The sequence below is a fragment of the Mytilus trossulus genome, chromosome 5 (assembly GCF_036588685.1).
Source record: "Mytilus trossulus isolate FHL-02 chromosome 5, PNRI_Mtr1.1.1.hap1, whole genome shotgun sequence".
Taxonomy (NCBI): Eukaryota; Metazoa; Mollusca; class Bivalvia; order Mytilida; family Mytilidae; genus Mytilus; species Mytilus trossulus.
This window is the reverse complement of record NC_086377.1, coordinates 21,057,573-21,129,661: the sequence shown is the minus strand read 5'-3', so window position 1 is coordinate 21,129,661 and position 72,089 is coordinate 21,057,573. Positions and strand designations below refer to the sequence as shown.

General features: G+C 32.8%; 4 protein-coding genes across 5 annotated transcripts in view; all 4 read right to left on the bottom strand.

Annotated features, from left to right (window-relative positions):
• LOC134718649 (tyrosinase-like protein) overlaps positions 1 to 3,262 on the bottom strand; it is a 5,803-nt gene extending 2,541 nt beyond the window's left edge. Inside the window, exons 1-3 of the mRNA XM_063581299.1 lie at positions 3,134 to 3,262; positions 1,510 to 1,878; positions 107 to 219 (exon numbers count right to left, since the gene is read on the bottom strand). Of these exons, the coding sequence (XP_063437369.1) occupies positions 107 to 219; positions 1,510 to 1,875 (479 nt within the window). The 5' untranslated portion in view covers positions 1,876 to 1,878; positions 3,134 to 3,262. The remainder of the gene's footprint in view (positions 1 to 106; positions 220 to 1,509; positions 1,879 to 3,133) is intronic.
• A 7,545-nt stretch (positions 3,263 to 10,807) lies between these two features.
• LOC134718648 (tyrosinase-like protein) lies at positions 10,808 to 26,336 on the bottom strand. 2 transcript variants are annotated; one of them, XM_063581298.1, is made up of 4 exons: positions 19,182 to 19,260; positions 17,095 to 17,463; positions 12,704 to 12,816; positions 10,808 to 12,433 (listed from the first exon to the last, which is right to left on the bottom strand). In XM_063581298.1, exons 2-4 carry the CDS (start codon positions 17,458 to 17,460, stop codon positions 10,900 to 10,902), a joined length of 2,013 nt encoding a protein of 670 aa, XP_063437368.1. In that variant the 5' UTR covers positions 17,461 to 17,463; positions 19,182 to 19,260; the 3' UTR covers positions 10,808 to 10,899. The 2 variants fall into 2 exon arrangements, with proteins under 2 accessions (XP_063437368.1, XP_063437367.1); XM_063581297.1 differs by lacking the exons at positions 10,808 to 12,433; positions 12,704 to 12,816; positions 17,095 to 17,463; positions 19,182 to 19,260 and adding exons at positions 21,607 to 23,244; positions 23,629 to 23,741; positions 24,935 to 25,303; positions 26,208 to 26,336.
• A 5,648-nt stretch (positions 26,337 to 31,984) lies between these two features.
• On the bottom strand, positions 31,985 to 39,467 carry LOC134718647 (zinc finger protein 41-like). Its single transcript, XM_063581296.1, has 2 exons — positions 39,389 to 39,467; positions 31,985 to 33,335 (listed from the first exon to the last, which is right to left on the bottom strand). The coding sequence occupies exons 1-2, from the start codon at positions 39,428 to 39,430 to the stop codon at positions 32,031 to 32,033; spliced, it is 1,347 nt and encodes a 448-aa protein (XP_063437366.1). The 5' UTR covers positions 39,431 to 39,467; the 3' UTR covers positions 31,985 to 32,030.
• Positions 39,468 to 51,920: 12,453 nt separating this feature from the next.
• LOC134717737 (uncharacterized) lies at positions 51,921 to 57,233 on the bottom strand. The gene is made up of 3 exons (XM_063580231.1): positions 57,010 to 57,233; positions 55,075 to 56,462; positions 51,921 to 55,009 (listed from the first exon to the last, which is right to left on the bottom strand). The coding sequence occupies exons 1-3, from the start codon at positions 57,231 to 57,233 to the stop codon at positions 51,921 to 51,923; spliced, it is 4,701 nt and encodes a 1,566-aa protein (XP_063436301.1).
• Positions 57,234 to 72,089: the final 14,856 nt, after the last annotated feature.

Sequence of the window (72,089 nt, the reverse complement as noted above, 5' to 3'; positions counted from 1 at the left end):
CTGAGCCCCAAACAAACACCGCTGTTTAATGCTTGTGCTACGAAAGTATAACCTGTGGGCTATTGATTCTAATTATTAGTTTCTGAACAATAGCATATCAACTTACAATACACAGAAATATCGATGCCAGCTTACAAAATTTGGACCAAAATGTGCAGATGCTCCGGCGCCTCCCTGGTGCATAATTGCAAACGAATCATACTTGTTTGGTATGACCGACTGAAAAAATAAAGAATTGACGATTGAGCAAATTACATTCAGAGTGAACAGGGAAATATCCTAGTCCTATAATATATGACTTTTTTCATCGTTCAAACCCAAAAACGTTGAACGTAAATCCAAAGTCATATATTATAGGACTAGGAATTATCCCACCACAATTATCCCGATAATGAAATCGTAAAACTTAAACAAAAGTTTCATAAGAATGAACCAGATGCATTGTTTAGGCGTATGGTGACAGCTTAAGATAGGATTTAAGATTTAGTAAAAATATTTCATACCATGCTTTTTGTAATTATCATTATGATTTTGTTTCAATTTTCTAATAGTATTCATAACTTTGAATGGTATCTTTTAAAAAGGGGCAAATTTAAAATCATTAATAAAATTAGTTGTGCCAGTTTGTGGTATTAACCAAAAAGTTTCCTAACGATAAAAATAATCAAAATGCTTTATTGTTTAGATATCATTACATCTGGGTTATTATGATCTCTACGTTGGTTATTAAGTAATATCCTTCTTTTTTTTCAAAATTACAAGCTATTATGACTCTTTGTTTTTTTTTAATATAAATAAACGAAGGTCTGATTGGGATAGATAGAATAGATAGTTATGGATCAGTACTACAGAAAAAAGTGTAACAAATAAAGAATGAATAGAGAATAATAGGTTTCTAAAATAGAATGAATGAAGAATATTAGTCAAAAATCATAAAGAATAGAAAAAGTGCCTCTCCATACTATCGGACTTACCGTGTCACTTTTCAGACCTTTTACTGCGTCGATGAAATTTTCCAATTCATATTCACTTAATGCACGTATTTCTTTCCTGACGCGCAGTCGGTAGTACCCTCTCTTTGCTTGTCGTTTTAGCCGAATGTGTAATTTTTTGCCGAGCGAATCAAACCAGTCATAGGCATCCCTTCCTAAACCTATTGAGCTAGTATTTCTGTTTGTCTTTTTCATTTTCATGGCGTTGTTAGTTTATTTTCGATCAATGAGTATGCCTTTCTCTCTGGTATGTTTCGCCCCTCTTTTACAAAAGATTCTGACTATGACACGGTTCGTTATCAATTAACGGGGTCTGAATTGTGTTGATAGAATAGAAAGTAAGGGATCAAAACTACAGAAACATGGGTAAAAATAAAGTATAGAGATAAATAGGCCCCCAAAAATAAAGAATAGATAATAATAATAAGGTAATAAACCATAAAGAATAGACAAAAACTGCTAAAAATATTAGAAGACAGAACTGAGCCTTCCCTCCTCCATACCATCATAGACTTACCGTGTCTTTTTTAAGGGCATTTACTGCGTCGAAAAAATTCTCCCTTTCGTCCTCACTTAATGCACGTATTTCTTTCCTTTCGCGCAGCCGGTAGTACCCTCTCTTTGCTTGTCGTTTTAGCCGAATATGTATTTTTTTGCCGAGCGAATCAAACCAGTCATAGGCATCCCTTCCTAATCCAATTGCGCTAGTATTTCTGTTCATATGTGTCAAATAACTTTCTAAACAGCTAGTTTGAACATCGTATGGAGTGGTGATTTTATCAACTTGTCCTGCATAACATTCTCCCAACATTGGTGGAAATACATCTTCTACTATAAGTGCTGAAGCCGGAATAAGGACCATCAAAAGGAAATAAGACCTCATTGTCTGCAAAATATGAAATGTTCGTCAATTAACCATAGGTTTAACTTTAGGTTTTGTTTTCAAGTTTTGGAAATAATAATAAATTATGGTATAATTATAGTACATTTATAAATACTGTTTTTGACACAAAAACGAATGTAAACAGGTAAACATTGTCGAGAGGTTTCTCATCTTCTTCATATATATACAACTCACACCACATCTTCCTATATCTATCTAATGACAGTAATGTTGTTGAATAACTGTATATGGAAAAACGCGTTTAATAATTATACGATTTAATCATTGGAAATATAGGTAAATGCGTACTTTGTAACATATTGTGAGTATGTAGGTTTTACTGTAATAACAAGTTTTCTTGCATATTCTTCTCAATATATCTTGAAGAAAATTTTCTCACGCTACCATGCAGTCATAGCTGGTTTTTTCGTTTAATTCACCAAAACAGTGGTCTCGTGGTTGCGTGCTCACTTCGAATGAGGGAAGGTGCGAGTTCGATTCAATATCGAACTTAGACTTGCATAAATATTTTCTACAATAACACTAAGTACGCGGCATTTTAATATGAGTAACTAAATGCAAATACTGGAGGCTCGGAGTCATAATATTTATTTGTTTGGTTAGATAATATATCTTTCTGTTGATTAGTACATTGTGAACTAACAAGTTTTTTTCCGGCTTAGCTTTTCGGCCAGGCTAGTGAAATTCAGTGTTCAAATTCATTTCAGATCTACATGTTTTCATTCTGCTATGCATGCAATATTTGCCACTGACCATTACGCCAATCTTATGACAATGTTCATTTTATTTTAGTGTTGGTAGTTTTAAGAATGATTTGAACATGAATTATTGATTTAAATTCTATGCAAATGGCGGGAAGTTACAATTAAATTAAAAAAAGACAACGTACGACGAAGCTCTTATGCAATGGGGTCTTTTTAGAGATTACAGAAAAAAGAATAAGAAGCAAAACGTTAGAATAAAAAAATATACAGAGCTGAAAAGAAATTTATGATAAACAAGAAAAGCCATAAATCGGATTTAATTACATTAAATAGAAAAGACTATTAAAAAGTGAAAAGAATATTAACAGAATGAAGAAATCACCATCAAAACCCTCTTTCATGAATTATATTTTCTAACCGAGTGCTCTATATGTAAATTGGGCTTCAAACTTTTAAAACATAGTTAAAAAACGTAAATAAACTACCATCAACATTATCTGTTTAAGTTACAAGAAAATTAATGTCTACTTTACCTTACTTCCAGTTGTTTGAACTAATGTATGAACTACTGGCTGCAACCATTTATATACTAGGACCTATACATGACAAGAGGTGGTCCATGTCTTGTTAATCGACTAAAAAAGCACCGGGAGTATTCTTAGAAAATGCATTTGTTTTGTTACCTAATTAAATTCGTACTAGGACCGAACATAAACACAAACAGTTTTGTAAGATAACCCGGATGTCGACTTGACGGACGCGTTTTTTTGATTTATAACAAGTTACATAAACATTTAAACTTTGCGGCACGGATCCTGTTTCTTGTTCAGAAACTGGAGCATTTAAAATTTAACCAGATGCTCCGCAGGGCGTAGCTTTATACGACCGCAGAGGTTGAACCCTGAACGGTTGGGGCAAGTATGGACACAACATTCAAGCTGGATTCCGCTCTAAATTCGGATTGTGATTAAATAGTTGACACAGCATAGGTTTCTGACACAGAATGAATGTATTCAAATGAACTTAAAATTTTTGTTTTCTCTTAGAGCAATTCACTATGCTGTTGAATATTAATCCTCTCAAAAAAATGTTTGAAGAAATTTTCTTTTTATTTATGAAATTTCAAATGAGAAAAATTTAACCCAATTTTTTATTCACATCCCCCTTTCCCTTATTCCAAAACTAATTTCAATTAAAATATTCTAATGGAGTTTGCAACAATTACTACTCATTTAAATACATGATGTAAAAAACTGCTTGTTATCACTGAATGGTAAAGATTATTTAAATTTATCAGTTGGTAGTAAAAAGTAAATATACATTGTATATTGTATATAACAAAGATTTAAGTTGATTCTGGACAAAGAAAGATAACTCCAATTAAAAAAAATTCTTGCAGATATTTCTTGCTTACTATACTGGACAAAGAAAGATAACTCTTAATTAAAAAAAAATTTGCTATTTCACAATATTGTGAAATTAGATATTTCTTGCCATTGCACAATACTGTGCAATTGAAAAGACTTGCTATTGCACAATACTTAATATAATAATTTTAGATCCTAATTTGGACCAACTTGAAAACTGGGCCCATAATAAAAAATCTAAGTACATGTTTAGATTCAGCATATCAAAGAGGCCCAAGAATTTAATTTTTGTTAAAATCAAACTTAGTTTAATTTTGGACCCTTTGCACTTTAATTTAGACCAATTTTAAAACTGGACCAAAAATTAAGAATCTACATACACAGTTAGATTTGGCATATCAAAGAACCCCAATTATTCAATTTTTGATGAAATCAAACAATGTTTAATTTTGGACCCCGATTTGGGCCAACTTGAAAACTGGGCCAATAATCAAAAATCTAAGTACATTTTTAGATTCAGCATATCAAAGAACCCCAAGGTTTCAATTTTTGTTAAAATCAAACTAAGTTTAATTTTGGACCCTTTGGACCTTAATGTAGACCAATTTGAAAACAGGACCAAAAATTAAGAATCTACATACACAGTTAGATTCGGCATATTAAAGAACCCAAATTATTCAATTTTGATGAAATCAAACAAAATTTAATTTTGGACCCTTTGGGCCCCTTCTTCCTTAACTGTTGGGACCAAAACTCCCAAAATCAATACCAACCTTCCTTTAATAGTCATAAACCTTGTGTTTAAATTTCATAGATTTCTATTTACTTATACTAAAGCTATGGTGCGAAAACCAAGAAAAATGCTTATTTGGGTCCCTTTTTGGCCCCTAGTTCCTAAACTGTTGGGACCGAAACTCCCAAAATCAATACCAACCTTCCTTTTGTGGTCATAAACATTGGGTTTAAATTTCATTGATTTCTATTTACTTTAACTAAAGTTATTGTGCGAAAACCAAGAATAATGCTTATTTGGGCCCTTTTTTGGCCCCTTATTCCTAAACTGTTGAAATCTAAACTCCAAAAATCAATCCCAACCTTTCTTTTGTGGTCATAAACCTTGTGTCAAAATTTCATAGATTTCTATTAACTTAAACTAAAGTTATAGTGCGAAAACCAAGAAAATGCTTATTTGGGCCCTTTTTGGCCCCTTATTCCTAAAATGTTGGGACCAAAACTCCCAAAATCAATACCAGCCTTCCTTTTATGGTCATAAACCTTGTGTTAACATTTCATAGATTTCTATTCACTTTTACTAAAGTTAGAGTGCGAAAACTAAAAGTATTCGGACGACGACGACGACGACGCCAACGTGATAGCAATATACGACAAAAAAATTTTCAAAATTTGCGGTCGTATAAAAAATTCTTGCAGATATTTCTTGCTTACTATACTGGACAAAGAAAGATAACTCTTAATTAAAAAAAAATTTGCTATTTCACAATATTGTGAAATTAGATATTTCTTGCCATTGCACAATACTGTGCAATTGAAAAGACTTGCTATTGCACAATACTTAATATAATAATTTTAGATCCTGATTTGGACCAACTTGAAAACTGGGCCCATAATAAAAAATCTAAGTACATGTTTAGATTCAGCATATCAAAGAGGCCCAAGAATTTAATTTTTGTTAAAATCAAACTTAGTTTAATTTTGGACCCTTTGCACTTTAATTTAGACCAATTTTAAAACTGGACCAAAAATTAAGAATCTACATACACAGTTAGATTTGGCATATCAAAGAACCCCAATTATTCAATTTTTGATGAAATCAAACAATGTTTAATTTTGGACCCCGATTTGGGCCAACTTGAAAACTGGGCCAATTATCAAAAATCTAAGTACATTTTTAGATTCAGCATATCAAAGAACCCCAAGGTTTCAATTTTTGTTAAAATCAAACTAAGTTTAATTTTGGACCCTTTGGACCTTAATGTAGACCAATTTGAAAACGGGACCAAAAATTAAGAATCTACATACACAGTTAGATTCGGCATATTAAAGAACCCCAATTATTCAATTTTGATGAAATCAAACAAAGTTTAATTTTGGACCCTTTGGGGCCCCTTTTTCCTTAACTGTTGGGACCAAAACTTCCAAAATCAATACCAACCTTCCTTTTATTGTCATAAACCTTGTGTTTAAATTTCATAGATTTCTATTTACTTATACTAACGCTATGGTGCAAAAACCAAGAAAAATGCTTATTTGGGTCCCTTTTTGGCCCCTAATTCCTAAACTGTTGGGACCGAAACTCCCAAAATCAATCCCAACCTTTATTTTGTGATTATAAACCTTGTGTCAAATTTTCATAGATTTCTATTAACTTAAACTAAAGTTATAGTGCGAAAACCAAGAAAATGCTTATTTGGGCCCTTTTTGGCCCCTAATTCCTAAAATGTTGGGACCAAAACTCCCAAAATCAATACCAGCCTTCCTTTTATGGTCATAAACCTTGTGTTAAAATTTCATAGATTTCTATTCACTTTTACTAAAGTTAGAGTGCGAAAACTAAAAGTATTCGGACGACGACGACGACGACGACGACGACGACGACGCCAACGTGATAGCAATATACGACGAAATTTTTTTCAAAATTTGCGGTCGTATAAAAACAGTTCCTGGAAAGTTCAAGGGTTCAACCACAAGACTGAAATAGAATGACACAAGTAGGTACGAACATGTTATGTAAAATGTAAGGGGATTTTTATCAGGTTACAAGAGCGCAATTTTTAATTGTTTACATTTGACAGGCAAGTGTTTTTGCTGGTACTTGATATTCTTGTGTGGCTTCTGAATGGTATCAGATGATAAGGGATTGTATACATAATCAGGGGCGGATCCAACCATTTTAAAAATGCTTTTATACTAAGCAAAAAAAAAGACGAACAAGTTGACGTTACGCACAGTATTGGTGCTATGTTTGTAACGTCAAAAAACGTTCATCGAGGGGACGTTGAGAAAACGTTATTGAAGCCTGTATCAACGTTTGCATCTAAATCTTTTTTAAGTTTTTTTTTCTTTTGTGTCTACTGTGATTCAATAAAAATTGCAGTTTACAAATTATAGATTTTGTATGTACGTGTTATTGTTTAAGTATATTAATTGTTGAAGGTTTGAAGTTTAATAAATTTTTGAATGATTGAAAGGATAATTTCCATCGATCGACAAAAAAAGAAACATCATTTATAAATACATTTTATTCGTGGTCTAAGCACCACAGAATTCGGCCATGTAGAGACTCATTTAAATTGATTAGACCATTATCATCAATATCAACCTCTGAACAAATGTATATAACTGAATGTGCGGGAACGATTGCCTGAATTCGTTTTAATAACTTCAATATGAATGGGTTATTATCAATAGTGTTAAAGTAGTAACCATGTATAACTTTATTTCCCTGATGATACGAGGCACCCCATTTGTCGGTAGCTGTTTTTCTTAAAATTATTGGGTCTTTGCTTACTCTTATAATATAATATGGACAATCAGTGTCATCAGCCTTCTCAAGATTCAGCCTTAACTGCAAAAATTGTTCCATTTGAAACAAAGTCACAAATGTTAGTCTCGTCATCAACCCCTTCGTCGTTATCGGAAACGGCATCAGAGTCATTATGTTCCGATTCATTCACCATTTTTATTCTATTATATGTTCTCAATTGTGCATCGTTCATACAGGTGCTATAATTTCCAACAATACAACTTTGACAAGAATAACAAGATAATTTTCTTACAAAAATCTCTCCGTCATCGAATGATCGAAATTGGTGAATTTTTCGGTTTTCTTTAACGGGAAGAAAGTTCCGATCCCGATCTCGATTAACGGAGTCTACATATCGAAAAATTCGTCGATAACATTTCGAAGAGTCTGCCGTGGTGGACACGTTACTCTGCGCGTAATCAAATAGTTCGCTTGAACTTTGTATCACATGTGTACCACGAATAACTGCTAGATCAGCTGGTTTCATTATAAAGTCTTTGTTTAATTGAGCTCTTTGTTTCACTTAGTGCTTTAGTCTTTGATAATTTTTTTGTAATGTTTTTTTATGTAGCATCCCGCTTTTTGTTCTCTTCTTCTTTTTCTTTCAGTGGTGGTTAAATTTGTTTTGGCCTACAAGAACGTAGCCTTTTATGCAAAAAAAAATTAAAATGACAAAATAAACGTTACGTTGAAAATCACGGAAAAACGTTACAAGATTGCACGGTAACAAATCAGACTTGACATTTCGATTTTCATACTTTTTTTTTGTCTTTCATTTTTTATTCAAAATTCCTTTTATATGAGAAAGACTTTTAAAAACACATTTCGAAAACAATACATAAATTACAGAATAAGATACACAATTGATTTATATTTACGTTCGAATGTACAACATTTTTACAAAAACGTACATACTTTGTGCATTAAGCACACGGTAAAAAGTGGACTAGACAAGCAAAAAGTTAAAATTCGATTAGAAAATTCCACTTCCAAACCATATTTTGTACTATTTGTAAACGGTATTAAAAGTACATTAAGAATATATGTTTTTTTTTTCGTTTATATATTATTGCATTTTATAAAATTTCTTACCGTAGAATCCATTGTTATTTTCCCCCCTATATCATATGTCTTGTTACATCATCTTTTGAACATTTCGATGCATCTTTTAACTCGCATATTTGAAAAAAATGCCCAAAACGTCGGATGACGTCATAGCGTATTTTGTTTAAATTTCGCATAGCGTTTTCCGCTAATTTGCGTGCAAAAAAAAGATTTTCTGATTCAAATCACTAAAAAAGCTCGATTTCCATGTTACAAGTTACGCTCATATTTTTTGACGTTTTTTTTCCCTTTAGGGTTATTTGATTTAATTTTATGTTATAATTTTATTATTTCAAAGATATTACTATAAAACTATAGTCTTTTAGACATTACATACCATACCAGTTTTCATTTATTCTAAAAGACATGCTCAAATAAGAAAGAAAGAACGCAAAACTAGTAGGGTTCACCAATACTGCGCGTACCGTCTAGTACAAACTGTTTTCAACTGCATTTAAAAGTCAACTATTGCTGCATTATCATTCATATCCATAAATAATTCTTTGACTGCTATAAAATGCAGACATTTCTAGCAATAGGAACTGCTATCCATTTCTTCTTCAAACATAATATCTGGAACACCATTGGCACTCTATGGAAAATGAATTACGAATTATTGTGCTTCTATTACCATGACAGGTCTGTATACAGTATATATGGTACTTCAGTAAATTGTCATGTCATGCTTCAATGATTCCCTTTATAATCATTTTTGTCCCACGAACACCCCCCCACCCCCACCCCCCTTTGGATCCGCCTATGTCACTTATTGGGTATTTGATTAGATTTACGTATACACTTGTTTTGATACCATATTCAAAGACATCTTTAAATATTTTTCATTGTTTCTTGATTCATCATTATGATTTTCACAAGATTAAGACATGATGATTATATTATTTTCTATAATGAAAAAAAGGTGGTATGATTGCCATTGAGACGACTATCCACCAAAGTTCAAATGAAGGGGATGTAAACAACTACCAACACCAGCATGAGCTTCAACAATGAGACAAAAGTGCACAAGCTGAAATGTCTCTCCAGAATTACCAACCATTGCTTTAATGTCAAAAGTATCAAGGATAAGGGTTTAACTTTTAGTATGACATAAATTGAATTTTTTTTTAAGATACATGATAATGAGGTCAAGGTCAGATAAATCTTGTGAGTCAGACATGTATATTTTTGGATCATTCCATACATTAGGCCATAAGGCAACCATTTGATTTTCTGGGGGTGGGGGGGGGATTGGTATGGATGTTTTTGGAAATATCTTCAAATATATGAATATAAATATTTTAGATCCACCTTGTGCAAAGATATCGTGTGTTTAACAAAAATCATGTTACGTACTGTCAACACATATATTTGTTGCACCTTACAGAAGTTCCAATGGAAACTTTGTTATAAACAATGTCATAACATCTGGTCCTGTTGGAACAAATATTCTATACCATTTATTCCGTTAGGAACATTTACTGTAATATTTATTCCAGTGGAGCTTATATTCCCGAAAATAACCCACTATACGGTAGTTCAACTCCTCAATATTTTTATGTGGCTGTTCAATATGTTCAAAATTAATAGCCTCGTTAGAAATTGTCGTTGGTTCTATCTTAATATAATTGGTTAATCCTAAATTGTTTGTAGTAGCACATTTTTGATACATTTTTTTAAACTCGGGACAATTACGATCTTTTCACATTATGTGGAGCAGGATTATACAGTAAAACCTGACTAAACCGAACTCTTTCGGGACTTGAGATTTTGTTCGAATTTGGCAGGTATTCAGTTTCAACAGGTTCACAATGCATAAAATGTGTTATGATTGGTATTAGAGCAAGTTTGGATTATACAGGTTTCCGGTATATTCAGGGTTCGGTTTAATCAGGTTTCACTGTATTACCCTTTTGGAGTATCTGCGATAGTTTTCTGTGTTTTGTTTTGTTCGATGTTCTGTGCATTTTAATTTTTTTTGCCATGGGGTTTTCAGTTTATTTGAGATTCATGAATTTGAATATCTCTGTGGTAACTTTCGCTTCTATTTTGATGAAGACTCCTACTTGATGTCTATGTGAGGTCTTTGTGTATTTGGTGTTTCCGTTTGATTGCTCTCTCATTGAAGAATACCCTGCATCTTGTGTTATATTTGCTTAAAAACTGTAGGAATAAAATATAAAAACATATTTCCTCTGATAATTCTTTTATTATATTTGATTCTATCAAATTGATTATTTTCTTCACAATATTTTTGAACATACATGTAAAAAGTAAGAAAATAACCTTAATTTACACAAACAAATCTCAGAAACGGTTTTATTTCGGAATCAAACGCGCCATTATATGAATCAACGTACATACGAGGAGACTCGGACGTGATCTTGATCAGTCCCGAACATTCCTTATACATTGATTGTGATACCAGACAGCTAGGTTGACACATTACACCGTTTGAGTCGTACACCCTAACGTATGCTTTTGTTTCACCATCTAATGGCTTCTCAAAGGCAATAACACCAACAGATTCAGACGTGAGTGTGCGTTCATCTACAGAAATGTAGTCCATATGTCTTCCACTATAGGAAAATCCATCAGTTTGAAATGTAATATTAAATGTTCTTTGCTGTTTAATTTCATCATGTCCCGGGGTTCGATTTATTATGTGTTTGTTTGTTATTGCTATTGGAGACAGTGCCAAACTGTCGAGTTTATTTGAAGTCTCACTCAAAGAACTAGATTTTCTCTTTTGTATCATACGAAGATTTATATCTAAGCCAATCTTCAAATTATCGCCATTTAAAGTGTACTTAACTGATCTGCGACGCCTTGGTTTAGCGAAGGGCATCTTGAATCTTTTAGTAATTTTTGGAGCTGCTGACGTTTTAGTTAATTCTGTGTTTTCTTTAGTTGAGAATGCTGAAAGAATTGTAGTTCCCGTTAATACGTCGGCTTCAGCCCCTAATTCATTTTTCATCTCTGTTTTCGTTGGTTGTTTCGTAGGTTTCATATTCTTGATGCTTGTTGAAACGGTGACCCTTTTTCCCTTTTCAATTGGCGGGTACCAATTCTTAACCTTACTAAAGCCATTAACACCAATGAAATCATACCTAGATCTTGAAACACATGCATTTTTGGTTTTGTCACAGAACAAAAATCCGTCAAACGCTCCTCCACATCTGTTTTTACAAGTAGGGGCATCTGCATATCTATAGATTTGTTTTGTAAATGAATTACTGTACCCCTGAATATTCGTCTTTGTTGGCATCAAATTATCCATTATTCTATTTGGCAGGTGGCTTGGTCCAGTGTTTGGTGCAACTGGGTAGTCTGTTTCCGAATTTATTCCTAATTCTGTTTGGCGCTTTCTAAATTGTTCCCAAAGGTAATCTACGAAGCAATGGTGAAGCCAGAAAACTGGGTCCGATGGACTTAAAAGTACGTCACTCATATGGCCATCACGTCCGCCGACAAACCCGTGAACCATATTGTGGTGTGACTCCAAATTGGCAAAATCGCCTCTTGGAGCTGTCGGGGTCAGGATTTCCCGGTGATATTTTTTTTTAAACACTTCTTTTATTGTTTGTGGGTCAATAGGCCAACCAGATCTTCCTACATCACGTCTTAACAAAGTGGATCTTAGAGTTGACCAAAATGCAAATGGACCTGAATAAACAACGCCTTTCGGATTTCCTAAAAATATTTCAGTAAATAAGATAGAATCCTCTCGATTCGTCATCAAATAATCTGCCCTAGAATCCCAGTAAGGAAGAGTCACTGATCTGCTTTTTCTATTTACTTCCCGCAGAGCATTTTCAAATCTGAATTATAAAAATGTTTATATTGAAGCAGTTCGTAATTATTTGTCGATATAAAGAAGTATGTTGTAAATAAAGTCACAATTATTCATTAGTTATGTATATGCAAAACCAAATAATATCATAAGTTTATGTAATAAGATATTGCCGGCTACTAATATGTTTTCTGCATACTTAATTGTCTTGTTGAGCAGTTTTGATTTTTTTTTTACATTTGGTGCATTTAGCTTATATCAAATTTGTTTTTTCATACAAAAAGAATGTAGAACTTACAACAAGCAGAAATATCTATGCCAGCTTACAAAGTTTGGACCACCATGTGCAGAACTTTCGGCGCTTCCCATATGCATAACTACAAACGATTCATACTTGTTTGGTGAGACCGACTGAAAAATAAGGAATTGTTAATTGATAAAATTACATTCATAGTGAAAATTATGACAAATGTCAAAAGAAATAAATGCAAACAAACTGGAAAGAAGGGTTCATTAGAAAAACAATATTCATTATTCAAGTGGGAATGTCTACATTGAAGATGACAGTTTGTGAAAAAAAATAAAGTGGTAAAAATATGTCAGACTATAAATATTTTGTAATTATCATTATGATTTTGTTTTAATTTCTTGATATAAATAATAATATATATTCATGTAAAGGCAATACATAAAAATACATAATACAACCTTAAAATATATCAATGGTTGTTACATAGGTACCACTAACGCCTTAACCCATGAATGACCCATGAAAGCAAACAAGATTATTTTCCCGGCGTATTTCCAATGAGTTTATTATTCATAACTCGATACAGGGATACAGGTGATCCCTTCTATCTGGTAACTGACGTAATAAAGAGCAGCATAATTGGAGAGGTTTTTTTCGGTGGTCTATTAGAGAGTAACCTAACGATAAACATCAACTTAAGAACAATTAAAATTTATTTGTCTAATCCTGGTTCTTTGTCTTTGATGAATAACTATCTCGCTGGCAAACAAGCAATATTCTTTTCTTAAACATTAGATGGGTCATTTTCAAAAATTTTTGGGGGGTATTTGTGTGCGTACGGTGTCAGAAAAACACATTTCAAATGAATTTTTTTTTCGATTTTCTGATCGCCTTGATATCTGCAAAAGGGACTTTTTTAAGAACGTTAATTATTACTCTAACGAAAAACCGTAGCTTCTTTATCATTGTATGTAACAGATTATCTACAAACTAAATTCAATCAGCATACGGGAGGTTTGTGTCTACTGAAATCAGTCGTTAAATTATTCTCCCTATGAATATTGAATCAGTCAGTGTTGATTTCAAAAGTGTAAAGTAATCTTTACATTTAAAACGCCTCGTTTCTTGAACGACAGTGTAGAAAGAAAAAAAATTCAAGACATTTAGTGAAAAAATAGAGTGTTCTTTTTTTTCATGTCTATGCTGTTCCCAACAATTTTGATTAATTACACAAATTAGTATGCTTGTAAAAATTGCAATAACGTGTTGGAAACCAAATTCACAATAGAAAACCATAATCACTTCACCATAGGGAGTAGTTATTTCACAAAAGCCATCATAAACGAAGATATTGTTTATCCAGTTATGTCTATCCTGTTACATGTACTATTGTTGCTATGGTTACAGTAACATGATAGACAATTGTAGACAAAAACGTCGTGAATTTTTTTATCGTAACATATAGGTGCAAAACGAATGAAATATTTCATTGTTTGAACTTATCTTAAGTTTATAACATCTTAATCTTCCCAATTAAGCATTTGCAGGTGCAATACAGATATCGGTATCAAGATAGACAAAAAGGTAACAGGATAGACTTTTATATAGTGATATATCAGAAACGTTCGTTCCTGTTATCAACGAAATAAAGAGAGAAGTAAACTAACTTATGAGGGATTTTACTTGATGTCGGGTTAATTTGAAAGGGTGAAAAAATGCCGAACAATATAAATTGCTATCTTAGGTTTGCATTACTGGTATGGCACTCCGTTATTATATTTATTCAATTTCGAGATATCTTATTTAGTTAAATAAGATATCTTATAAACTAATTGAGATATCTTATTAACAAAATGAGATACCTTATATATCAATTGAGATATCTGATTTATTTAATAAGATATCTTATATATTAAATAAGATATCTTATTAAAATGTTTATAAAGATATCTTATTAAGTATATAAGATATTTCTATTAATTTATAAGATATCTTATTAACTATATAAGATATATTTTATATAGTTAATAATAGAGATATCTTATTTACTTAATAAGATATCTCAATAAGTTAATAAGATATCTCTATTAGTTTATAAGATATCTCTATTAATTAATAAGATAGCTCTATTAGTTTATAAGATATCTTATAAAGTATTTATTTAAAAGATATATTTATAAAGAAGTAAGATATCTTATATACTTTATAAGATATCTTATTAATTAATAAAGATATCTTATTAACTTATAGAGATATCTTATTAACTTATAGAGATATCTTATAAATCAATAGAGATATCTTACAAACTTTTAGAGATATCTTATTAATTAATAAATATATCTTATTAACTTTTAGAGATATCTTATTAACTTATAGAGATATCTTATAAATTAATAGAAATATCTTACAAACTTTTAGATATCTTAATACTTAATAAGATATCTTGTTTAATAAATAAGATATCTTCAAATTTGAATAAATATAAAAACGGCGTGCCATATACTGGTGGTAATTTTTACAACCTTTGAAAACCAATTTTTAATGGCATTTTACAGTACAACCTAGAAAATCGGCAATAATCTATTATATCACATAATGAATATATATAGAAGTTTATTATCTTGAAAACCATCTAATTGGCTACGTAAAACAAGCTTAACATTTTATCTAAACCTTTTCTTACAAACCCAAAATTTCTTTTGAAAATGAGGATAGACAAAATATTGTACCACCGATCAAAAAATGTTTCAAGATATTCTTGTATGACATCATTAAGATTGCATCTTTTAATATGATGTTCTTAAAGTACTGTTTGTTTTGATTTGCCTATGTAGAGGGTTGTTTGGATAAGTAACTTTTAATAAATTTTTCAATTTCAAAATTCGACATTTTTTTTTTAAATGACCCAGATAGGCTCCATACAACTTACCAAGGTTGGTGTGATAATGTTCTGAATCTTTGAATTATTTAAACATTCAATTTCTATTTTGGCATTTATCAAATAACGTAGATGGGCGTTTTTCAATAAAACGTACTTTCTTGTCCTAGCCTCTTTAAAAAAACATGTGTTTGATCTCTGCAAGTAATTTTTTGTGCAGTCAGTACATTGAATTAGTTTGAACCTTTTAAAGCAAAGAAACAGTTTATTTTCCAGAGGGATTGATAAGATATTGATTCCTGAATGGTCCAAACAACCAAAATGGCATGTATTTTTGTAATTGTCCACTACGAAACGGGTCAAATCTCCTTCAATATCTGGTTTTAAAATTATCAAAAAGATATCAGTGTACAGCTTAAAACATGCTTTGATGAATACAGTCAATCTTTATACTATTGCAATTTAGGGATTGTGGGGGGGAAATAAAACATGCGAATACGTCCCCTACGAAACGGTCCCCTACGAAACAAGTATGTGAGAAAAACGTTTCGTAGTGGACACTACCACTACCATGTAGTCTTTTTTTAATCTGTTTTCAATTATATTTGTGCAAAACAAATAACAAGGGTTAGTTACATGTAATTTCTATTATGTTTTTATTAACATATAATAGGGTTGATGTCAACTACGAAACTTTTTGTCCACTACGAAATGGTTTTGTCCACTACGAAACGCATCAAAATGTCCACTACGTAACATGAGTTCTACCTTCATATGTGAAGTACTGTCTACTCTTTATCGATAAAAATGGTTTTCCAATTCAGAAAAAAAAATGAGATTTTTCTAGTTTTTAAAGTAAACAAACTGGAATGTCTATAGGAAACATTTAAAACTGCAAAAAATATGTGTGTTAAGAAGAAGTTTCGTAGGGGACTTGTACGAAACAGTACACAAATTATGAAAATTATATCATTTTAAAGAATATTTAAGATTGCAATTTTTGTTTACAAACAGGTCTATAATAGAGGTATTCAAATTAACTCTTGAAATTAAATTTTAGACAAGTTGATTTTCCACTTTTTTTAGGTCTGAAAGTTACGCTTTTATTGAAAAACGCCCAGATAAGATAAATTCTGGAGTATCTGAAAGCACCACCAGATTTTGGTGGGATTCGTGTTTCTTTGTCTTTAGTTTTCTATGTTGTGTCATGTGTACTATTATTTTTCTGTTTGTCTTTTTCATTTTCATGGCGTTGTTAGTTTATTTTCGATCAATGAGTATGACTTTCTCTCTGGTATGTTTCGCCCCTCTTTTACAAAAGATTCTGACTATGTGTTCGTTATCAATTAACGGGGTCTGAATTGTCTTGATAGAATAGAAAGTAAGGGATCAAAAATACAGAAACATGGGTAAAAATAAAGTATAGAGATAAATAGGCCCCCAAAAAATAAAGAATAGATAATAATAATAAGGTAATAAACCATAAAGAATAGACAAAAACTGCTAAAAATATTAGAATACAGAACTGAGCCTTCCCTCCTCCATACCATCATAGACTTACCGTGTCTTTTTTAAGGGCATTTACTGCGTCGAAAAATTTCTCCCTTTCGTCCTCAGTTAATGCACGTATTTCTTTCCTTTCGCGCAGCCGGTAGTACCCTCTCTTTGCTTGTCGTTTTAGCCGAATATGTAATTTTTTGCCGAGCGAATCAAACCAGTTGTAGGCATCCCTTCCTAAACCAATTGCGCTAGTATTTCTGTCCATATGTGTCAAATAACTTTCTAAACAGCTAGTTTGAACATCGTATGGAGTGGTAGTTTTATCAACTTGTCCTGCATAGCATTCTTCCAACATTGGTGGGAATACATCTTCTACAATAAGCGCTGACGCCGGAATAAGGACCATCAAAAGGAAATAAGACCTCATTGTCTGCAAAATACTTTAGTTTTGAAAATAATTATAAATTGTGGTATAATTATACATATGTATTACATTTACAAATACTGTTTTAACCCAAAAACGAATACAAACAGGTATACATTGTCGAGAGGTTTCTCATTGACAATCATACCACATCTTCTTTTATATACAATAACAGTCATTTTGTTGAATAACTGTATATGCAATAATGTTTAATAATTAAACTATTAAATCATTAGAAATATAAGTAAATGAGTACTTTGTAACACATTGAGAGTATGTGCATTGTAGGTTTTACTGCAATAACAAGTTTTCTTGCATAATCTTCTCAATATATCTTGAAGAAATACTCTCACGATACCAGTCACAGCTCTGTTTTTTGTTCAATTGACAGCATTAATATATCTATAGTAGTCTCCTGGTAGCTTGCTCATTTCAAATGAAGAAGGTCGTGAGTTCGATTCAATGTCGAACCTAAAACTTGATAAACAATAGTTTCTGTTCCACCACTAAGCACGCGGCATTTATGAGAAACTAAATGCTCGGAGTCATAAGAATTAATTGCTTGCTGAGATGATATGTCTTTCTGTTGATTGGTACATTGTGGACGAGCACGTTTTTTTTCGGCTCAGCTTGCCGGCTAGTGAAATTCAATGTTCATAATCATTTCAGATCAGCATAGTCTCATTCTGATATGCATGTAATATTTGCCACTGACCATTACGCCAATCATAATTTTATAACAATCTTCATCTCATTTCAATATGGGTAGTTTTAAGATGATTTGAACATAAATTATTGATTTAAATTCTATTTAAATGGCGGGAAATTACAATAAAATTAAAAAGACAACGTACGACGAAGCTCTTATGCAATCATCTTCGCTAGCCAAGGGTTACGATCCACTCCCGCTCTCTTCACCCTTGGCAGATTGAGCCAACATTTGTGATAACAATGTTGCGCCATCTATCGGAAGATAAAAATCACGCCCATTTCGAATACATTATTCTTGACCAATGGTAGCACTTGAACTCTTTAATTTGGAGGTAAAAACACGGTAGCGTCTAGATTCTACCCACTTGGTTAGGCCGGAAATGAAAATATACGTCAACATTCGTGCATTTGTGCATAAACATACACCGGAACTTCTGTTGGTTGATTAAAAACATTCAATAAACACGTGGTAATTGTTTACATACACTTTATACATTTTCACGTGATCATGTTAAAGGCGCTTTTTGATTGGATGCAGCGAGTTTTGACTGCAACCAATAAAAATCCTTACCTTGTGTCTCCGAAATTTTATCTCAATCCGCCAAGGGTAAAGAGAGCGGGAGTGGATCGTAACCTTTGGCTAGCGAAGATGTTATGCAATAGGATCTGTTTAGAGATTACAGAAAAAAGAATACAAAGCAAAACTTTCCGACGAAAAAATAAACAGAACTGAAGAAAAAAAATGATAAAAAAGAACAGCCATGCATAAATCGGATGCCGTATATAATGAATAGAGAAGAATATCAGAAATGAAAAGAATATTAACAGAATGAAGAAATCACCATCAAAACCCTCTTTTGTGAATTGTATTTTTTATTCGAGTGCTCTATATGTAAATTGGGCTTCAAGGTTATGAATTTCAAATTATTTTTTAAAACATAGTTAAAAAAACGTAAAGAAACTACTATTACCTTTATCTGTTTAAATGACAAGAAAATTAATGACTACTTTACCTTACTTCCAGCTGTTTTAACTAATGCATGAACTACTGGCTGCAACCATTTATATACTAGGATCTATACATGACAAGAGGTGGTCCATGTCTTGGTAATCGACTAAAAAAGCACCGAGCGTATTCTTAGAAAATGCATTTGTTTTGTTATCTAATTATATTCGTACTAGGACCGAACATAAACACAAACAGTTTTGTAAGATAACCCGGACGTCGGCTTGACGGACGCGTTTTTTTTGATTTATAACAAGTTACATAAACATTTAAACTTTGCGGCACGGATCTTGTTTCTTGTTCAGAAACTGGAGCATTTAAAATTTGAAAACAGTTCCTGGAAAGTTCAGGGGTTCAATCACAAGACTGAAATAGAATGACACAAGTAGGTACGAACATGTTATGTAAAAATGTAAGGGGATTTTTATAAGGTTACAAGAGCGCAATTTTTTATTGTTTACATTTTACCGGCAAGTGTTTTTGCTGGTACTAAGAAACTTATTCTTATGTGGCTTTTGAATGGTGATTAGATGATAAAGGATTGGAATTACTTTTGACATAAAACTTATCCATTTAGGTTTAAAAACTCTGAAAATCCAATTATGATTCTGCAAGGTATGGAAACATTTAAATTTCTGCACGTAGGAGGCTCCGAGCTATAAAAAATTAGCTTTATATTAAGCAAAAAAACCCAAAAAAACCCGTTGTTTTTCAACTACAACTTTTGCTTCATAAATATTTCTTTGAGTGTTATAAAACGCTGACATTTCTAGTAATAGGAACTGCTATCCATTTCTTCTTCAAACATAATATCTGGAACACCACTGGCACTCTATGGAAAATGAATTACGAATTATTGTGCTTCTATTACCATGACAGGTCTGTATACAGTATATATGGTACTTCAGTAAATTGTCATGTCATGCTTCAATGATTCCCTTTATAATCATTTTTGTCCCACGAACACCCCTCCACCCCCACCCCCCCCCCTTTTGGATCCGCCTATGTCACTTATTGGGTATTTGATTAGATTTACGTATACACTTGTTTTGATACTATATTCAAAGACATCTTTAAATATTTTTCATTGTTTCTTGATTCATCATTATGATTTTCACAAGATTTAGACATGATGATTATATTATTCTCTATAATAAAAAAAAAGGTGGTATGATTGCCAATGAGACGACTATCCATCAAAGTTCAAATGAAGGGGATGTAAACAACTACCGACACCAGCATGAGCTTCAACAATGAGACAAAAGTGCACAAGCTGAAATGTCTCTCCAGAATTACCAACCATTGCTTTAATGTCAAAAGTATCAAGGATAAGGGTTTAACTTTTAGCATGACATAAATTGAAAACAATTTTAAGATACATGATAATGAGGTCAAGGTCAGATAAATCTTGTGAGTCAGACATGTATATTTTTGGATCATTCCATACATTAGGCCACTAGGCAACCATTTGATTTTCTGGGGGGGGGGGGGGGATTGGTATGGATGTTTTTGGAAATATCTTCAAATATATGAATATAAATATTTTAGATCCACCTTGTGCAAAGATATCGTGTGTTTAACACAAATCATGTGACGTACTGTCAACATATATATTTGTTGCACCTAACAGAAGTTCCAATGGAAACTTTGTTATAAACAATGTCATAACATCTGGTCCTGTTGGAACAAATATTCTATACCATTTATTCCGTTAGGAACATTTACTGTAATATTTATTCCAGTGGAGCTTATATTCCCGAAAATAACCCACTATACGGTAGTTCATCTCCTCAATATTTTTATGTGGCTGTTCAATATGTTCAAAATTAATAGCCTCGTTAGAAATTGTCGTTGGTTCTATCTTGATATAATTGGTTAATCCTAAATTGTTTGTAGTAGCACATGTTTGATACATTTTTTTAAACTCGGGACAATTACGATCTTTTCACATTATGTGGAGCAGGATTATACAGTAAAACCTGACTAAACCGAACTCTTTCGGGACTTCAGATTTTGTTCGAATTTGGCAGGTATTCGGTTTCAACAGGTTCACAATGCATAAAATGTGTTATGATTTGTATTAGAGCAAGTTTGGATTATACAGGTTTCCGGTATATTCAGGGTTCGGTTTAATCAGGTTTCTCTGTATTACCCTTTTGGAGTATCTGCGATAGTTTTCTGTGTTTTGTTTTGTTCGATGTTCTGTGCATTTTGATTTTTTTTGCCATGGGATTTTCAGTTTATTTGAGATTCATGAATTTGAATATCTCTGTGGTATCTTTCGCTTCTATTTTGATGAAGACTCCTACTTGATGTCTATGTGAGGTCTTTGTGTATTTGGTGTTTCCGTTTGATTGCTCTCTCATTGAAGAATACCCTACATCTTGTGTTATATTTGCTTAAAAACTGTAGGAATAAAATATAAAAACATATTTCCTCTGATAATTCTTTTATTATATTTGATTCTATCAAATTGATTATTTTCTTCACAACATTTTTGAACATACATGTGAAAAGTAAGAAAATAACCTTAATTTACACAAACAAATCTCAGAAACGGTGTTATTTCGGAATCAAACGCGCCATTATATGAATCAACGTACATACGAGGAGACTCGGACGTGATCTTGATCAGTCCCGAACATTCCTTATACATTGATTGTGATACCAGACAACTCGGTTGACACATTACACCGTTTGAGTCGTACACCCTAACGTATGCTTTTGTTTCACCATCTAATGGCTTCTCAAAGGCAATAACACCAACAGATTCAGACGTGAGTGTGCGTTCATCTACAGAAATGTAGTCCATATGTCTTCCACGATAGGAAAATCCATCAGTTTGAAATGTAATATTAAATGTTCTTTGCTGTTTGATTTCATCATGTCCCGGGGTTCGATTTATTATGTGTTTGTTTGTTATTGCTATTGGAGACAGTGCTAAATTGTCGAGTTTATTTGAAGTCTCACTCAAAGAACTAGATTTTCTCTCTTGTATCATACGAAGATTTATATCTAACCCAATCTTCAAATTATCGCCATTTAAAGTGTACTTAACTGATCTGCGACGCCTTGGTTTAGCGAAGGGCATCTTGAATCTTTTAGTAATTTTCGGAGCTGCTGACGTTTTAGTTAATTCTGTGTTTTCTTTAGTTGAGAATGCTGAAAGAATTGTAGTTCCCGTTAATACGTCGGCTTCAGCCCCTAATTCATTTTTTATCTCTGTTTTCGTTGGTTGTTTCGTAGGTTTCATATTCTTGATGCTTGTTGGAACGGTGACCCTTTTTCCCTTTTGAATTGGCGGGTACCAATTCTTAACCTTACTAAAGCCGTTAACACCAATAAAATCATACCTAGATCTTGAAACACATGCATTTTTAGTTTTATCACAGAACAAAAATCCGGTATACGCTTCTCCACATCTGTTTTCACAAGTAGGGGCATCTGCATATCTATAAATTTGTTTTGTAAATGAATTACTAAACCCCTGAATATTCGTCTTTGATGGTATCAAATTATCCATATTTCTATTTGGCTGGTGGCTTGGTTTAGTGTCTTGTGCAACTGGGTAGTCTGTTTCCGAATTTATTCCTAATCTAGTTTGCCCTTTTCTAAATTGTTCCCAAAGGTAATCTACGAAGCAATGGTGAAGCCAGAAAACAGGGTCCGATGGACTTAAATCTACGTCAGTCATATGGCCATTACTTCCGCCGACATACCAGTGAACCATATCATGATGTGACTCCAAATTGGCATAATCGCTATCTGGAGCTGTCGGGGTCAGGATTTCTCGGTGATATCTTTTTTTAAACACGTCTTTTATCGTTTCTGGATCAATAGGCCAACCAGATGTATCTACATCACGTCTTAACAAAGTGGCTGGTTTAGTTAGAGTTGACCAATATGCAAATGGACCTGAATAAACAACGCCTTTCGGGTTCCCTAGAAATATTTCAGTAAATAAGATAGAATCCTGGCGATTCGTCATCAAATAATCAGCTCTTGAATCCCAGTAAGGAAGAGTCACTGATCTGCTTCTTCTATTTACTCCCCGCAGGGCATTTTCAAATCTGAATTATAAAAATGTTGATATTGAAGCAGTTCTTAATTACTGCTCGATATAAAGAAGTGGTGGTCCGAGGGTTGGAACCCCTTTTCGGACGATTAATGCATTTAACCCTTTTTACTTTGGGTTGGGAAGCCCTTTTTTTAAAATGGCTGGATCCGCCCCTGTGCGGATATGGTGTATATAAAGACACAACTGTGTATCGGTTATGTATATGCAAAACCAAATAATACTATAAGATTATGTTATAAGATATTGCCGGCTACTAATATGTTTTCTGCATACTTGATTGTCTTGTTGAGCTATTTTGACTTTTTTTTTTTTTTTACATTTGGTGCATTTAGCTTAAATCAGATCTTTTTTTCATACACAAAAATGTAGAACTTACAACACGCAGAAATATCTATGCCAGCTTACAAAGTTTGGACCACCATGTGCAGAGTCTCCGGCGCCTCCCATATGCATAACAACAAAAGAATCATACTTGTTTGGTGAAACCGACTGAAAAATAAGGAATTGGCAATTGATCAAATGACGTTCAGAGTGAAAATTATAACAAATATCCAAAGAAATAAATGCAAACAAACTGAAAAGAAGGGTTCATTAAAATAAATAATATTCATTTTTCAAGTGGTAATGTCTACATTGAAGATGCATGACAGTTTGTGAAAAAAAATAAAAGTGGTAAAAATATGTCAGACCATAACAATTTTGTAATTATCATTATGATTTTGTTTTAATTTCTTGATAGTAATAATAATATATATTCATGTATAGACAATATACATACAAATAAATAATACAACCTTAAAATATATCAATATGGTTATTACATAGGTACCACTAACGCCTTATCCCATAAATGACCCATGAAAGCCAACAAGATTATTTTCCAGGCGTATTTCCAATAAGTTTATTATTCATAACTCGATACAGAGATACAGGTGATCCCTTCTATCTGGTAACTGACGTCATAAATAGCAGCATAATTGGAGAGTTTTTTTTCGGTGGTCTATTAGAGAGTAACCTAACGATAAACATCAACTAAAGAACAATTAGAATTTAGTTGTCTAATCCTGGTTCTTTGTCTTTGATGAATAACTATCTCTTTGGTTATCAAGCAATGTTCTTAAACATTAGATAAGCTCCATCACTTTTACCAAGGTTGATATGATGATGTTCTGAATCTTTGAATTATCTAAACATTCAATTTCTGGTTTGGCATTTATCAAATAAAGTAGATAAGATCTGGAGCATCTGAAAGCACCCCCAGATTTTGGTTCGTGTTTCTTAGTCTTTAGTTTTCTATGTTGTGTCATGTGTACTATTATGTGTCTGTTTGTCTTTGTCATTTCCAAGTTGTTGTTAGTTTATTTTCGATCAATGACATTGATTTTCCCTCTGGTATCTTTCTCCCTCTTTTACCGAAAAGATTCTGACTATGTGTTCGTTATCAATTAACGGGGTCTGAATTGGGTTGATAGAATAGAAAGTAAGGGATCAAAACTACAGAAACATGGGTAAAGTATAGAGATAAATAGGCCCCCAAAAAATAAAGAATAGATAATAATAAGGTGATAAACTATAATTAATGGAGAATAATAGACAAAAATTATAAATAATAGACAAAAACTGCTAAAAAATATAAGAATACAGAACTGAGCCTGCCCTCCTCCATATCACCATAGACTTACCGTGTCTCTTTTAAGGGCTTTTACTGCGTCGAAAAATTTATCCCTTTCGTCCTCACTTAATGCACGTATTTCTTTCCTTACGCGCAGCCGGTAGTAACCTTTCCTTGCTTGTCGTCTTAATCGAATATGTAATTTTTTGCCGAGCGAATCAAGCCAGTCATATGCATCCCTTCCTAAACCTATTGCGCTAGTATTTCTGTTCATATGTGTCAAATAACTTTCTAAACAGCTAGTTTGAACATCGTATGGAGTGGTGGTTTTATCAACTTGTCCTGCATAGCATTCTTCCAACATTGGTGGAAATACATCTTCTACTATAAGTGCTGACGCCGGAATAAGGACCATTAATAGGAAATAAGACCTCATTGTCTGCAAAATATAAAAAGTTCGTCAATTAACCATAGGTTTAACTTTAGTTTTTGTTTTCAAGTTTCGGAAATAATAACAAATTTGGTATAATTAATTATTATTTTACGTTTAGTTACAAATTCTTTTTAACACAGAATGATCATCGAATACAAACAGGTATACATTGTGGAAAGTTTTCTCATTGGCAATGTCGAAACTTGATTAAAAATAGTTTCTGTTCCACCACTAAGCAGGCGGCATTTATGAGTGACGTAAGCAACTAATTTGTTCCTGTGGATTGGTACATTGTGGACATTTCGTTAATCCGGCTCATCGTGTCAGTCAGTTTAATTAAATTCAGGGATGATATTTATATCACATAGACATGTTTTCATTCTGTGTGTAATACTTGCCACTGAACATTGCACCAACCCGAAACAATCATCATCCCCTTTTAGTGTGGATAGTTTTAACAATGATTTGAACATGAACTCTCTACAAATGTATCTTAATCATATTGATAGTGGGAAATTACAATGAACCATCCATTTGACGGAGATTTATAACGACGTTGCACGAGGGTCTGGTAAGAGATTTTACAGAAAAGAGAATAAAGAGAAAGAACAAAAGGGTAAGGGATAGAGAATAAAAAGAAAATAACAAGTATAACAATAATAAAGAATAGCGATAAATCGGATGTTTCGAATAGAGAAAAAAAGATAACTTCTAAAAGGTTAAAAAAGTGAAATAATATCAATCAAAACCCTCTTTCATGAATTCTATTTTTTAACCGAGTGCTCTATATGTAAATTGGGCTTCAAGGTTATGAATTTTAAATTATTTTTTAAAACATAGTTAAAAAACGAAAAGAAACTACTATTACCTTTATCTGTTTAAATTACAAGAAAATTAATGTCTACTTTACCTTACTTCCAGTTGTTTGAACTAATGCATGAACTACTGGCTGCAACCATTTATATACTAGGACCTATACATGACAAGAGGTGGTCCATGTCTTTTTAATCGTCTAAAAAAGCACCGAGCGTATTCTTAGAAAATGCATTTGTTTTGTTACCTAATTAAATTCGTACTAGGACCGAACATAAACACAAACAGTTTTGTAAGATAACCCGGACGTCGACTTGACGGACGCGTTTTTTTTTATTTATAACAAGAGTTACATAAACATAAACTTTGCGGCACGGATCCTTTTTCTTGTTCAGAAACTGGAGCATTTAAAATTTAAAAACAGTTCCTGGAAAGTTCAGGGGTTCAACCACAAAACTGAAATAGAATGACACAAGTAGGTACGATCATGTTATGTAAAAATGTAAGGGGATTTTTATAAGGTTACAAAAGCGCAATTTTTAATTGTTTACATTTTACCGGCAAGTGTTTTGCTGGTACTAAGAAACTTATTCTTATGTGGCTTTTGAATGGTGATTAGATGATAAAGGATTGGAATTACTTTTGACATAAAACTTATCCATTTAGGTTTAAAAACTCTGAAAATCCAATTATGATTCTGCAAGGTATGGAAACATTTAAATTTCTGCACGTAGGAGGCTCCGAGCTATAAAAAATTAGCTTTATATTAAGCAAAAAAAACCAAAAAAACCCGTTGTTTTTCAACTACAACTTTTGCTTCATAAATATTTCTTTGAGTGTTATAAAACGCTGACATTTCTAGTAATAGGAACTGCTATCCATTTCTTCTTCAAAAATAATATCTGGAACACCACTGGCATGCACTCTATGGAAAATTAATTACGAATTATTGTGCTTCTATTACCATGACAGGTCTGTATACAGTATATATGGTACCTCGGAAGATTATCACTCAGTGGCGGATCCAGAACTTTTCCTAAAGGAGGGCTCCTGTCTGGCTTCAATGATTCCCTTTATAATATTTTTTCCCACGACCCAAGCCCCCCCCCCCCCCCCCCCCTTGGATCCGCCTATGTCACTTATTGGGTATTTGATTAGATTTACGTATACACTTGTTTTGATAACATATTCAAAGACATCTTTAAATATTTTTCATTGTTTCCTGATTCATCATCATTATGATTTTCACAAGATCTTAGACATAATGATTATTTTCTATAATAAAAAAAAGGTGATATGATTGTCAATGAGACAACTATCCACCAAAGTTCAAATGAAGGGGATGTAAACTGAACTATCGACACCAGCATGGGCTTCAACAATGACACAAAAGTGCACACGCTGAAATGTCTCTCTAGCATTGCCGACCATTGATTTAATGTCAAAAGTCTCAAGGATAAAGGGTTTTACTTCTAGTATGACATAAATTGAAAACAATTTTAAGATACATGATAATGAGGTCAAGGTCAGATAAATCTTGTCAGACAGACATGTATATTTTTCGATCATTCCCCACATTTATATAGTTGACTTTCATGGACTGCTTCTCATATCTGAGGAATGGATATAATCATGCAACTATAACCTTGATCACTGATCAATAAAACAGTTACTAGGTTTAGGTTTGGTGAAGTTACGTGTAGACGTTGCAGTGGCGGATCAAGAACTTAACCTAAGGGGTGTGTGCTCCAGTCATGCTTCAGTGATTCCCTATCAACCAATTTTTTCCCACGAAAAGGGAGGCCCGGGCGCCCCAGGCCTCCCCCTGGATCCGCCTATGCGTTGCTTAGGGCAGATATCCCAAACACTCATAAATGTAGTTAAGAAATTTACATGACAAACATTTTTTTTAAGCCATCGCAGAACCATGAAAATCAAGTCAAGGACACTGGACATTTTACTGACAGATACTTCGAGTCAAGGACAATGGACATTTTACTGACAGATACTTCGAGTCAAGGACAACGGACATTTTACTGACAGATACTTCGAGTCAAGGACACTGCGTGAACATTTTACTGACAGATACTTCGTAGCATAAGGTATCTACATACAAGTTCTGACGCATCTGAGGGTTTCTTATCGTCGAGTTGCAAGTTGCGAGTTAAGAAAGTCGAGTTGCGAGTTAAAAAAGTCGAGTTGCGAGTTAAAGAAGTCGAGTTGCAAGTTACAAAAGTCGAGTTGCGAGTTAGGAAAGTCGAGTTGCGAGTTACAGCTGGTCTACTATCTTTTGAAGTATGAAGTTTTTTTACAAAAAGTAAATACCACCACCATTTCCTGATAGTAATCTTTATGTCTCGCATACTGTGATTCTAACCAGGCGAGACAAATGAGCCATAACCATACATTTGACTATTAAAGGCCCATGCATTCAAAATGTGAAGCAATTTACACGATAACCAGATGCTCCACAGGGCGCAGCTTTATACGACCGCAGAGGTTGAACCCTGAACAGTTGGGGCAAGTATGGATACAACATTCAAGCTGAATCCAGCTCTAAATTTGGATTGTGATTAAATAGTTGACACATTTCTGACACAGAATGAATGTGTTCTAATGAACTTAAAAAAATTGTTTTCTTCAGAGCAATTCACTATGCTGTTGAATATTAATCCTCTCAAAAAAATGTTTGAAGAAATTTTCTTTGTATTTATGAAATTTCCAATGAGAAAAATTGCCCCCCCCCCCCAAACCCATTTTTTTTCACATCCCCCTTTCCCTTATTCCAAAACTGATCTTAATTAAAATTTCTAATGGAGTTTGCAACAATAACTACTCATTTAAATACTTCATAGAATATTAAGATGTAAAAAAACTGCTCGTTATCACTGAATGGTAAAGATTGTTTTAAATTATCAGTTGGTAGTAAAAAGTGAATATACATTGTATATTGTATATAACAAAGATTTAAGTTGATTCTGGACAAAGAAAGATAACACCAATTAAAAAAATTCTTGCTATTGCACAATATTGTGCAATTAAATATGTCTTGCTTACTATTCTGGACAAAGAAAGATAACTCTAATTAAAAAAAAAATGCTATTGCACAATATTGTGCGATTAGATATTTCTTGCTATTGCGCAGTACTGTGCAATTGAAAAGACTTGCTATTGCACAATACTGTGCAATGGAAGATTTCTTGCTATTGCGCAATACCATGCAATGGTAAATTTCTTGCTATTGCACAATACTTACTTATTTTAGATCCTGATTTGGACCAACTTGAAAACTGGGCCCCATAATCAAAAATCTAAGTACATGTTTGGATTCAGAATATCAAAGAAACCCAAGAATTCAATTATTGTTAAAATCAAACTAAGTTTAATTTTGAACCCTTTGGACTTTAATGTAGACCAATTTGAAAACAGGACCAAAAATTAAGAATCTACATACACAGTTAGATTTTGCATATAAAAAAACCCATTTATTCAATTTTTGATGAAATTAAACAAAGTTCGATTTTGGACTCGGATTTGGACCAACTTGAAAACTGGGCCAATAATAAAAAATCTAAGTACATTTTTAGATTCAGCATACCAAAGTACCCCAAGGATTCAATTTTTGTCAAAATCAAACAAAGTTTAATTTTGGACCCTTTGGACCTTAATGTAGACCAATTTGAAAATGGGACCAAAAATTAAGAATCTACATACACAGTTAGATTTGGCATATCAAAGAACCCCAATAATTCAATTCTTGATGAAATCAAACGAAGTTTAATTTTGGACCCTTTGGGCCCCTTATTGCTAAACTGATAGGACCTAAACTCCCAAAATCAATACCAACCTTCCTTTTATGGTCATTAACCTTGTGTTTAAATTTCATAGATTTCTATTTACTTATACTAAAGTTATGGTGCGAAAACCAAGAAAAATGCTCATTTGGGCCCCTTTTTGGCCCCTAACTCCTAACCTGTTAGGACTGAAACTCCCAAAATCAATACCAACCTTTCTTATGTGGTCATAAACCTTGTGTTTAAATTTTATAGATTTCTATTAACTTATACTAAAGTTCTGGTGCAAAAAACAAGAAAAATGCTTATTTGGACCCCTTTTTGGCCCCTCATTCCTAAACTGTTCGAACCAAAACTCCCAAAGTCAATCCCAACCTTCCTTTTGTGGTCATAAACCTTGTGTCAACATTTCATAGATTTCTCTTAACTTTTACTAAAGTTACTGTGCAAAAAACAAGAAAATGCTTTTTTGGACCCTTTTTGGGCCTCTAATTCCTAAAATGTTGGGATCAAAACTCCCAAAATCAATCCCAACCTTCCTTTTGTGGTCATAAACCTTGTGTCAAAATTTCATAGATTTCTCTTAACTTTTACTAAAGTTACTGTGCAAAAAACAAGAAAATGCTTTTTTGGACCCTTTTTGGGCCTCTAATTCCTAAAATGTTGGGATCAAAACTCCCAAAATCAATCCCAACCTTCCTTTTGTGGTCATAAACCTTGTGTTAAAATTTCATAGATTTATATTCACTTTTACAAAAGTTAGAGTGCGAAAACTAAAAGTATTAGGACGACGACGACGGTGCCGATGGCGACGACAACGTAATAGCAATATACGACAAAAAATTTCAAATTTTGCAGTCGTAGAAAAAACAACCACCTAGTTTTCAACAAAACAATTTACAAAAAACAAATGTGACGGTCATGAAGCAATGCAGATCACTGAACAACAGGCTCCTGACTTGGGACAGGCACACAAAGAATATGACAGGGCTACCAATGTTTGTGAAAATAATCTAGGACAGTGCATCAGTAGCTATATAGGAATACTCAAAAGATTAGTTTGAGGTACTTTTAAAACAACTAACATAAAACCCATACATGCCATAGGAACAAAGCACTGAAAGATCAGTACTCACAGTTACAAATGTACTGAAAGATAGTTCAAAGCCAGCTATAACTCGGAGCTCACTATTTTTGTGATTTTAATTTTTAAACATGTGATAAAAAAATTAAGTTCTCACAAACTTAAATATCTCTCATTTATACACATGTATTCAATGGATTAAGTGAAAAAGCCCATTTTTTAAAAAAAATTTTACAAACTAAATTCTTAATGCTTTCAATCATTCCATTTACCATATATCATGTATAAAGTTGCCCTATTAATGCTTCACATGTATATAGTACATGAGTAGTACTTGGAAAACAGACCAAAACACAAACACCTTAAAATTGACCAGCGAGCCATGAAAATGAGATCACATTCAGATGAAATCTGTTAGACTGACATGTACCGATCCTTACCATCATATCTTACATGTATGTCAACCTACATGTACATATATAGCTACATGTCAAGAAATTAGGTGTTAACAAATATTTTCATCCAACTACAGCTAATTTCCAAATATTTGTAGAGTAAAACTTTGGTTGGTTTGCTTGCTTTGTTTGTATAATTGTTTATTCAAGCTTTGGAATTAAAATTGACATCTCAAAACAATATATATGACATAGTTTAACCTGTATATATCATATTTAAATGTAATTGCCAAATTGGACATTATCTAAATATAATTGTACAATATACAACAGTACAAACAAAGCAAGCAAGCTTTACAAAGCAAGCAAGCTAAACAAAGCAAACAAGCTTAACAAAGCAAGCAAGCTAAACAAAGCAAACAAGTTTACCAAAGTCTTCCTCTACATGCATTAGGAAATTAGCTGTAATACTTGTGTTTGTCTACTCAGGTTTATCGCCACTTCAAAAGAAATAATATCAGGACTGTGAAATTGGCCCAGTGCATTACATGTACCTAGTTTACAAGGTGAACGTCTCAAGGCTCATAGAAACAAAGACTGATTAAAAACACAACAATAAACATTTATTAAAGCTAATTATTTCATTACTAAAATGCTGTACGGTTTGCAGTTCTCATATCTGTGGTATGACGTTTTCTATGGCGGTATAATGTACCATACTGTGAAAACTGTTGTCCACAGTAAGAACATTTATAAGGTTTCTCACCAGTATGAACACGGAGATGAACCATCATATTTTGTTTACCGATAAACCCTTTACCACATGTTGGACATGCATGAGTTCTTTCCCCTGTATGTGACATCATGTGACGACGTAAGACAAATTTAGTCGCAAAAGTTCTCCCGCATTCTTCACAAGTTGTTTCTTTCATGATTCTATCCCTTCCAGAGTTTAAACTGATTTCTCTGGCAATCATCTGAATTGTTTTTCCCGTTAGGACATGTACAGGTTTTATATCTTGCGTGTTTGTATGGTTGTCTGTGTTATTTTCACCCTTATGATTTGATGTTGCATACATATACATATTTTCAGTTTTCTCTCTTTCTTTCTCTCGATATGTTTTTGTTTGGTGATCATTTTCTAACGGATCATACAGCATCTCAAACTTTGTATCTATGTCTTCATCTTCATGTTCAACTTCAGAAAGGTCTATCACTGATAAATTATGTTCAACTTCAGATTTTGTTCGTAAATTTGTAAGCTCTGAAAATGATGTTTCTCCAGATGTAGGATTGAAATTATCTCCCTTTGAGGCTGACAAAGAGTTATCTCCCATTTCTGAATCAAATTTATTGCTATTATCATGATTATCATTATCAGAAATAAATCTATTATCAACATGATTAATTTCTGTTTCGTGTCTAAAATCAGTTTCGGTCAAAACAACAACATCATCGTCAGGTTGTTCCTTTTGTTCATTTGTTTCATGATTGCTTTTACATCTTTCTTTTTTAATGTTTTTGATTCTTTCTGATGTTTTTGAGTTTTGATGTTTTCTTTGAAATAAGTGTTTATCTGAATGCAAGTTTTCTCCCACCATATTCACTGCACTAGTGTTTTCTGCCACCATATTCACTGTGCTATTGTTTTCTTCCGCCATATTCACTGTTCTATTATTTTCTCCCACCATATTCACTTGACTATTGTTTTCGCCATTTTCGTCATTATCTTTACAATTTCCTCGGATTAAATATGAGTCGACATACTCCTTCAAGGCAAAATATTGTTTCATAAAAATTTCTAAAGATGATTTGAATGCCACGAGACAATCATAAATCTCCTTTCTTGAATGACTACTTATGTGGGACCAGACAACACTAACATTGATGAAAATTTCTCCGCAAACATGGCACTGTTTAGAATCCATTCTTGTTTCACTCTGCTTAAAATTCTGTAAAAGAAATATATTTACTAATTATGATTGAGTTATTATGTTTTGTATATATCTTATTCACATGGCAGATATATATGAGAGCATTTGTTATTGTGAATTGCATATTACTGGTTTAATGTGATTGCAAAAATCAGTTTGAAGAATTTGGTAAAGGGTACAACTTTAAATTCAGAAATTATTGCATGCATTTATTATTGTGATTTTGTAGTCTTAGACTAAAATGCGATTTAAATGTTTGCAATATTAAGAAAAATTCTGTTCAATTCATATAAAAAAATCAAAATGTGAGTTTAAATTATTGCAATTATAACCCTGTTGCATTAATCTGCATGTTAATAAGTTCTGCATTTACTGTACATTGTACTTAAACAGGTAATTTTTATTTGCTTGAATAATTATAATACAGTATTATTACTTACATGTATATATGTTATAATGTAAGTAAATTTGTAGGATACTTATGCCAGTCTGCACCAAAAACTTTTTCAACTACTAGTCTGAAGACCAATACAAAGAAATTTTTCTTATTTGTCCAAACAATGTTTTGTTAAAAACTCACTAGTCTGAATGAAATTTTATTAGTCTGGGGCATCGGACTAGTGGCTAACCGTGCAGACTGCTTATGCAAGTGTATTTTATTTACTTATGTACAGTGTATATATGGACCATAATTTGCTATTGGGCTCGTTTCCTATAACTATAGAAAAGTGATAAAATTGTGAATTACTGTAAGAAAAGTTGTAACTACATCTAAAGATGCCATTATTTTTAACAACATACAAGTGTATGCTACTCTTCCCTAGAAAAAAAATTGAAATATAAAAATTTCAAAGATTCTACAACCGTATTTTTGTGTCGTTTCTCGCGTTACTTTTTGCTTCCGAAGAGCATAACGCTGACAGATTTATAGATAATCCTCACCGGCAAATTTGTAACTTTTTAAGTATTTATGTAGCAGATGTAAGAACAGTGGCGTGACTTTTGTGTCCGATTTCGTAACGCAAATTTTAGATGATGTAATCTGCTTTGTTGTAATAGAATTTTTAAAAACAATATGCAAATATGAACTCTTGCTAGATGTTCAAACAGGTAAATCAGAGATGATTTACATTCTTGTTTTGATCTTCGTAATAATTAAGTAAGAAAATGACGTTATCGTTATGCGTTACATTTCACACGAAACAGAAGTCCAGTTATTTATTAAAATTGTTTTTGTCCTAAAGTTCTAATCATTTCCGGTCATACGTGAAACATGTGACTAACATGTGATCACGCCATTACAGCCGGACATACGATATACTAGTTCTAAACATTGTTTTTGTTTCCAACAGGGTGTCAGCAAACATAATCTGTATACTTGTTTCGACTTGTTTAAACAAGAGGCTCTCAAGAGCCTGAATCGCTCACCTTAATTCTTTTGGTTAAATCTCTCATCAATGATTATTTTGGCTTTTCAATTTATTTAAATGTTCTTTGGATCGTCCTATTTTCTTCAAAAGCCAAAAAAAATAATCATTTTCTCCTATGTTCTATTTTAGCCATAGGAGCTAAGTTTCTTGACATACAAGGAAATAAAATATAAAATTTATACTAGATACTCTGAAACTCATTTAGCCTAAGTTTGGCTGAAATTGATACAGCAGTTTCAAAGGAGAAGATTTTTTAAAGTAAGTCAACATGATGAACAAATTGTGAAAAAAGTCTTTAAAGGGCAATAACTCCTTAAGGGGTCAATTGACAATTTTGGTCAAATTGACTTATTTGAAGATCTTACTTTGCTGAACATTATTGCTGTTTACAGTTTATCTCTATCTATAATAATATTCAAGATAATAAACAAAAACAGCAAATTTTCCTTAAAATTACCAATTTAGGGGCAGCAACCCAACAACGGGTTGTCTGATTCATCTGAAAATTTCAGGGCAGATAGATCTTGACCTGATAAACAATATTACCCCATGTCAGATTTGCTCTAAATGCTTTGGTTTTTGAGTTATAAGCCAAAAACTGCATTTGACCCCTATGTTCTATTTTAAGCAATGGCGACCATGTTTGTTGATAGATCAAAACTTCGGATACAATTTATAAACTAGATACCCTAAGGAACGTTCAGTTAAAGTTTGGAAGTATTTGGCCTTGTAGTTTCAGAGGAGAAGATTCTTGAAATAGTTTACGACGACGGACGCCAAGTGATGGCATAAGCTCACTTGGCCCTTCGGGCCAGGTTAGCTAAAAAGGAAAATATTATTTTCAAAGAGATTGTGCCGGGGGTCTATTATTTTTCCTATGTGCATAATGTTACATACGATCTTGTGTGAAAATAAATGCCCAATGACTTGACAAAATCGATTTCAGATTTGACCGACGTTTAAACACACTACGTTTCCCAATAACGATGTAAAGGGTCCTTGGAAAATTCAATCGAAATTACGTCTCTTATCATGGTGCCGATGTTCGTTGGATTGATTTTGCTTCAACAGTAAATATTACTGGATATTTTAGGAGAATAAAGATAATTAAATAAAAATGCATGTTAATATACCGTTACACTTGGAATGTACAAAGTTGGTAACTTTGTCACATTTTTAATTAATTTTTTTTGTTCATGTTCTGCAAACACTTTTCAGAAACGCAATAAACTTGTCAAAGGAAAAGTAAACTTTTACCAGGCATGACTTGAAAGGAAGTGCTTTATTGATTTTAGCCCACTAAAGTACATGTAGGTTAAAATGTGGAAACCATGTAGATGGTGTACAGGTCACAAATATCACATGGTGCCTATTTTAGAGATTTTAATTCTAAGTTAAAAGTTTTTTTCTTTACTGGTTTTAAAGAATTTTACATTGCCAATGATTTGGAATAAATTTTATATAACTGGAAATTCAAAACCAAATATAAATATATTTTTTTGGCCAAAACATCAAGATACAACGATTATGGTATCCTGTATCAATGAAGAAAATATGGAAAATTCTGAATAAATTGTACTAATTGTTTTCAAAACAAGCACATATATAGGAGTTTTATAATACGGTTACATTTAAGATGGATATTAAGAAAAAGTATACTGTTCAGATTATTTTAAGCAGATTTTGCAATAAAATAAAACTAAAAAAATGCTTTCGGTTTCTTATGGTTTCCTGTCTTGTCTTTAAATATAACATTGAAAATAGATTTTAAATATTAACATGAAGCAAGTAACACTAGTAATGGTGTTTATTTATGCCTTTTGAATTATATTGTGCAAAATAAATAAAATAAAGATTAGTTTCCTGTTTGGTTTCCTGTCACATAAACGGTGAATCAAAATGTATAAATTTTTTCTCGAAAAACTCAATTGTTCCATTCATACTATTCTAACACCAACACAACCCACAAAATAAAAGTTAAAATTTTAGAACTTATAAAAAAGGATACAAAAAGAAACCAAAGGTCGAATACCAAATTATGGTCCATATGTAAATTATTTTGTTGCCAAGTTAAGGGACAACATCAAAAGTTCAATGAAGGATTAAAAACTTAATTCACATAGTTTTTTTCACCGACCCCCACACCCCCCTTTTAACTTAATTTGTTCAATCAATTTTTCCCAAATTAAGTTAAAAGGGTGTTGGGGTCAGTGAAAAAAACTATGTATATATATCCCTATTTCCAAGTTGGAATAGGGATATATGTAAAATTGATTTTATATTAATAAATCTCGCAGCAATGTTGACCCCCCACCCCCAAACTATTTGATTTAAGTTTTTTATCCTACATCGATCTTTTGAAGTCGCCCTAAGTCCCTTAGACATTCAGATTCGTTTACTTTTACAAGTAAAAATAATTCATCCTATCTTCTTTTCTTAAGTTCTTGGGACTTCTGGGCTCTTATAGTATTCTTAAGTGTTTGTTCTTTGCAGTTGTCTTTACTTATCATTTAGGTGTGATTTCATGGACAGTGAAAATTTCATGTATCTCTTATCTTCAGACCACTGCTCATTTACAATTCACCATGGCATTTGCTAGGGACGACTTTTGAACCCCTTGCACAAATACTCTGCGCAAGCAAGAAGGCATGTTTTTACATCTGAAAATTTGAGAATTTTTGTTTGATTGTAATTTTACTAAATACAAGTAAATTTTTGAGAAAATTAAGGTGAGTTTGTTCAACATGTTCAAACATATGATTCAGTCACCATGTGTTGGAAATTATGATGCCTACATAGAGCTGACATATTGCATCTTTAAAAAGTCAAAATAATTATAAGGTCTTAAAATTCTGTGACCCATGACTGTATGGTATCAGACCAATCCAGCCCAAAACTGATAAGGCTATAAGTTGATCTGACCCCCAAGACAATCAGGCCCACATCTATCCAGGATTTGGTGACAAATTTGAACAGAGATTAAAGGAGTTTATAAAAAGGATTTAACAACATAATTATATAAACACAGATTAATGGAATTTGTAAAAAGATTCAATGCTTGTAAAAGTGTAAAAAGAATCGGGAGCCTGTAATTCAGTGGTTGTCGTTGGTTTATGTGTTAAATATTTGTTTTTCGTTCATTTTTTTACATAATTAAAGCTGTTAGTTTTCTCGCTTGAATTGTTTTACATTGTCTTATAGGGGCCTTTTATAGCTGACTATATGCTATATTTTCGGACAGTCAGTCAGCCATCGGAATTTTAACTCTAAACTGGAAAATTGTAAACCACAGATCCACTTCACATGAAATTATCTCTCTCATTAAATCAATACAAAAACATCATGGAATTAAAATTAATTTTGATTGGACCCCAGGCCAGGACATGCTGATGTTAGAGGAAATGAAATAGCTGATAAACTAGCTAAAGAGGCAGCCAAAGAAGCAAATCAAATTCAAAAAGAAGCTCATATTACAGTGACTAAACAAGATATTAAAACAGCAGCAAGAGTTTTAGTAAATAAAAAGTGGCAACATAGATGGGATAATAGTGATACAGGGAGATTTTATTACAATTTTTATCAGACTGTCAGCAAAAAATCAACATTTGATTATCCAGATCATAAAACAGCAAAAATTATTAGAAATCTAAGAACCGGATATTATTTAAAAAATTACCTTAACAAAATCAATCAAAATATTGACCCCAAGTGTGATTGTGGTCAATTAGAAACTGTGGAACATTATTTACTATTTTGTGAAAACTATGAAGAGGCAAGACAAAAACTTATACATGAGATATACTTTAACACAGGATCGTTGCATATTGATTTAGAACTTTTATTGTCAATGGAAAAGGACAATGTCTCCGTCACTAATGAAACACTAATGCGTTTGTTGGGTGACTTTATTTGCGAGTCACGCCGTTTTGATTAATGAAATAATATTTTATTTATTTTTTAAAAATATCTCTTTTCCTCTTAATTAATAAATGTATATTTTTAATTTTTGTCAAAATATGTTAAGCACAGTTGCCACCTATAAGTATATATTTTAAAGTACAAGTGAGGTGTTTACCAGAGTGAAATATATACACGCGAGATTTCAAAAATTACAAGGGAGACAATCCAGTGTCAACCGCGACACCTACAGAATACAGAATATATGCGGTATGGGCTTTGCTCATTGTTGAAGGCCGTACCGTGACCTATAATTGTTAGTGTTTGTGTCATTTTGGTATTTTGTGGATAGTTGTCTCATTGGCAATCATACCACATCTTATTTTTTATATTGATGACAAGTGAAGGATGCCTACACATGTATACTGGAATTTTAAGAATCAAAAAGTCTAGTGCATTATAACACAGGCACTTGTTTCTATCCATGTAAAGGTCGACTTTCCATATAAACAGAAACTTCTATTTATTTGGATAGTATAACTTCCCATCGGTAGAAACAAGTGCCTGTGGTATGATGCACTAGACTTGAAATTTTGCTTATAAAAATAATCAACAAAAACTTTACAAAGGCACTGAGGTCACTTGTGAATGGCATAATTTAGCATGTTGAGTTTTTTGGGTAGTAGGACACACCTGACTGATATTTTTAAGTGTACTTATTGGAGTGTAACCATTGTCATTTACCTTGTAATTTATGATCCAAAAAAGCAGAACAATACTTTTCATAAAAACCGGAAGTTTACTTCACATATGGAAAATGAAATCAATGACGGATAAATTTCCGAAAATTAAAATCAAACGTTGTTCACAGTAAGTAAAACTTTAATTATTTTGATTCGGCATATTGACAAACATTTTAATGAGCTTAAGCCTTTTCACCGAATATAAAAACATATGCAATAACAAATAAAACAAGCCATGCAGCATGCAAATAAATAGAAATAAAACAGCACCACATTTAACTCTACCATGATATGCATGAATCTTGCTACTACAAAAAATATATATGAATCACTCATACAGGAATAGTTTTAAAACTTTGCAGCTAAATTCTTAAAATAATTTATAAAGTAAAAACTTCAGCTTTTGTAATTTTTAAATCTTAAAACAAAATTTCAGTTGCAATGAAAGCCATAAATTCAGCATAAAAAGCATAGATAATGTAACACATATTACGCACATGCAGAGCAAAAGCAGTCTGATCCACTCCAGGACTGAACAAGACTAATAAAATGTGAGAAGCTGTTAAGAGTCTCGAATTGGTCTGTTAAGCTTTATAATAAAGAAGCAGCAGCAAAACTTAACGATTTTTCCCATAAAAGGTAAGTTTACCAGTGGTATCTGCAAAATATTGCTGTATCTAAAAGAATATTTAGTGTTTTTAATTTGAAGTAAATTTTGTTAACATATGCGATAAAGGAGCCAATTTATTAAAAATTTTAAGTCTCAAGTGCTATTAAAATAGTCGTCATATACAAATCTAATTGCTCTTCGGCTTGTATTCCCCCCCCCCCCCCCCGGTTTTTTCTCTATAAAGAATGCCAAGCCAAGTTATTTATATGTGCATTAAATTTTAGTTAGTAATCATTCTAATATGACGTCCTTTTTTTCGCTTTGTATACAACAACGTGTGGAAATTCTTGATATATCTAAAATTAGCGCAGACTGAGATATATACAAAATAATGGATGTTACAAAATACCTCCCACGTAAATCCACGTTGAACCCATTTGCAAACGCTATATAAAAAAGAAGATGTGGTATTTTATTGCCGATTTTATTGTATTCGAAATTGTAATAAAACAAGAGTCAAAAGGACTTTTATTCTTATTTGGATGAATATTTAAAAGATTAAAAAGAAAAAAAAAAACTGCAACTTGTTGTGTTTATTTTTAAATATAATAACACAGCTAAATTATGTTCAATGTCAATTTCATCATGGAATATTATACTTTATCGCTATTATCTGTATTTTTCCTTTGATGTTTTTTTGTGATAATTTTCATATCACTCGTGTATCTGAGTGAGAATGAAAATTATCGCTAGTTTCTAAGGTCCTTAGCAACAGCGTATTAATCTAATTCATCATGCGCTAGAGTGTCGGCCAATCAGAAAAGATTAGCCAGAACTATACAAAAGACTGTTATCGGATGACTTCGCTGAAATGTCAACAATAAAAGATGATTTCTCGTTTTAATATTTTACCGTGAATTTCGCCGTTAAATAATTTATTGGAAGTTAATAAAAGTAATCAAACCATGTTATTAACAAATAACAAAAATCCTTTTTTTACATAAGTCTACTTCAAATCATCGTAGGTTTGTCACATGTACATTTCTTCATGCATATATATACTTTTTTAATCAAGTTTTCTGTGTGTGTTGCGTTTCGGTGTTGTGTCGTTGTTCTCCTCTTTTATTTAATGCGTTTCCCTCGGTTTTAGTTTGTTACCCCGATTTTGTTTTTTGTCCATGGATTTATGAGTTTTCAACAGCGGTATACTACTGTTGCCTTTATTTGTTGTTAAAAAATATCAAAATTATTTTAAACCAAGGAAAAGCTCTGATTCATTGGGCGGTTTTGGATATACTTTTTGTGAAATATAATAGAAAAAAGTTCAAATAAAAAAAGTTTTTTAAATTTCTTAAAAACAGTGACAATGAGTATAGCATTAGCCATTGGACAATAAGCAATTAGAGCATAATTAAAAAGGGAAGAAGAAAAGCAAGCTTTTACCCTAATAATAAAACACAACACAGACTATTTTAAGAGCATATTACACTAACAGCAGCTCAAAATAAGAAAACAACAAGCACCAATAATATTCAAATATAAATACAGTGTACCTTAAATAAATGATGAATGTTTTACCTTTTTTAACCTAATGATAAATGTCAAAAGAGATCAATTTCACATAACTCACAGATAATATCACTTTTTGAACAAAATACCAGGAAACGTTATTATTAATCATAACAAAAACTAATTTAAGAACATAATACACCAACAACTGAACAAACAAAGAAAACACCAATATGATTAAAATATAAATCCTGTAAACATTTAATCAATACTGATTTCAGTTTTTTTTCCTTTTGTAAACCTAATGATAAATGTCAAAAGAGATATATTGTACCAAACTCACAGATACTAATCATTTGAACATAACACCAGGAAACTCCATATATAAATGAAATGACAAATATCACCTGGATTCCATGACTTTACTTCTGAATGTTGTGACTGAAGCATGATTAGTTGCTGAAGATGGACATATTCTCTGTGTACTTGTGCATTGTAAATTGCATACTGTTTGTTAAAGGTATTTGGTGTGGTAAGTTCAATGATTATAATCGTCGCCGCTCAGTATCAAAGTACAGCCTTTTTAAATTACGTTCATTACATTGTTAGTCCACAAATAAACAGAAAGTTGGAAAACGATACATGTATGCATATTGGAGTACTTGTTTTAAAGATAAAAACGGGAAACGACAATCCCAAGATTGTAAAGTAATTTAACATTGGTTCCCAATTTCTTGTGAAAACCTGTGAAATAAAAACATAGATTTTATAAAATTTCAAAAAAAGGCATGTTGAAGTATATGCTTTAAAGTAATAAGAGGGCAACATTCTTAATTGTTGTACGCTTTTGTTATTTGTACATATATGTTTCTCGATCCAAATAAAGAGCAACTGTGGTCAAAGAGCGGTGGACAAATAAGCATGGATCCGTCCATAAAAGGGGGTTATTCCAATACATGCAAGTCATATATAAAAGGGGCGTACAACTAGATGTTCCCATACCAAAGTATTAGTTGTCAAACAGTAACATATGATATTATATTAAGCCATATGAGCTTTTGTTTTTCAAATATTTTGGCCTCAAGCATCACTGAAGAAACATTGTCGAATGTGCATTTGGTGCAGAAACATTGGCACCGTTTCTATTATTACTACCACTGAATGGACTCTTCTGCTTGTTGACTGATAGTCTCCGAGGGTATAACCAGCAAATTAAAACTAGTACTTCGGTACGTGCATGAAAATACGGATTTATTTTTATTTTGTAATTTTGCTGTTACAAAATATTAGAAATACTTTTTGTGAAATATGATTAAAATTTTCAAATAAAAAATCATTAAATTCCAAGTGACCACCAATATATCCATTACTAGACAATAAACTATTAGATCATAAGTAAAATATGGAAGAAAAACGAAAAACTTCAACCTAAAAATTAAGCACAACAAAAACTATAATAAGACATTATACACCAACAGCAGCGCAAAATAAGAAAAGAAAATGCGCCAATATGATTAAAATATAAATCCAACATATTACCTTTAATAAATAATAAATGTATGATTTTCCTTTCAAACCTAATGACAAATGTCAAAAGAGATATATTTCACCGAACACACTGATAATATCACCTATTGAACATAAAAAAAAACAGGAAACTCCATACGTAAATGAAATCGCAAATATCACCTGGATTCCATGACCTGACTTCAAAATACTGTTAATTAAGCCTTTGGTCGCAGTCATAAAACTTTGATCAGTGCTCTGAGCACAAAAATCATGAGCGAAACATGAAATCCAGCAATTTGAATGGTTGTTTTTTTAGTTTGATTTGTTGCTGAAGATGAAGATTATCTCTGTGTACTTGTGCATTGTAAAATTCCATACTTTTTGTAAAAGTCATTTGGACAGATAAGTACTAGGACTAGTTGTGATCTTGTTATAATTGGTAAATAAAAAACACCTCCAAACTTGACACGTTAAATATTATGGGTAACGTATGAGTTAGGAGATAACTGTATTGTATTTTAAGCTCCGACGGCATCAATTGGGGATTTGATGGTCGCAAATTAAGTTTACTGGCGACGCGTTAGCGGAGACAGTAAACGGTTATTTGCGACCATCAAATCCAAAATTGATGCCGTCGGAGCTTAAAATACAATATTGTTATCTCCATTCTAATGAAACTGACAGAAAACAACGTTAAAACATGTATATAAAATCTGTCATATGCCGTCTGCGCTTGCGCGTACGTCCCATAACATCAATTGTCAATTGATGCCATGTAAGAAAGTAACGTTATCCAATCAAAATGAACGTTACAAATGTTGTTGCATTAGAATTCTGGATGAAGTCCCCTCATTTCTGTGTTCTTTAATTGTTTAATACATTTTCTTTTCTTTTCGATAGTTCTGTCCATTATTCTCTTTTCTTTATATCTTAATTTAAGGTAGCACAATACAAAGATTTTATAACTCCAACTCCCAAGTTTCAAAATGCTGTAACTTTCTTTATAATGCTTGAAAATTTATAAAAGTGGTAGTTTTGGATAGCTAACAGATTACTCCTTCAAATTAATGCAATGTTAGTATTATGTAACAATTATGTAACCAATTATAATGTTCACTGTGTCTAAAATATTTTTCACCAAATTTTCACTTTCAAATGAAATTAGCTTCTGCATAGGTATTCCTTGAGGGTTGATTTTATTATATGTTGTTCCTATGGCCATTATCTACAAAAGGATGTCTCAGATTTTAGATAGAATGTATAGAACAAATTTTACACCTAATTAAACATTATCTTCTTTTATGTGGTTAGGATGTTTACACCAATTAGAGATTTATGAGAGAATGGAATACCATAGAAACAATCTGAGACACCCTGTTGAAGCTCATGATGTGTTGATTAAGATTTCGTTGAAAATTTCTGTATAGTTAAAAAGATGATAAAGCTTAATTCATTCAAGTGAACTTACCCAGATTTTGCCACTAATTAGGTAATAATTGATTACATAATGATTGCATAATAAAAATATCGCATTAATTTAAAAGATTAATCTTTTATCTATCTATATATACCTTTTTTTATTAATTTCTATGCATTCATAAAAAAGAAACAGCATTTCGAAGGTTAGTGATTGGAAGTAAAAAAATCTTTGTATTGTTCTACCTTAAGCACTCATTGATATTAGCTATATATCATATACATAATAGGCAAATATACTTTAATGTATGTTTGGAAATTACTTTAGATAGAAATACCAATGTTTATATTGTGTCAATGCTTGTTATCAAAAGCCATTAACACAATTATGTCCAGCTTAACTAAAATATGACTAAATCATTGTACTAAATATTGATTAATTTGACGACGTTAATACACGGAGTACACAAAACATACAATCTAGAAAACTAAAGACTAAGAAACACAAAGCTCTGGAAGGAATCAGCTCTAATAATGGTGAAAGTAAAATGCGCCTTTATTTTTGTCCATCTGATTAGTTAAGCCTTTTTCAATTGATTTTTATAGTTCGTTTATATGTTGTACTGTTATACCACTGTCCAAGGTTAGGGAGAGGGTTTGAATCCCGCTAACATTTATAAACCCTCCACATTATTTATGTATGTGCCTGTCCCAAGTCAGGAGCCTGCAATTCAGTGGTTGTCGTTTGTTAATGTGTTACATATTTGTTGTTGTTAATTTTGTTTTATATATAAATAAGGCCGTTAGTTTTCTCGTTTGTATTGTTTTACATTGTCATATCGGGGCCTTTTATAGGTGTCTATGCGGTATGGGATTTGCGCATTTTTGAAGGACGTACGGTGACCTATACTTGTTAATGTCTGTGTCATTTTTGTCTCTTGTGGGTGAACAGTTGTCTGATTGGCAATCTTACCAAATCTTCTTTTTCATATTAAATATGTGTTTTGCTCATTATTATTTTCAGTGGATTATTTAGAAAATGTTGCCCTTAAAAAACAAAGCAGACAAGTTTCTACCTTCATGAATAAAGACGAAAAGTATGGACCTCACCTAGCAAATGATGGTATTTTACATGGAAAGTGCGCACGTACCAAATTATATTCCAAAGTTTTCTGGTGGGCTGTCAACCTGGAAGTTGAATTTGTTATAGAAAGGATAACCATCTACGGATGCACAGATTGCTGCAGTAAGGCAAATAATTAATTCTATAAGAAATGATATAATTTTAAATGTAACACTCCTTCTGATTGGTTGAAAGTTTTTTTTATTTACTAGCTCATTTGCACTATTATGTCACGTTACTGTGACATCATTAACATTTTTTTCGTGATTTAATCCTTGAAAATGCCTCTCTAACTTTTTTTCTTATTTGGTCGTCATTAATAATCTAAGTCCCTTGTAGACGAAACGCGAGTCTACCGTACAAAATTTTAATCTCGACACCTATGATGAAAAACAAATATCAAGTTAAAAATGTTGAAAAAATAGCTATGATTTACAGGACGTAGCAATTATAGAATATACAATACAATTTTATTTCTGGTTATAAAATAAAAATAATTTAAAACACAATTTCATATACTTATTCCAGCATTGAAAAATATTTTTTATGTAAATATTTTTGAGATTTTATTACAATTCCTTTACAAATAAAAAGCAGAAATGAAAACATTTGCAAAGTACTGAAAATTTTCTAATTGAAAACCATTAAGTTTGTGCATCACACAACACAGTCCATGAAAACTTTAGAAGCATACCATATAGCTAGATATAAAGTATTATAAAAGGGGTTTTGCTCATTGTTAAAGACCGTACAATTGTATAATGTTGCTTATAAATCATCTTCATTTGTGCGCTTTCAAATAGCTCTCTCTTGGTAATCATATCGTATCTACTTATTTTTATTTACATGATATATACAGTTTACATGTTTCAGATCGCCATCCTCAAAATTTTGATGTTCTTGTGTACAATCCACCTGATGCATCATGGGACAACTACGAGAGAGGAGATTCAAACTTATGTCATCATCAAACTGAAAGATCTTCACCTATGTTGAATGTGACTTGCGGAAAGGGACAAATAAAAGGTCGTTTTGTTAAAATTAATATGGAGAGAAACTATGCTGTCAATGACCATTACCTTTGTTTTTGTGAAGTTGAGGTTTATGGACGGAGAACATTTGGTGAGTTTAGTACAATCCCAGAATTTTTTATTTAAGAATTATCATTCTTGTAAAACATTTATTTTAAAAATATTTCCTTACTTGTAAACAGTTTATTTTAAAAATATGTCCTTACTTGTAAAACATTCATTTAACAAATATTTCCTTACAGTAGTTTGTCGAAATACGAAAAGGTTATTTCAGATGGACAGGCAGGATGAAAGATGGTCCTCATTGTCTGAATCATAACATATGAATATTTTCATTCTTTAGTTTAAATATAATATTTCAGATCAGGCAAGAGGAAAGAGATACACATTAGATTCTTCGAAAATATTCATGATTTTTTATCTTGTTCCAGCTCTTCATTTTCATTTGTCCTTTTGTTATTTTCAATCATTGAAACAATCCGTTCAAGATCTTACATTCATTGTGAAATTGCGGTTGTTTGAAAATATAAATCTGGGTAGCTTTTCAGCGAAATTCCAGTAACTATATAAATATAACTTGCGAAACGATGTTTCATAAATCTCACAGCAAATGAATATTTCGATTCATCGGGTAGTCTTACTACGGCCTTCCATAACTGACAAGACACACATTTGGATAGGTATATAATATTTAAATAACGATAATAACTGTCATTATAATTCATCACAAACTTGTCGAAATCTCTGATGAAGGATATGACTGGTCCTCGGGATCATATGATTCCAATAGATTATCAGCCTATGAACAATTATCCCAGGATGCAACAGTGGCAAACGGATGTGGATAAGGCAATGATTTGGTTTGAAAAGATCATACATAAAGATTAAATATCATTAGCTTCCAAAATGTGTCTATCTATTTCTAAACAACTATACCACAATTTTAGGATTTTTTTAAAATATTTTAGAACATACAACCTCTTCGTTCAATTTGTTTAAATTGTTTTGGCAAAATAAAAATTATCAATTAAAGTAGAGTGGGACAAACCCTGTGATTTCTTAATACACATAGTGTTAATCCCGATAGAATAAATTTTGACTGAATTAACCAGTATCTGTATATGTTAGTAAATGTGCTTCTGTCAAAGGTTAATTTGTACTCCCTTAGTCCTCATTTATTGAAATATTTTATACGTAGGAGAACCTGACTGTCCATGTAAAGGAACGGATCCAGCCGACGAAGGAGAATCTAACTGCCCATGTAAAGTGACGAATCCACCCAACGAAGGAGAAACTGACTGTCCATGTAAAGTTACTGGTTCACCCGACATAGACAAAACTGATTGTCCATGTAAAGTAACGGATACCCCCGAAGATTGCCGATTGTATAAACAGAAAGTAGAATCCAATGCTTCGGAAGTTTTACCACAACACTCAAAGGAGGAGTGGATACAACTATTGCAACCACGACTTAAGGAGCTACAGAAGGAACTGAGATTGGATAGACGAAATTTATCAAGCTGGAGAAGGAACTATATATCTGCCGGAGACAAAAGGGAGAGTGCTAGATATATGGGAATAGTAGGAGTTGTCGTTATTTGTACTGTAATTTGGACAGTTGTTCTGCTTGATTTGCTTTCTATCAAAAAACACATGAGACAGATCAGAAGAATACGTGGTTTTTAATGTTTACATTGTATTTGAACATTCATGCATTACACTTATTGCATTATTGCACTAAAACAATAATAATAATAATAATAATAATAATAATAATAATAATAATAATAATAATAATAATAGTAATAATAATAATAATAATGATTTAACTAAGTTATCATCAACCAGATTAAAATATCATAAATGCATTCCATCCATCAAGGTGTATCTATTTTCTAAATAACATACCATTTAAGAAATTACAGTACAGGATTTGAAAATCTAAAGTAATTGTTGACGATGGTTATTCTGAAAATACAGTACTGTTATGGTTATTCTAATACATCTAATTGATGTTCTTTTTACTTTTATTCGTGGGGTACCAATTTTCATGGTTTTCGTGGATGACTTTAGACACGAATTTAAGTGTCCAACGAAATAAAACAACCATTGTCCAAAACAAGACATGGAAAGATCCCCATAAAGGTTTGACTGCTATTATGATTTAGAGAATATATTGAATAACCTCGAATCTAATAATACTTAAATAGCAGTCACAGAACTACAACTGCATGCAGGATTAATATTATACCCTTTAATCATTAATAACCTAGACTGTACAACTTTTGATCTTTTAATTTTCATAAAAATAATTTTTTTTCGATGAAAGTCAGATTTCCGGTATTGATATCCTAGAACGATACAGTTTTATTTTTATATCCATATCCTCTTTGAACTGTAAATTAGGGATATAAAAAGTTCATGCTGGGTTTGATTTTGATAAGAATTACTTGACAATTCAAGATACGTTTATATCATTTGTTTATGATACTGAACATTAAGGTAACATGTTTATGACCTAATTAACACCTTTGCTGGTCCTCTATCTGTTGATCACTTTATCGTGGATTATTTACTGTTGTCACTACGATTTACAGGGGTCTGTCAATGTTTAATTTGAAATTTCCTTCAATCCAGACTATTTGTAACCTCAATTTCAAGGCTTTAATTTTAATTCTTTTTTTAAACTAAAATCCACGAATTTTAAAACCCACGAACATGTAAATATTGCTCAAACCAAGAAAATTGATACCCACGATTTAAATTGCTTTCAAAGTAAATTGAACATTTTAAATATATCGTAAACGTCGACTGTTAATGCGCAAAGTTGTAACAAACGATCCACTCCAACAATAACTATCTTTAATATATGCATGGAAAAGTTAAATCCTGAACTACGAAGTTAATTCAAAACGGAAAGTCCCCAATGAAATACTAAAACAACCCGACCACCGAGGACCACCAGTAAAGGTTACCTGGGTATATGTCAATGAAAAAATAAATATTACGTTTTAAAGGTAATGTTACTTGTATGTTGTGTTTGATCAGAATTATCTTCGGTTAAACTATACTTTTTATAAGATTAGCGAAAGATACCAAAGAATTTTCAAAAATCGAAGAGCAACTGCTATGGCAAAAATCGAATAGACTATTGTCAAATAATTGTACAAAAAACGCAACATCTAAATAAAAGACGAAGCAACACAAACACCATAAAATACAGGTAATAATTCCAGGTGCTCATGAATGGTAAGCAAAATGATCTTGTTTCACATGTGACACCTGTAGTGTTTTAAAAGATAAAAATATATACAGGGGAAAGGAAAACCACTAAGAATCTGGCTAAAAATTCAAAATTGCATACTTTAATCTGACCATTTGATAAGATTTTATAAGATATATATAAAAAAGAAACGCTTACACTACTTTTTCAAACTATTCTTCGACATAAACACATATTTTATTTTGGGTTTTGTTCTCTTTTAATGGCTTTTTGACTGACAAAAAAGTTTCGCTTCTTTTCGAGTCTTTTTCTTTGAATGTTTATCAGGTAATTAATTGATAAAACGAATATAATTGCCTTATTTCTATGGAAGTCAGATTCTGAGGTTTCCTTTTTGACGACAGTCATACAAATGAGTGGTTTAGTTAGCTATAAAACCAGGTCTTATCCACCATTTTTCTAAATGAGAAAATACATGTACCAAGTTGTTATCCATTCGTTTGATGTGTCTGAGATTTTTATTTTACCATTTGATTAGGGACTCTTCGCTTTGAATTTTCCTCATAGTTCAGTATATATTTGTGATTTTACTTTTGACAGTACTATACCTTAAAAAAACAAATCTTCTATTATTTCTCATTGGATTGGATCATCGATTTTGCCTATTTTGAAAATCAAAAATTATCGAGTTATTCCACCTGTCACTTAATCACAAACATCTCATTTATTTTGGTATCTTTTGTCTCTCCTTTACTTTATCATGAGTTCTAGAATATTGATTTGTTACTAATATAACGTGATATTCTTGCAAAAATCTAAATGTTCATCAGATATAAATCATCTTTTCTCGATCTCATCTCACAGATCATTGAATAAGGTAATGTTCCTGTGGTCAAGTCCATATTACTATTATAAATAGTGGGTCAAATATATTAGGGGTTTGATAGCAAGGTGTGCATGGCTTTTTGACAGAGTTCATATGAACCCACCTCATTTACATGGAACATTGATAAAGTTATTTTACTTGTTTAATTAACTATTTTCCGGGTTGTTATTAACGTGTGAAACACGACGCGTTCCACATGTAGCGCAGAATCAGCTTACCTTTCCGAAGCCCATGAGATCACCCCAAGTTGTACTGAGTCTGTAGTTTTCTGTGTTGTGTCTTGTGAACTATAATTTGTCTGTCTTTGTCTTTTGTAGCCATGACATTGTCAGTTTATTTTCGCTCTTTGAGCTTAAATGTCCATCTGATATATTTCGCCCCTTTTGTAAAGTAAAGAAATAGGGAGATTTGGAAGAATGTAGAAATAGACAACCGTACGGCCTTCAGCAATGAGGAATACCCAATATCGTATGGTCGGCTATATGAAAGTCTAAGACGAGCAAAAAAAAGACAGTTCATTCGAGAAAACCTAAGGGCTTAATTCATAACAGTACATTTTCACATAAAAAATAAGGAGTATGTGGACGGGGGGTCACTGATTCATGTTTTTACCAACAGCTACAACCTTCCTCATTCCCGTTTTCTACCTCCTTCCGTACTAGCAGACGATAATCGGTCAATTTCCCCCTTTCTAGAATATACAAAATTTCTCCCCCTTTTCCACAAGTCCTTACTCGCTGACTCACGCTTGACGACCCTCATTCACATGTTCCATATCTTCTGTCTGCGCCACTCCCACAATTATAGTTAATGCACATAAAGACTGAAAATTGTGACGGATGGGTTAACTAAAAGTCTGGACAGGCAGTAAAACAACGTCTGGTTCGTTTGATCGTATAATCTGAACTCAATATAGCAACATTATACATAACAATAGCACAACGTTAACAGAAGATATGATGACGTTAACAATATGAATGGAAACGGCGTTAAAAGTAGTGTTAACGTTTGACGCGTAAGTTAAACTGTCTCTAAATCACCGACATACTCGGGGCCACCAGATGCAATGTCCATTAGCTGTGATATGTAGTGGCATGCGGAAAGAACAAAAATAGACTGATCTCACAAATAATGAAAAAAGGATTAAATTATTAAATTACGTAAAAAACTCTTTGAATTTACAGTCTTTTCACATTAAGAAAAATTAACAAGTCTGTTCATACACGTTAGTTTCTTCGTTCACTTCGTCTCAGATAACAGTCCATGCTGTTGACTTCTAATGGGTAGAGTTTCGTCACGGGTCGATTTGTAATTCCTGTTTTGGTACGCACCATAGCGACGCGTACTAAGCCGTCCTTGCCTTTAATAGTGTCCTGCACAACTCCAAGTTTCCAATGTACGCGCTTTGATTCGTCGTGTATCTGAACGACATCGCCTTCTTTGATCTTCCGAACGTCGACTCCAGCTCTTTGGTGATATTCTCGCAATGAAGTAAGGTATTCTCCTTTCCATCTTGTCCAGAAGTTCTTAATCAATTGTCTCTGTCGTATCGCTTGATTGTTCAAGTTTGTGTGTGTTAATTCACAAATATTTATATTGTCAATAGCACTTTTTAACGATCCATACGGTAAAGTTGTTATCCTTCGTCCATGTATAAGATGGGATGGTGTAAGCGGCTCCGGATCTCTGATATCTGTTGAAATATACGTCACTGGTCGATCGTTGAGTGTGGCTTCGATCTCTGTTAATACAGTCCTTAGAGTCTCATTGTTGACATGTGCACGTCCTAATACTTTCTTAAGTGATATTTTTGTTAAGCCAATCATTCTTTCCCACATGCCTCCGAACCATGGAGCTCTATTTGGGATGAACTTCCATTCAATGCCATAATTCTGAATATTTTCTTTAACTTTTCTAGAATTGCAAAGTCGTGAAATTTCGTTTGAAGCAGCTTTAAATGTTAGCGCATTATCTGACATCATTATTTTCGGCACTGATCGTCGACTTACAAATCTCCGGAAACACAATAAAAAAGATTCTTCGCTGAGATCGTAAACTAATTCCAAATGTACGGCTCGAGTGACAGCACATGTAAATAGGCAAATGTAAACCTTCGATTCTTCGTTGTGTCTGTTTCTTGTCGTTAGCGCACCTGTGAAGTCTACACCGGTTATGCTAAAGGGTGTGGCATCTTGAACTCTCTCTTTTGGTAATGGTTGAATTTCTGGTGCGGGATAAGATTTTCCGATTACTTTTCGGCACGTTACACATTTCATCAATATAGATTTGACGCACTGTCTTAATTTCGGAATCCAAAATGTTTGTTGTATGTATGCTAGAGTGATATTTATTCCTGAATGTAGTGTATTCTCATGTGCTTCTAACACTATCAAATGTGTGAGACGGTCCTTTGCCGGTAACAGATATGGAAACTTGACTGTTTCTCCTACTGTCGCATTGTCTATTCGGCGGCCACCACATCGTAATAATTGCTTTTCGTCTAGAAAGAGCTTTAATTGTCGCACAAGTGCTTTACGTTTTGTAGAATTATCTATACAATTTATTTCGTTACTAAATATTTTACCTTGTGTATATCTTATCCATAGGAATTTTGCATTTTTAATTTCATCACTACGTAACAAATCTTTCTTTCGTTCAGCTTCTGTTGCTCTGCAGTTTGTTGCGAATCTCATTACATATGCGGTAATGCGGGTTAGTTTTCTATAAGAATTGTACCGTTCGATATCTATGATTTCTCCTATACCAATACGTAAATTTTGATTATTCTCCATAGTTTCAATTTTGTCATCGTTCTCCGATATTGTTGTACATACACTAGACGTTACATTGTTTCCGTTCCATGTCGGCCAATCTTCTTTGCTGTTTAACCATTTAGGTCCACTAAACCATATTTCGTTCTGTTGCAGTTCTTCAGATGTTATACCACGTGTAAGTAGATCTGCGGGATTGTCTTTCGTAGGGCAGTATCTCCATACATTATCTCCACACAAACTTTTAATTTCTTCAATTCTGTTTTTGATAAATTGTCTCTGTGGTTTTACGGATGAAAGCCAACTAAGTACGATTTGACTATCACTCCAAAATTGTATTTCACTGAAAGTTTCTGGAAAGTTTTTGCAGATATGATCAGCAAGTCTTGCTCCAATTACAGCCCCCATAAGCTCTAGTTTTGGTAAAGTTATATTCTTGATAGGCGCAACTCGATTCTTTGCCATTACTATTGTTGGTTTTCTGTCATACAAGATGTGCGCGCATGCGCCGTACGCGTGAGTTGAAGCATCGGTAAATACATGTAGAGTTGGTAAATTTCTGTTATTCTCGTTTTGTGTCTGTGTACTTCGATGAATCTCTGTTTCTAAGCTCGTTGCTAGATCTCGTGAAATTAATATCCATTTTGATTGGATATCTTCCGGTAATATTTCGTCCCACTCCAAATTTAGCTTCCAAAGTGATTGCATAAAGATTTTCGCTTTTACAGTAACTGGGCTTAATAGTCCTAACGGATCGAAAATCTTGGATGATTGCCGTAAAATATATCTTTTAGTAAGTTTTCCTTTTTTGTCCATTTCGAACGCGTTACTTTGATAAAACAACTTGTCCGATTTAGCGTTCCATTGCATACCAAGAATTTTAGTAGGCTCATCTTTGTCTAAGGTTTTTTCTTTGCTAGCGATTTCTTGTAATTTTGGACTGTTTGAATTCCATGAGCGTAGGTTAAATCCGCCTTTCGTAAGTAATTCTCTCGATCTCCTGTAATAATCTATTACGTCATTTTCGTTATCAAAGCTAGTTAAAATGTTGTCCACATATAACCCATTTTCAAGTGTATCTGAAAGTTTCCCCGGATTTTCCTTAAAGTGCTTGAGAAGTGTGGCGCTCAAAATGAATGGCGAACATGTAGCTCCGAAGAGTACGGACTTGAATCGATATGTTATTAGCGGACTTGATGTGTTTGTAGGATCGCTAAGCCATAAGAACCTCGTTGCATCTCGGTCTTTCTCGTCGAGCTGTATTTGTAGAAATGCCTTTTCTAAATCTGATGTTGTAGCATATTTCTTAGCGCGAAATCTCATAAGAATTCCCGTAATGTCATTCATAACAGGTGGATGTGATTCTAAGCATTCATTTAGACTTGGATTATCTCTTCCATCTTTGCAGCTACAATCATAAACAATGCGTATTGGCGTAGTAGATGATTCCTTGGAAACAGGATGATGCGGTATATAATGTACGGGTCGATCTGTAGGAAGTTTTGTTTCCTCAACCTTTTCAATAAAATGTCTTCTCTCCTGCTCTATTATGATATCTCCGTACATTTTAAGAAATCAGGTTTGTTTGCTAAGCGTCTAATAACACTACCTGTTCTCTGTTTAACCAATTCCATGTTATGCGGTAGCGGAAGGAAATCTGGTTTCCATGGTAACTTAGCTGTGTACTTTCCATTTTCTAGTATTATAGACTTTTCTCCGTATTCTCTTACAACTTCAGACTGACTTTTAATGGTATCGCTTCCTGAAACTCCCAACGCTTCTAAGTTCCAAAACTTTTCTAAGTCGCAAACAACGGCTCTGTGGTCAGTCAAAATATTCAACATTGCTGATTGTTTTGAACTACTTCCGTTTTTAGTAAGTACGGGTCCCGACAAGAGATAACCAATTTTCGACTTAACTGCGGTCGGTCCATTTCCTCTTATTATTTCATCTTCAACTATTGACCAGTAATAGTCTGCGCCAATCAATAAAGATATGTTAAACTTGTCTTCTGCGCATATCGGATGTGCGAGTCGTAAACCACGTAAGTATTGCAGTGCTTTGATTTCCTTTTGTGATTTTGTCTGAATAGGAGCGGCAATTTTCGGTACAATTATTACGTCTATTTCTATTCTTTGATTATCAACTGTTTCAATAGCTATGTTTGCTTTATCAAGATGACGAACTTGTCCTCCGTTTCCTCCAAATCCAGATATTTTCAGTGCAATCTTTTCGGTGGACTCAATTTCTAATTTTCTAGCTAAATCTTCAGTTATGAATGAGTTTTGTGCTCCCTCGTCAAGTAGAATATTTGTCATGATAGATCGATTTTCGGACCAAACTGGAGTTACGGCAGTTTTCAGTAAAACATCTGTATGTGCAGTAACAGTAGAATGCAATGATGTGGTTAGCTCTAGTGGCGTTTCCTCTACGGCAGTATGTGCTACGGTCTTTTGTGTATTATACTGGTTTTCGGTTAAGCTCTTTGGTTCTGTGTTATGTACTTGTACATGTATACTCGTGTGATGTCTCTTTCCACACTGGCGGCATTTAAATTCTGATTTACATTCAGCTACTCTATGACTTCCGAAACAGTTAAAACATACCTTTTTTCGCTTCACAATTTCAATTCGTTTCTCAACATCTTTCACGTTTTTGCATGTATTTGGATGATGGGATTCTTCACAAAATAAACATTTCTTACGTGACTGTTTCCTGTTCTTTCCTGGAAATGTTTCGGCAATAAACGAAGCGGTCGGTAAAATTTCTAAATCTTCATTACTTTGACCTGTAGATTGTCCTGCGACCTGTACGCATACTTCCCTCTTAATTGCTGTTCTCAATGATTCGATGTCCCAGTCGTCGTTTCCGCGATCTCGGGTTATGTTTTTTCGTACGTCGGACGGCAATTTATTGTATATAATAGGCGTGAGAATGGCTCCAAATGTACTCTCGTTTGTTCCTAACGATTCTAATTCGCGTATGCTACACTTAATTCTGTCGGAAAAGTTTCTCAAACTGTCTGCGTTTGACCTCGGTGCGGGTAAATCAATTAAATTCTGAATATATGCGTTCGTGATTTTGTGGTTCTGACCAAACCTCTCTCTCAGTATTGATACGGCTTGATAGTAATTTGCACTTGTGAGTGGTAAACCGGCGATACATTGCGCGGCTATTCCCTGAATCTGATTTTGCAAATACGTAAATTTCGTCTGTTAATGTTTGGTTGTCGTGTATTGTTGATTGATACGCATCCCAGAAAGGTTGCCAGTTTAACAAATTGCCATTAAAATATGGTAGATTCAATTTTGGTAGCTTGTGGTAGATGCTTGAATTTGTTGCGCTCATTGACGATCTGTATTGCATATCATTATTTTGCATGGGATGTAGAGTATTACATGTAGATGTGGAGTTGATAAAAACAAAATCTGCTGCATTTGGATTTAAATTCTGATTAGAGCTAGTTTCATTTGATTTGTTTTTCTGTTTTGAACTTGATGAATTGCGTACTTTTGTCAAAATTCGTTCTATATCTAAAACATACCGATCTGAGTCTTCTATCTCTGCTTCCATGTTTTCCTCTGCAATCTCCTCTAAAATTTCACTATCAAGTTCCGAAAGAATATCCCTCTTCTTCTTCAAAGTTTCACATAGGCTTTCTATTTCGTCGCGTTGTGTTGTTTCTTTCTCTAATTCCTCTTCAATCTTTGAAATTAATCTCCTCGCGGCTCCTCGATGGCCCACTCGAATGGCTTTCTTTTTCGTCATTATATCCTGGTCACGGCACCAATGTGACGGATGGGTTAACTAAAAGTCTGGACAGGCAGTAAAACAACGTCTGGTTCGTTTGATCGTATAATCTGAACTCAATATAGCAACATTATACATAACAATAGCACAACGTTAACAGAAGATATGATGACGTTAACAATATGAATGGAAACGGCGTTAAAAGTAGTGTTAACGTTTGACGCGTAAGTTAAACTGTCTCTAAATCACCGACAAAAATAGCTATGACAATTATCAAAATTTGTTGAACAGATGTGTTTAACATAATCAGGGATGTTCCATTCGTGAAGATCAATTGTCGCGCCAATAGACGTTCATGTAACCCTTTCGTTTTTTCGTGTTTAAAACTTTAACTTGTCGTTTTCGTATTCAAACATCGGTAAACAACTGAAAGATCAGACGTAAGAAGTTAGGTGAATAATACATACTTCAAGGTAGATATACTGTTTTATGGTGTTGAATATAAAATGTATCAAAGGTACCAAGATTATAATTTAATACTCCAAACGCGCGTTTCGCCTACATAAGACTCATCAATGACAACCAGAACACTCTTGAAAAGCATTGAGGACCTAAAATTCCAAAAAGTTGTGCTAAATGGAGCAATGAGGACCCACAATTCCAAAAAGTTGTTTCAAATACGGCCAGGTAATCCATTCCTGGGATAAGAAATCCTTCGGTTTTTTTTTCTTCGAAAAATGCAAAGTAATGTAACAGAAAATTACCATTTAATTGAGATTAATGTCAAAACCGAAGTGTTGACTACGGGGTTGATGATACCCTCCGGGACGAAACGTCCACCAGCAGTGGCATCGAACTAGTGGTGCAAATAGTTATCAAAGGTACCAGAATTATAATTTAATACGCCCAATATTCGTTTCGTCTACATTTGACTCATCAGTATTGTTCATATCAAAAACTGTATAAAGCAAAACAAGTAAAAAGAGAAAAGAAAGATACCAGAGGGATAGTCAAACTCATAGAGGTACAAATTGAAGAGCATTGAGGACCCAAAATTCCAAAAAGTTGTGCTAAATACGGCTATGGTAATGCATTTAAGGGATAACACAATCGAAACTTAGAGGAAAATTCTCAATGTAAGTCCTTTAGAAGATGGCAAAATGAAAATTTCAAACACGTCAAACGATATCAGAGCATATATATCAGAACTGGTATTCTCGTTATGGTAAGAGCATAATACTTGGTACAGTGAAAGATATACATAGATAGCATCAATTATATTTTTATCACCATCTTAAAGCGTAATGATTTTTATGTTATAGTGTCCCTATAAATACAACTACAAAACCCCAAAACTAAATATTTGGCACTCTACTACTAGACATAAATAATCAAAATCAAGGTAAAACACCACAAACAACACAACACGAAACAAAGACAAAAATTGCATCAAATAAATAAACATTTTCTTTACAAATTTCTTTTAAGGTAATAAATGAAATAGAAAAATGAATAGCAGTCCATTTATAAACTTAATTTATATATTTTGAATAAGCCATTTAACTCTTCACACGTTTCAAATACCATTAATGATCATTCACAAACATTAAGCATTTTTGCGCCTGTCCCAAGTCAGGAGCCTCTGGCCTTTATTAGTCTTGTATTATTTTAATTTTAGTTTCTTGTGTACAATTTGGAAATTAGTATGGCGTTCATTATCACTAAACTAGTATATATTTGTTTAGGGGCCAGCTGAAGGACGCCTCCGGGTGCGGGAATTTCTCGCTACATTGAAGACCTGTTGGTGACCTTCTGCTGTTGTTTTTTCTATGGTCGGGTTGCTGTCTCTTTGACACATTCCCCATTTCCATTTTCAATTTTAGTAATAGTTTTGAAAGTTCTGAAAGCAAAATAACCCTTCATAATTGTTTTACTGACCAATTCACAACATTTAAACGCAAATTGTTTTATAACACATCACACGAATGGATAACAACTGTCATATTCCTCACTTCCTACAGACATTTTTTATGTACAATATGGTGGATCAATTATGTTTTAAAAGCTCTCACGTGTATGGCAGTCGCATAAAATTATGTTATATTGACAACGACGTGTAAACAATACAAGCCGACATAGTAAGTAATTGTCAAAAATAGATTCAAGTTTCAAAAATAACCAAAAGGCAATGTTCAATTAAAGTTAAATCAGATTAGTCTTTTGGTACAATGTCTATATTCATGAACTTGTATAATACAATTATAATTAGTTTACACTTATAATCAAAAAGTATTCTTAAGTATACACAAATGACAATCTTCCGTTTAGAATTTTTTCTATCTAATATTGAATAGCCCACTCATAAAACAACTAAAATAACACTGGTAACAAATAAAAAAGCAGCAGTCACATCAACGCTATATATTATCGCAGATTAAATAACAACGCTATATATTATCGCAGATTAAATAACAACGCTATATATTATCACAGATTAAATAACAACCATACTATAGTTCTCGTGATCCTCCTCTGTAATTGTCAATAAATAATAAATGAACTTTTTCACGTTCCCAGACACAGACGTTACAAGTTTTTATTGTTATTGTACGCAAGAGTTATATTACATAGAAAAAGAAACAAAATAATAAAACAAACAGAATATGAAATAAACCTGCCTTTAGATACCATATTGTATAAAAAAAAAAAAAATATTGTACGCACGAGTTATAGTACATAGAAAAAGAAACAGAATGATATTGCAAACAGAATATGAAATCAACCTGCCATTGGATACCATATTGTATAAAAAACATGATTTATGCCACCTTATATACTGATCTGAACCCTAAGATGGAAAATGTTTTAAAACATTTATTCGTTATAATTTCTTTACCTTATGTACATAGCGCTTTGTCTGGTAAGTTCTATTTAATAATATAGTAAATAGACTTTTTTACTGTTGGAATTATTGGAAAGGAAAGAGTGGCGAAAAATACCCGGGAACTTTCAAACTCATGGACTCTTTTGTTTAAAAAAAAGACGTAACTTAACACACTTAATCATCTTGAAAGTCTAGTTGGTCTTGTACTTCATATTTTTTAGTCGAATGTTTTTTTAACACAAGTATAAAATTAACAAAGTGACATTTGCTTCTGATCTGGGGTATTTCTAAATGTAATGATAATTTGTACGCTATATAAGATGTGTAAATTAGCATTCTGTTAGTTACATGAAATTGAAAGATTGATTGATTGTTGATTGCTTAACGTCCAGTGGCAAATATTCCATGCATATTCAGGACGAGAACAAGTTCACAATAAATACAATAGGTAGGTTGATAAAATAGAGGCCATCTATGATGGTCGGGGAATTTGGACTGCCACTGGAAAATGAGGGTATATTGGATAGGAAAAGAAATTTTGCCTTGCAACATATATCCTACAGACCCCTCAAAGAGTTGTTGCAAGGGTTCTTAAAGTGCAAAGAGCGTGGCAGTCTCTTTACACGAGGCATCGAATTTAACGTCCCCCTTCTGACCGGACGTGACTGCGAACTTGATACATCCCGCACAGCCAAACGGACGCCACACATCGGCAAGCGTTTTACTGCCGGTCGAGAAAAGACCAAGTGACCATATTTCTATACCCCAGTCACCCTTGGGTTGTGAAATGAAAAGATATGTGGGTACTAGTATATGGTAATCTGGTTGTACATTTGGCCAAACCAATTTGGTTTTATTTAATAATACAGTAAATATGTTTTTGTGTTGTTGGAATAATTGAAAAGGAAAGAGGGGCAAACTATACCAGGGGACTATCCAACTCATTTAATCGTTTGTTCAACAAAAAATACTTTCTGCTACTGCTAAACACACTAAATAAACATCTGGAAAATCTAGTTGGTCTAGAACATCTTATTTTTTATTCGAACATATTTTCAACACTTATACAAATCAAAGTAATGATGAAAGAAAACAAAACTGACTTTTGCTTTTGACCTGTGGAAATTCAAAATGTAAAGATAATTTCCTGTTATTAATTACGCTTTATAAGTAAAAAGTAAAAATCACAAAAATACTGAACTCCGTGAAAAATTCAATCGGAAAGTCCTAACTCACATGTCAAAATAAAATGACAAAACACATCAAACGAACGGACAACAACTTTCATATTTCTAACATATTCTTGGTACAGGTATTTTCAAATGTAGAAAATAGTGGATTTAACCTGGTTTTATAGCACTAAACCTCTCACTAAATGAGCAATCTGTCAGTTAAATGAAAATGAAAAAGTCAGTATCATTGTCTTTTTTGCATGTATTTATAAATGACTTTTCAATTTCAAGAACTTGCAATTACATTTAAAACATTAAGTACCTCTCTGATTGATTCACACGACATACGGGTACTAGTATATAATAATCAGGTTGTACAATAGGCCATATATATATACTTGTTAATGTCTGTGTCATTTTGGTCTCTTGTGGACAGTTGTCTCAATGGCAATCATACCACATCTTCTTTTTTTATGTGTACTTGCACATTAAGACAATCCCATTCATCATTCATAAACCGTCTTGTGGAAAGACCAATTGAATTTGTTCTGGTTACTATTTTTTTCCTCTTTCGCCACATTTCTGTCTTTCGTTGTAAAGTAGTTTTGCAAGATGTTACTAAGATTTTTTTCATATGATATCGAACAGTCAAACATTGTATTTGAAAGTCAGTGTGATATAAGCTATCAGTTAAGACAGAACAAACTGGTTTTATAAAATGTTCTTATCGTTAGTGCATTCGGGTGGAAAGACCTTCACTTGTTCTCTGAACAATCGTTTTTAAATTAATAAACGAACCATTCATGACAACATCTTATTGTGTGTCCCTTATTTGGTTTTTCTTATCGATGTTTCAATTGGGAATCAACAATCCGTACAACAGGTTGCAGACAATTCTTTCCATATTAGAGTTTGAGATTAATTAATGAACTGTTGATGTTAAAAAAAATGTTCGATCAGCTTAACCATATCACAGTGGCATCGTTTTGATATGGGAAGAAGATGTCAACATTAGTTAATTTAGATCACAATCATACAAATCCGACACAAACAGGTTCCAACTGACAACTTAAGAGACAAAGAGCTAGTGAATATCGAATATCTACAGATTTGGTCTTTATCTGCATGCAATTATCACTCTGAATATAAGCAACATTGATTAGTTTCAAACAATTTCTTAATATCATTTTTAATTACCAGATAATCATGCTTTCTTTGTGCAATCAGTTACATCTCAGTTATTCAAGGTAAATAGACGTTTTAAATCAACTTTATTTCATACATTTTACGGAAAGGCCTTGATATGACCTCGTTCTTCGATTTGACTACCACGCAGTTGATATCATTTATGTCATTTGATATTGGAGAGATTTCAAATATGCAATGATACTGAATTAAGTTGTATCTTTATATTCCATCAACCTGCCTATGGTTTGGTTTAATATCCATCTGATCTCAGGCCCTAGAAACCAATATCATCTGCAAAAAACAGTACAAAATTTATCTTCCAACATGGATATCAAGCAGAATTTTCATAAAAAAACATCAAGGACTCTAAACGTCTTTGGTGCAATAATGGTGTACAGATGGTAAGCAAACTAATAAACGAACTTGTCGGGCATTACATTAGCAATAAATCCCCAAAGTGTGTGCCAAATCTGGGGGTTAGAACAAAGAAACAGTTTCGATACAAATTGACCTTTTATAAAACTACATTTTCACATATGAATAATAAGTATATGGCCAGGGGGTCACTTCTGTCTACTTTTATACCACCAACTACCATAGTTCCTCATTCTTGTTTCCCTCCTTACTTACTAGCAGACAGTAATCGGTCAAATTTTCCAAGAAATATACATAGTTGTACAACTACTCTGTTCACGATTACCACGCTCTGACTTCGGCTTGCCATTTCTTTCATACCCTGTTTGCTCCCCCTCCCAAATAATGATAGTTCATGCACAGAAAAACTGACTTGTTATATGACGATAATCGAAATTTTTTGAAAAGACATTCTATCGTTCACTTCTTTTACATAAATAAGATCGTTCAATTTCTCGTTTGAATTGTTTTACATAGTCGTATCGGGTTCTTTTATAGCTGATTATGCGGTATGGGCTTTGCTCATTGTTGAAGGCTGTACGGTGACCTATAGTTGTTAATGTCTGTGTCATTTTGGTCTCTTGAGGACAGTTGTCTCATTGGCAATCATACCAAATTTTTTTTTATTATTAACATACGCAAGGATGTACCATTCGTTGCAAACAATTGTTGTCCGAAAATAGAGTGTATATGTGTACGGTGAGCAACATTGATGATAGCTTTTGTATCTTAACCCATCAGAAGTAAATTGTCTGTCCATATCTATATTATTGTCGAGACTATTAGATCTCATAGATTAAGCAGGAGAAACTACTTTCGATTTTCAATCCCATCGTTTTTTCCCTGACAACAGACACTTTAGGTAATTAACCCTAAGATAGTTTCTAAATCATTTCTTTAGGAATATGTATTTAATTCGTTGTTAATCAGGTACCGATAACACTGTCGGATCAACTGCTCCGCTCCAATTGAAGATCATGTTACCTTGATTTTTTTTTTCGTAACTAATTTACGAAATTGAAACATCGATTAACAAGAATGTGTCCAAAGTACGCGGATGCCCCACTCGCACTATCATTTTCCATGTTCAATGGACCATGAAATTGGATAAAAAATATAATTAGGCATTAAAATTAGAAAGATGATATCATAAGAAACATGTGTACTAAGTTTCAAGTTGATTAGACTTCAACTTCATCAAAAACCTCCTTGACCAAAAACTTTAATCTAAAGCGGGACAGACGGACGCACAGACGGACGAACGAACAGACGGACAAACGAACGGACGGACAGACGGACGAACGAATAGACGGACGAACGGACTCACAGACCAGAAAACATAATGCCCCACTACTTTCGTAGGTTGGGCATAACAAATTGAAAGATCAGACTATAGAAGTTAGTTGATTAAGGCATACGTGAGGTTTACTAAACAAACTGTTCACAGCTTCTTATTGAATTATGATATTGTATAATAAAAGGAAAACAACCCAGCATATTCCGAGGAAAATTCAAAACTGAAAGCCTTTTAGCAAATGGCAAGTATCAATTTCAAACACATCCAACCGTATCAGAGGATACAAGAACTGTTAGTCTATTTATGGTAAGAACATTGCACTTGGCATAGTGAAAGATTTAAGAAATGATTCCTTCATGTCATGCTCTATGCTTATTTTAACATATGTAGGCATTATATTTGACGATATTTTACACTGAGCGTTAGCGAGGTGTAAAATGTGGTCAAATATAATGCCTACCCATGTTACAATCAGCATAGAGCATGACATGAAGGAATTATTTCGATTCTAATACTACATATACAGTGTTTTCAAAGGTCGAAGCGTACGAAAATATCGTAAAAATGTTTTGCTGTTCCTGTTTCCTCCCCGAGGAGTGTGTACATTACATTTCATATTTGAAAAGTTAAAAAATACGAGCAAATATTCGACATAACATATATTATAAAAGTTTATGTAAGCTACTTGAATGTATATATTTTATAGGATAACGGTGGAAATAAGTTTAATATAAACCTAAATTTGTGCGCATGTTTGAAACATATTTTGTGCTCATTAGAACACGGCTTTGTTTACAAAGCGTAATAAGGACGTCGTATTAGAATGAATGATATAAACAAAATAAACATATATTGTGTAGAAATAATTATCCAATTCCTTTTATTTTTACAACATTTAGAAAATGTTGCCCTTGGAAAGGAGAGTATTCAAAGTACTACCCTGTGGAATGCAAGCGTTAAGTTCGGACCTCACCTCGCAAATGATGGTAAAAGGAAGACTGTTGCTACAGAAGGAGTGTGCTCCCATACAGAAGTTGATACAGCTGACTTTTGGTGGACTGTCGACCTACAGGTTGAATATATCATTGAAAGTATTACCATCTACGGACGCACAGATTGTTGCAGTAGGGAAAATATTAAATATAACAAATATATCTATGTGTTAAGAAATTCATTATCAACAACCAACCTTATAATGATATAATAAGATTAAAGATAAATTAACACTATTGACCGGGTTTTTAATGACATGGGAATCACGACAGGTGTCATATGCGTAGCAGGATCTACTTACTCTTTCGGAGCACCTGAGATCACCCCAAGATATTTGTGGGGTTCGTGTTGCTTAGTCTTTAGTTTTCCATGTTGTGTCTTGTTCACTATTATTTGTTTGTTTGTCTTTTCACAGCGGATGATCTCGAAAGCATTTTGGCGTATTGTTATCCCCTAGATTTCCATTACATAACTTTCGTTTTGAGTTTTAACCGATCTGCAAACATGATGAATACGTGGACATCATCAAGTGCAAACTAACATTCCTAAACTTTTGTTATGAATTCATATCTTCAATGCATACTCATCAATTACTTTTAAAAGAAGATAAATTAATAATAATATAATGTTTTGTTGTATGCATATATATATATATATAAGTAATCATTAATATCTATGCACACAAATGCGGAAAAAATGTCTCAAGAAAATTTGCAATATCAAGGACCGATAACTCTGCATGGATGTTTAAATATTTTGGCGGGAAAATGCGAATGTCTTATCAAATATATTCTATTAGAAAAATCGAATTATGACAGAAGAGTGTACACCAAGCACTTGCACTGCACTACTATTAATATAGTAGAATATAATGATATACAAATGCATGAAAATTATATATACATGTAACTGTAATATACAAGTATTTATGTGATATATAACGATACACCAGAGTATACTGATGTGTATCACTACAATATGATAGTCATTACGATGAGGTTGAATTCCTTATCATTAATTTATCATCCACGCACGAACTTGTCCCAGAAAAAAATATCTGTACTTTAAACTCACTTTAAGTTATAAAGAGATGTATTTTTTTCTGAGACAAATGCTTGGTGGACCATCCACAAGTACTTGCGGTCATCCTATGTTCAGTAATAAAATCAACGATACCAATTTTGTTGCACCAGATGCGCTTTTCGACAATGCATGTCTCTTCAGTGACAATTATATTTTGTTTTCAAAATTATAGAGCCCATATAATGAATAGCCAAGGAAAATGATTAAAGTAATTGTTTCAATAATAAGACATAACAATGTAATATAAATACCTTTCTCAACATAACGAGCCAAAACATATGGAACCACAGTATCAAGATCTTTTCTTCTTAAGTCAAAAGAACTACAAATAAAATCAGATTTTTTTCCATGATAGTAAAGTTTTCTCGTGTTAACATCCAAACAAATTTAGAAGATTCATCTAAATCATCGAAGTACTGACAAGTGCTAGAATTATGCTGAAAGAGTTCTTTTCAAAATATTTCGTAAGGATCATTTGATTAAAAAATGACGCTCGTCCTTATCCTTAGCAACTGCCTAATGTAAATAGTAGTGTTTCAACTGATGCTTTTTTATTTTTAGTGTTTTAATGCTACTTTTAATAACCGCATTTAGACTTTTTACGTGGCGGTCAGTTTTTATTGGTCATGGTTGCAACTGATGCATTTTTGGCATTACAATTCCTGTCCAAACGCTCCTTTGAATGTCAACATAATACAAACCATTCTCCTTTGTGTTTGATTTAAATTTTTCAGCTGAGCGACTTCGAGATTTTGTGGTTCTATTGTACAGTCCTATCGAAGATGTATCATGGGACGGATACGATCAGGGAATTTCAACATTGTGCTTTCATCAAACTGGAGAATCTCCGACAACTTTAAACGTTACTTGTGAGGATAAAAACACAAGTGGTCGATATGTCGAAATTTATAAGGCTAACAACAACAATAATGTCAAAAATCAAACTCTAACGTTGTGTGAAGTGGAAGTTTACGGTAGGAAAACAAGTGGTGAGTTTAACAATTGTTCTTCGTAAACGAGGGACGAAATATTTCAGAGAGACAGTCAAACTCATTGATAAAAAATAAACTCACAACGCTATGGCTAAAACACCAAAAGACAAACAGACAAATACTAGTACACAAGACACAACATTATAAACTAAAGACAAAGCAAAACAAACCCAACCAAAAACTTGGGGTGATCTCAGGTTATCCGGAAGGATAAAAGAACGGAACCATTTAGAAATGGATAATTAACGATAGGATGGGTCTTTGCTGATTTTTGCCATCAATTGTTACTCATAGCAATGCAAAAACAGGTCCGCAATAAGTGATGTAAAATTAGACTCCATTTGAAATTTGATAACCTGACGCTACACCGTATCTCCAAAGCGAATAAAAATGTTATATGGGTCGTCTTTGCACTCAACCCTGTTCAAGATGTTTATTTAATAAAAACAAAAAATAAGCTGATTGACGGTAATAATAAAAGCGAACATTTCAAGTTGCAGAGTACAAATATACTTGATATTCTTGGAAAGACAAAATTGATATGTACTCGTTACAAAAAGAAGAAACTCTCTGCGAACATCTGTTTCTTCTTGTTTTCAAAAGCTTCTTTATAGCAAGTGTACATTTTTCCGCAGTTAATGTATATTGTATAACATAACAAAAATAAAATTGAGAAAGGAAATGGTGAATGTGTCAACAACCCGACCATAGAGCAGACAACAGCCGAAAGTCACTAATGGGTCTTCAATGTAGCAAGAATTCCAGCACCCGTAGGTGTCCTTCAGCTGGTCCCTAAAGATATGTATACTATTACAGTGATAATGTATACATTATGTATACATGTAGATAGTTTTTCGTTTACTGGCAGTTAACAAATGGTCAAACGATAAATTGAAAGTAGAACAAGCAGAACCAAATATTTTAAAAATAAATAAAAAATGACGCTACGTGGTTAAGAAATGTGGCAAAATTTAGGGTATTTTGAGTTAATTTGCATATTGGCCATATTGCCGTATCATGAGGACAGATTTCACAGTACAATAATACATACCCATGAAATAAAAATCTAAATATGCCAATTCTTTAGTCGCATAAACAAGCAGTGAATCGTACACATGTTTTTTATCTCTGTTCGTGTGTCTGTTTTTAATGAACATTGTCTTCTTGGAAAACGGTTGCATAACAATAATGGATTGGTAAATTAAGTCTGAAAACGCAAGATTTAAACAACAAATCAAGTTACAAAAAATATTGTTCATGATTTTTCTGCATATAGCAATGTATAGGGAAACGTCTTGCGAGTTGAAATGCAGGTTGAATAGCTTTTATCTAACCTGCTTCATAAATTTTCAGCAAATTTCTATTACAAAAAAAAAATGCTTTCATACTACAAATTTCGTTAATAGTCAAATTATAAGCACGTTTCCTTCAATTTACAAATCATATTTTTAAATATCGGGCAATGGATTTTTTAAAAAGACGCGTTAGTTTAAGAACCAAGGTGGAATAAGACAGGAAGCGATTTATATTTTTTACTTTCAATTTACAACTTTGGAAGGTAATCTAATCAAAAAGAGCAAAGTCACGTGGTGGAAATCATTTGCATAAAATATGTAGGAATTAACAATGTGAAGTGAAAATACAACGAGACAGACAATACAATTTTAATCTTATCAATCTATTTATATTGATGTTTTGATTATTAAAGTTCAATTATCGGTAAATAGTCCAGAAAAATATCGATTTTTTTTTTCAAAATGTACATGCATTTATATACCGTAAATAATATTGTTTTGTCAATATTGTTTTTTTATTGTTTACCCTTTTTCATTCATGTATCATATTTTTTTTAACCTAGAAGAACCCGATTGCCCATGCTCTTGTGAAAACCAACAGAACGAACAACCCAAGACATCACAAGATATACAAAAACACTCAAAGGAGGAATTACGGCAAATACTGCAACCACGACTTACTGGGCTACAGAATGAAATGAAACTTGATAAGAAAAATATCTCAAGATGGAAGCGGAACTATATATCTGTCGCCGACAAAAGGGAGAGTGCTAGATATATGGGAATTGTAGGAGTTGTCGTTCTTTGTGCTGTTGTTGGTACAGTCGTTCTACTTGATTTACTTTCTCTACAAAAACACATTAGACAGATCAGAAGAATACGTGGTCACTAAAGTTTACATTGTGTTTGAACATTGATGCAACATTAATGCATTACATTTATTGCATTATTGCATGTAAACTGCAGTAGTAACTTTTACTACGTTTTCATCAACCAAATTAAAATTATTATTAAGGCGATCCATCTAGAAACATGTTTTTTATTTTCTGAATAACCTACCATTAAGTACTTTCGATGTGATAAATTTCCGATAATATTATAGTCATTTATACATGATGAAATAATTATACTAATATCACTCACTTACTTTCCGCTTTCGTTAAATGATATATTTAATATATAAACTTTATCATCACTACTATTTCAATCAAAGTCAGGATTCTACTTCGTCAAAATTATCTCCCCATTACGCCAGTTCATTTTTACAATCGTAGAAGCCATTTTAAGGATGACGCGCTGCCAATTTTGCACTCGGAAGCCGATTAATTTATCCACATTGCACCATTACGATCATTATATGTCAGTTGTATTTTAAAAGACAAATGTATCAACTAGCTAATGAGCATCACAGTTAATGATCTTTAAACTATTGTCTGATAAATTGTCAGTAGGAATTTCCGAAAAAGAATAAAAACATTCTAATTAGATATGCATTTTCATCATCCAACTTTAAAGACTGTCGTTATGTACTTTCAGTATAGAAAAAGCTATTCGAACACACCTGCTATGTTTTTGTGATTCATTAGATAGGTACTTAGTTTGAACCATATATTTCATCTTTTAGTACTGTGATATTTTTTTATGTCAAAAAGTCAACCTGTACCTTTGATATATACAAATGTTAGAATCTGAAGTGAGACGATGTATGAAATATTCTTGCTTTGTACAATATCAAGACAAAATATTCAACGCAAACACGCCTTAAAATAAAAAGGTGCACTCGATTTTCTCTTTTCGTTACAATTATTACCCATTTGTTAGAATTTTTCTGAACATAATGGAAGGACAGACACAAAAATTACTGAACTAATAAATTGATATGTTTTCCGTCCGTGGAAATTTAATATATATTTTTTTAAATCGGAGGTAATGCATTTTCTACATCCAACTTGAAAGATACGCATGTCGTCGACTGGATATTTAAATGTTCTGCCTAACTATGTACTAGATAAATTATGCAAATGGTGTTTTTAAAAGAAAACACATCGTAATTGAGGAAAAGAAATATTTTGTTTGTTTCTATTAACTTTTAAAATTTTTGTCACTATAGTAAACATTATAGTAAGCATTTATCGCCTTCTCTAAAAAAATATTTTGTTTGTTTCTATTAACTTTTAAAATTTTTGTCACTATAGTAAACATTATAGTAAGCATTTATCGCCTTCTCTAACAAAGAGCTTCGATTCTTTTGTTCTATTTCAACCGGGTTTCCGACTGAATCACCAACAAAAGTGTAAGGATCTAATTTAATTTTTATGTTAAAGTGTCCGCATTCAATATGGTGTCTGGGTATAACATGTAATAACATGAATTTTAGAAACTGATTTTCTTATAATTTAAAAAAATTCAAAGCTATATAACCGCGTGTTATTCTGTTGACTTACGCTCGTTAACTTTAACACATTTTGGACATTTGGCACTATATAACTGGACAAACATAATCAAAATTGTGTCAAAACATGAAATAAAATTGCATCAATTATATGAACACTTTTTTTCACCTTTCTTTAAGGTAATAAATGACCTGCTTTGACAGAAAAATCAAAAGCAGTCCAATCATAAACTATAATTATATATTTTGTAATACGCCATTCAACACTTTCCAAGTATCAAATACCATTAATAAACATTCAAAAAAAAATGTTATAGCACAAACATCAACAACCCTGAATAAAATAAATTAAAGTCATTTCTCACCCTAACCATTTCGTAACCCCCATTTCGTATCCTGACAAAAAAACATTTCTTACCCTGACCATTTCGTACCTTGTCCATTTTTCGAACCTCGTGGGATATTAACATGAAAACTATTCCGTACCTCATGGAAGATTATTTTTACCATATAGAAGGTTTTTTAATTAGATCTGGAATAAAGACCATCACCACATTTAAAATATACGAGTATCACAAAGAACAGGAAAATTTTTAAACCGAAAGTCCAAAACCAAATGGCAAAACGAAAAGCTCAAACACATCACAAGAATAGATAACAGCTATCATATTCCAGACTTAGTTAAGACATTTTCTTGTGGTTAAAAGGTAGATCAGATCTGTTTTAAGAGCTAGACTGCCCTCTCACTTGTACGACAGTCGCATAGAATTCTATTATATTGACAACGACGTGTGAACAAAACAAACAGACATAGTAGGTGCAATTGTCAAAAATAGATTCAAGTTTTAAATCTGTGCAAAAGTCAATGTTCATTTAAAGTTAAATCAGATTCGTCCTTTGGTACAATGTTTATATTCATGAACTTTTATAATACAATTAAAATTAGTTTACACTTATAATCATATACAAATGTAGTATGCTCAAGTATACATAAATGACAATCTTCCATCAAGAAATGTTTCTATCTAATATTGATTAACCCACTCATAAAACAGCTAGAAGAACAACTTGGTAACACATAAAAAAGATAAAAAAGATATAAAAAAAAAGTAAAAAAAATTTGTGTGCACTGCTGAACATAGAAATAATAATGGTAATAAAAAA

Bases quoted from the DNA above. Each gene is read 5' to 3' on its own strand.
- LOC134718648 (XM_063581297.1), bottom strand. From the start codon at position 25,300: ATGAGGTCTTATTTCCTATTAATGGTCCTTATTCCGGCGTCAGCACTT. The intron at 23,742-24,934 runs GTAAGTCTATGG...CTTATTTTTCAG, and splicing joins AAGCCCTTAAAAGAGACACG to TCGGTTTCACCAAACAAGTA. The intron at 23,245-23,628 runs GTAAGTTCTACA...TTTATAATTCAG, and splicing joins CATAGATATTTCTGCGTGTT to ATTTGAAAATGCCCTGCGGG.
- LOC134717737 (XM_063580231.1), bottom strand. From the start codon at position 57,233: ATGACGAAAAAGAAAGCCATTCGAGTGGGCCATCGAGGAGCCGCGAGG. The intron at 56,463-57,009 runs GTATGTTTTAGA...CTTTTCCGACAG, and splicing joins GAGATAGAAGACTCAGATCG to AATTAAGTGTAGCATACGCG. The intron at 55,010-55,074 runs GTAGTGTTATTA...ATATCATAATAG, and splicing joins ATTGGTTAAACAGAGAACAG to AGCAGGAGAGAAGACATTTT.
- LOC134718647 (XM_063581296.1), bottom strand. From the start codon at position 39,430: ATGAAAAGTATTGTTCTGCTTTTTTGGATCATAAATTACAAG. The intron at 33,336-39,388 runs GTAAATGACAAT...TTTCTTTTACAG, and splicing joins TTTGGATCATAAATTACAAG to AATTTTAAGCAGAGTGAAAC.